This window comes from Chelonia mydas, chromosome 23 (genome assembly GCF_015237465.2).
Source record: "Chelonia mydas isolate rCheMyd1 chromosome 23, rCheMyd1.pri.v2, whole genome shotgun sequence".
In the NCBI taxonomy this organism is placed as follows: Eukaryota; Metazoa; Chordata; order Testudines; family Cheloniidae; genus Chelonia; species Chelonia mydas.
The window spans coordinates 8,025,610-8,094,589 of record NC_051263.2 but is presented as its reverse complement, the minus strand read 5'-3'; the positions used below and the strand labels follow the sequence as shown (position 1 = coordinate 8,094,589).

Genomic DNA, 68,980 nt, shown 5'->3' with positions numbered 1-68,980 from the left:
CCCCACAGCCCCGTAGACGGCCAGTTCGGAAGCCACCGCGAGGCCGTCTGAGGCGATGATGCCGATCAAGGTGCCGGGGTCCAGGCGCAGGAAGGCGTCGTGCTCGCAGAGGGACCGGAAGTGCAGGCGGACGTAGCGCCCGGCCGCGCGAAGCAGAGCTGGGTGCTGGTGGGCGTGAGCCAGCGCGTACAGCCGGAGGCAGGTCTCCAGGGAAACGGTCTCCGTGAGGAACCTGGCCGGGAGAGCCAAGGGGACATAGGCGCTGACTCCATGGGCGGCCAGGGGCTGGAGCACCCAGGGGAAAACCTAGTGGGTGCTCAGCGCTCACCGGCCAGCTGCCGAGCAGATGTTTGGCAGAGGGCAGGAGGAGGGGGCAGAGCAGGGGCAGGAAGAAGCAGGGCGAGGGCGGGCCCTTGGGGAAGGGGAGGAGTGGGGATGGGGCTTCGGGATGGAGCAGGGGTGGAACACCACTCTGCTAGAAGAAAGTCGGCGTCTGGGCAAGGGGCCACCTGTCACGGGGAGCCCCGGGCAGAGCCCAGCTCTCGCTCGAGTTAGTATTTTCCTTAACCTGGCCAGAGCTGCAATGCAGTATTTTCCTTAACCTGGCCGCTCAGCAGAGCTGCAATGCAGCGAGGGCCCTTCCGTCGGCCCGGGCTCTCAGAAGCCCGCCCCGGGGTCCATCTCTCCCTACGCCAGAAACAGAATGCTCCATGTGCAAAGTCAAGCACTCCCAAGTTAGGAAATGCCAGAATTCGGGTGGCCTGTAAAACCTCAATTCCACCTCCTTGTGCCTGAGCGTCAGGAGAGTCACTAATCGCTCCCCGGCGCAGGTGCAAACTGAAATTTGCAGTCTTAGAAGGTGCCCAGATGTGGGCAGATTTTCCCAAGGCTTAGCCCTGAGCCCAGGCAAGCTCCCTGTAAAACTGCAAGTCCCCGCTCCAGGCAGGCATTAGACCTTCCCCATGGAATGGTTTGAGAGCTTTAAACATATCTCATCCCAAGGCAGATGGCTGGCCTGGGACATCTCAGCCCAAAGGGTTAAAGCCCGGTTAAGTTATAAACAGCTGGAAACTAGGGGCTTATAATGGAAAGGGTTGGGGGACCAAAGTTCCAGGGGGTGCTCCCATCTCTGCCTGTAGAACCAGGGCACTCTGGGGCTGTTTGGACAAGACCCTGTGCTGCGAGTCTGTGCTAGACACAGGGGCACTCGTTCATTTTGACATTCCCTTTTTATCCACAGACCACAAGAGCGGCCAGACTGGATCAGACCAATGGTCCATCTAGCCCAGTGTCCTGTCTCTGGCAGTGGCCAATGCCAGGTGCCCTAGAGGAAATGAACAGACCAGGGCAATTATCGAGTGATCCATCCCCTGTCATCCAGTCCCAGGTTCTGTCAGTCAGAGGTTTAGGGACACCCAGAGCATGGGGTTGTGCCCCTGGCCATCTTGGCTAATAGCTATCAATGGCCCTATCTGTCATGAACTTATCTCATGCTTTTTTGAGCCCAGTTACGCTTTTGGCCCTCACAACATCCCCTGGCAGTGAGTTCCACAGGATGACTGGGCGTTGGCTGCAGAATTACTTCCTTGTGTTTGTTTTAAACCTGCTGCATCTGCCCCGGCACTGCAGGATACCTCCCCCGCCCTGGCTGCCTGAGCCCACTCGTAGCTGAGTCTCCACGGGGGAAGATTGTGGGATGTCCCACTCAGAGCTGGGATGAGCCCCCCACCCCTTTCCCCAGAGGCCAGCAAAGCGCTGCTGATGAGAGGGCTCCGCCGGGGGAGCTAGAAGTTGGTGGCTGGGGTTTCCCAGGTGCCTGGGGTCCCAGTCTGGAACCCGCAAAGGGCCTGATTCTCAGAGGGCGTGTTCCGAGCCAGGCCCCTTCGAGGTGTGTCAAGCGGGGCCCCAGAATCTTTGGGGAGTCTTGGCCCACGGTCCCGTCGGTCCCGTTTCCAGCTCCCCAAGGCCCCCAGCTGTGTGGCTGCAGAGACCCTTCGTGCTGATGCGGCAAGTTCATGGAACTGATTGCAGCCTGGCTCTGGTGCGTTTCATAGTAGCCAAGGAATACATCCAGCCCCTCGCCATAGATTCCCCCGACCCCACCCTCTGTCACTGTGGGTCCTGTGTCACCTGCCAACCGTCTCCAGGAGTGGGGGGATCTGGAGCCTGCTGGCTGTGACGAACAGCTCCTGGGCTCGCTCGGCCGTCAGCACCAGTTCCTCCGTGTACAGATAGCGCAGGATGCTCTGGAGGACGGAGGGCGACACATCCTGCAGCTGAACCTCCCCACCCCGGGACTCTGCGGAGGCCATCCGGTCCCGTAAGTAAGGGCTGACCGAGCCCAACACCAGCCTGCAGGGAGAGAGGCAAGGGCTACTCCACCAGCTCCTGGCATGGCACCATCCAGAGCCTCCGTGTGCTGGTCACCGCACATGCCGGCAGGCATGGTGTCCCCCGGAGAGCCTGCCATCCCACCGGGGCAGCCGGGGTGTGGCTGCGGGACAGGGATAAAGGGCCAGCTAGTGCGTAGTGTGACGGGTTCAAATCATCTCACAAAAATACACCAACGTCCCCTTATCTCCCCAGTCGCAGCGCCTTGATCAGTGCCGTGATCCCGATGCACTCCTGGCCCAGGCAGCACCGGGAGGGCCCTATGGAGTCATTCTGGGAGCGGCATCCCCATACAGCGGGTCGGGACCAGTCTCAGCTAAAGTCACTGTTTGGATGGGAGACGGTCAAAGGAAAGCCCGGGGGCTGTGGAGAGCGGGGCGGCTCTCCCCTCGCCATCACTGCCCAGCGCTGTACTGCAAGGCACCAGGTTCTCTGGGGAGACGTCCAAAGCCCTGACCGGGTGTGGGCTCCACAGGCTCCAGCCAGCAGGAACCAGCTTCGCTCTCTGACCCCAGTGCAGTTTGTGGCATGGGCAGATGGGGGGAAACACTCCACGTTTTCCCTTGTAAATGGGGCAGATCTCACCAGCAGAGAGCCAGAATTCCTGGGGCCCCACAGGGCCAGCATGGCAGGTACTTTTCAGAAGCAAAATTTTGCTTTAAAAGCTAACGCCCCTTGTCTGCCTTGCACAGACATCACAGATCCCAGGGGTCAGAAGGAACATTTTAGCCAAAGACAGAGACAATCTGCTGTGGCAGCACTGAGTGCTTGGCACCCATCAGCTGCTGCCCTCCACCCCAGAGGTGGCTGCATTTCAGCTCCAGGTGAAGCAATCCCTGCAGAACCCTTGGGCCCTCCCGTGCTGCTCTGGGCTCTCTGCACCAGGCCAGGCAGTGTCACCTTCCCAGGCAAAGAGTCCCTGCAGCCCCAGAGCTGACACGGGGTGTCTGGTCCTTCTAGCAAGGGGGAGTGCAGAGCAGAAACCTATCTGTGAGAGGGGAAGCGCCGTCCTGCAGCCACCAAGGCAACATCGCAGAGCTGCTGGGCCTGGTACAGCTCCTGGAAACCTGCAGGGATGGGGAGACAGAGCCCAGGCTCCTGTTAGACCTGGGGGGCGGGAAGCAGGGAGACAGTGCCATCAATGGGGTGGGGGCGTTGTCTCAGGGAGAGGGATGGATGGTGCTCTCACCGCCCCAGAGGAGCCAGGGGTGGTTGTTCCCGTCCAAAGGGCTATGTGTATGATGAGTTTGGGAGGCCAGGCCAGGAGAGGGTCATGTGGCTCATGCTGGTCCTCTCCAGCAGAGCCCTCCAGACTCCAGGGCCACCAGCCCAGCTCCGGCACCGGTTCCAGGGGAGAAACAACCCCTGGAAATGCTTTTTCCCTCCCAGTGGCTCCCGGGGCGCTGGTTGCAGCTCCAGCCTCTCCCCTCCTACGAAGGAGCCCATGGGGTGCTCCTGCAATGCTCCAGAGCAGGGACCCATCCCCATTCCCATCGCCCTGGACAGCAGCCGACCTACCCTGCCGCATGCAGCTCCCCAGGGACACAGGTGTCGCTCTGGGGTCAGCGTCGGGCCCAGCCATTGGGAATCCAGGATCCCAGCCACGGAACCAGGCTTCAGAGTTTCCAGGAACGAGATCACCCTCGGGGGGACCCTCCGAATTGGGGCCAATCCTACAGGAGAGTCCAGTCACCCTGCCTGGCCCCAGGACAGACAGCTCCTTCGACATCCCCCCGAGGGCAGGTGAACATGGCAGCAGGTGCCCTCAATCTCCCCCATCCTTCCTCGGTCCCATCTACATGCTCCCCGCGCCCGCCCAGGGGCTCAGCCCCCGCCTCTCCCCAGGGATCCTGCAGCATAACGGGCAGCTCCTTTGATTCAGGACCGGACGTCAACTCGCAGAGCAACTGGCCTGGGCCTGGGCCTTGCTCAGGTCAATCCCCGGCTACACAGCACTGTCGCCCAGTAGCCGCCCAGACCCCACACCCTCACTCAGGTGGCCGAGCAGAGTCAGGCGCTCTGGGTTTGGCCCCGGGGCACTGGCGTCTGTGCCCACATCGCCCCTCGGGGCCACTCGAGCGATTGATTCTGGAGGTTGGGGTGAATTTGCCGGGCACCCGCCGCCTGTTCCCTTTGCACCCACGCTTGCGCCATCCCTGCTCGCTGGCACGAGGGCGTTGGGAGCCCGGGCTGAATTCGCTTTCCGACGCTCCTCCCCCATCCTGCGGCAGGCGGGCGGCGTGTGCCCGTGTGCGGCGTGGTGGCAGGCCCTGCGACCCAGCTGGGGGCAGGGACATTCCCAAAGCTGGTGACCCTGCACCCTGTCTGGGCCCCTGCGTCAGGAATGGGGGTGACGGGTGCTAGGCCTGACACACCCCCTGACCCCAGCCCTCACCCAGCCCCTGCAGTCGCCTCTTTCTGCTGGGCCCCTGCACCACCTCCCTCTAGTGCAGGAGGGGACGTAACTGCCCGTTGCAGGGAGGTTCCAACTGCCCCCAATGGAGCCCCCAGCCTCACGCTGCCTGGGTAGCTCTTAAAGCGACAGGGCCTCCCCCCGACCCCCCACTGAGCTCACCAGGCACTGCCCGACCATCACAAGAGATGCCCCTGCACCATACAGCCTGGACAGACACGGCAGAGAGAAGCGGGGAGCATGGTCACCCCCTTTCCTCAGAGCCCTCAGTGAAAGGGATTGGGGGCCCTGAGGAGGGGATTGCTGCAGGGTGGGGTGGCCCCAGGGCTCAAGCCCCTGCAACTCTATGCACCTGCTGCTCCCCCCAGGGGGGCTTTTAATTCATGTTATCCCCCAGACATGGGTCCATGGCCACACGCCAGCCACTGGGTTGGAGCGGTCGCGTGGGGGGGGGGGGGGGCAGGCAGCTCCAGCCCAGCAGATGCCCTGCCCCCGAGGAGGAGAGCAAGGAGGGTGTGGCAGAGGGGGAGAAAGTGGGGAGATGCCTCCCCTACTCTGCCCAGTGCAGGGGCATGAGGGGAGCTGACCCCCCACCCATAGCAGGCCCAGCTGGGGGATGGGGAGGAAGGGAGCTGACCCCCACCCATAGCAGGCCTAAATGATATCAAGTTAGTTTGACAGGCTCTATTTACCATAAACCCCTGCTGATTGGCATTGATTATATCACCCTCCTTTAGTTCTTGATTAACCAAGTCCTGCATCAGCTGCTCCATTATCTTGCTCGGGATCAATGCCAGGCTGTGTCAGGGTTCCCTCCCCATTCTGAACTCTGGGGTACAGATGTGGGGACCCGCATGAAACACCCCCTAAGCTTAATTCTATCAGCTTAGGTTAAAAACTTCCCCGAGGCACAAATTCTTCCTTGTCCTTGGATGGTATCGCTGCCACCACCAAGTGAGTTAGACAAAAATTCAGGAAAAGGACCACTTGGAATTCCTGTTTCCCCAAAATATCCTCCCAAGCTCCTTCACCCCCTTTCCTAGGGAGGCTTGAGAATACTATACCAACCAAATAGGTAAACAAGGTGAGCACCGACCAGACCCTTGGGTTTTTAGGACATTAAAAACTAATCAGATTCTTAAAAACAGAACTTTATTATAAAGAAAAAAGTAAAAGAAGCACCTCTGTAAAATCAGGATGGAAGATAATTTTACAGGGTAATAAGATTTAAAACACAGAGAATTCCCCTCTAGGCAAAACTTTAAAGTTACAAAAAACAGGAATAAATCTCCCTCTTAGCATAGGGAAAATTCACACGCTGAAACAAAAGATAATCTAACGCCTTTCCTTGTTATTACTTACAATTTGTAATCTTAGATGCTTATTTCAGGTAGGATTTTAGGAGATGTGTTTTTCCTGCCCTGGTCTCTTTTTGTCCCTGAGAGAGCAACAAAAGACCACACAAACAAAACCTCCCCCCACAGATTTGAAAGGATCTTCTTCCCTTATTGGTCCTTTGGTCAGGTGCCAGACAGGTTATTTGAACTTCTTAACCCCTTATAGGTAAAGGAGGGATTTTATGCTACCTTGAGCTATATGTTTATGACAGGCTGACAGGCCTATAATTACCCAGGTCACCCCATCTGCCCTTTCTAAATATTGGCACAAGATCCACTTTCTTCCAATCTCCTGGAATTTCCCAGTGCTCCAAGACTCACTGCAAATCCACATTACTGGTCCAGGGAGCTCCTCAGCCAGTTCTTTTAAACCTCTTGAATGTAAGTTATCTGGACCTTTTGATTTAAAAATGCCCAGTTCGAGTAGCTGCTGTTTAACACCCTCCAGAGATACGAGTGGAATGATGAGACTGTATCATCTGTTCTCCCCCAATACAGAACAGAAACATTGATTGAACATGGGGTCTGCCTTTTCCGCATTATCATTGATATTTCTACCAGGTTCCCTCAGTATTCCCCACCTCTCTCCCCGGTCTCACCATCTCACTCACCACTCCCTGCTCCCCTCCCCCCGAGTGGCTTAGTCCAGGGGTTGCAGCCACCTGGGCTAAAAACTCACTTGGTTTTACGAAACAAGAGCCAAGAATCCCAAGCCTGCGTGCACTGCATAATTACAAAGCTGTTTGCTTCGTCAATGTCTTGGTACAAAACTTCAAAGTGCAGTTCTGATTTTAGAAGTTTATTGGCAGGAGACACCTGTTGCACCATCTGTGTGGGAATTAAATATTATAAATAAAACCCTGCCTTCTAGGTTGGCTTTTTTTAGGTCCACAGCATCACCAGAACCTTGAACAGCGCTGCATGATAATTATAGAACAAATATGGTTTCAACTCCATCCTTAATAGCACGTTTTAATGAGAAGGTTAAGAGGTGACTTAAGTACGTGGGGAGAGAAATTCTGACAGTCGAAGACTCTTTAATCTGCAAGACGAAGATATAATGAGATCCAATGGCTGGAAGCAAAAGCAAAACAAATTCAGATTAGGAATAAAGCCCTTTTTTAAAGGGAGGGTAATTACGGAACAACTTCCCAAGGGGTGTAATTCTCCATCACTTGTAATGTTAAAGTCAGGGTTGGGCTCCACTTCAACCCGAAGTTAAGGACTTGGTGCAGGAATAAAGGTGAAATCCTACAGGCTGCCCTGCAGTAGGTCAGATTAGATGGCCATATACTCCCTTCCGGTGTTCGAATCTACGAAAAATACTATGAAAATCAGCTGCTGCGAGACTCACAGGACCACAGGGGTGGCAGTGTGACACCCCCAGCAGTCATGGGCAGGGCTGGGACTAGCCCCTTGCCCCAGAGGCAGATTGCTCCAAGAGAGTTGTGAAGCCAGGCACCAGCATTGGGTAGGGGGGTAGCAGCCAGGGGTTACTGCTGTTCTGTGGCTGCAAAGGAGTGAGGGGCCATGGGAGACCTCTGGGTCAGCCAGGCCCTGTCCGATTGGTCTCAGCCCCAGCCCCCCAGCTTTGAGTTCTGCGTTTTGAGGCAGTGACGGTTCATGAGGAGAACTGGATGTGCTACCTTAACACCAGAGCTGCTGCTGCCACGGCTCTGCGGGGACAGGCCTCTCCCGGACAAGGGCCAGTCTCACCCAGTCGGGTTTGTAACAGTGGTTATTTGCACACGTCCCATTAACGCCAATGTCACAACTGCCCCCCCCCGCCCCCCCCCGGCCAAGGGCTCAGCCTGGGAGCCGAGTCAGGCTTGTGGCATCGGTGGAGGCCCCTGCTGGGGCTATAATCAGGATTTGCCTGGGATTGCTCCAACAAAAGCTCTGTCCAGCCAGCCAGCTCCTGTCCTCTGGAGTCAACCCAGCAGGGAAGGCCTGATCCCCCCACAGCCGGGGAGGGGCCTTATAGAGCAGCGTTAGGAGGCAGAGTTGGGAGGAAAGGGAAGGAGTCACCTGAGGGGGCAGAGCTACAACAGGCTCATGATGGGACCTGGCTGGGGGGGAGCTTGGAGCCCAGAGGTAGCAGTGGGGGGAGGCCAGCGTCAGGCTCTGCAGACTCATCACGTCACTCGCTCTCGAGCCCGTGTGCAAAGGTCTCTCCGCAGCCCCGAGAGCGAGGAGCCCCTTTTCTTGTAACTGGAAGCAGAGATGCTGGAGCGTCTGAGCATGGGAGGCCGGGCACCACGCAGGGCAGATCCGGCCCCAGGCCACGTGTCCCATCCCCGCCGGAGGGCCGCTGTCACAGTGGCTGCCTCACCAGCCCAACCCGAACTGTGCCAGGAACGTCCCTGCCCCCTCAGGGACACGCACGGACCCTCTGCTCACGCGACTGCAGCCTCTGTGCTCTGAGCTCCCCCAGCCTGACCCGCCCCCCCTTGGGTGACGCCACCCCTTTCCTTCCAGCTCCACCTCTTCACTCTCCTTTATAAGTGCAGAGTGGGCCCCTTCCTCCCCTATTAGGGGAGTCTGTCTGTCCGTCCTGGTTGGGAAGGGCAGAGCCTGTATCTAAAGGAGACCGTCTCGCAGGTCGGAGTTGGCCTAGGGTGCCCCAGAGATTTCCCCTGGCCCTGCCAAAATGGCCTCTCTGCGGGATGGTCTGTGTCAATTATTTGATAGGTGTATTTGCATAGAGACATAAACCGCAGCTTCTGGTCAATACAATCTGGCCTCCAGCTGGGTGGTGGGGGGCAGGGTAGAACTGGTCTCTCCCCTTGCTGCTGCCCGCTCTGACTATCATGGCCAGGGAACCAGTGAGGTGGGAGCCGGGATGGCTACCCGCTCAGCAGCGGCCCCCCTAGCTAACAGAATGCTGGGAAGGAACCAGGCGGAAAGGGGCAGCTAAGACAGTAAATATCATAATGCCAGGGGTGGCAGGTTTGTATAATTTCTGGGGGTGCCCAGAACGGATCCAAGTCCTTCCTCCGCCATATCTGCCTAAGGCTCTGGGAAGGAGTTTGGGTGTGGGCTCTAGGAGGAAATTTGGGTGCTGGGTGCGGGCTCTAGGCTGGGACAGGGGGTTGGGGTGCAGGAGGGGATTTGGGATGCTGGGTGCGGGAGGGAGTTTGGGTACTGGGTGCGGGCTCTGGGCTGGGACAGAGGGTTGGGGTGTGCGGGGGGTGTGCGGAGCATGGGGCTGGGCCGTGGATGAGGAGTTTGGGGTGCAGTAGGCAGGCTGCTCTGAGGCTGGGGTGGGGGGCCAGAGAGGAGAACTCCCCCCAGCCCTCTCCTTGCCAGCAGCAGAGAGCTCCGAGAGGGAAGGGGGCATTTCCCAGGTTACTGGGTGCGGGCTCGAGCCGGTTCTGTGTTGAATCAATGGAAAGGAACCCCTAGATACTGAACCCGGCCCTGGCTGCTGCTGGCTCCACCCTGCAGAAGGGTTACACGCGTGAGGAGAGATTAGAAAGACTGGGGCTGTTCAGTTTGGAAAAGAGACGACTAAGAGGGGATATGACGGAGGTCTATAAAATCATGCCTGGGGTGAAGAATGTGACTAGGGAAGTGTCATGTCCTCCTTCACATACCATGAGAACCGGGAAATTATTAGGCAGCGGGTTTAAAACAAAGAGAAGGAAGTACATCTCCACCCAAAGCACAGTCAACCTGTGAAACTTGATGCCAGAGGATGGTCAAAAGTATAACTGAGTTCAAAAAGGCACGAGATAAGTTCCTAAGGACAGGTCCATCGATGGCTATTCGCCAAGATGCTCATGGATGCAACCCCATGCTCTGGGTGTCCCCAAGCCTCTGACAGCCAGACACTGGGACTGGACAACAGGGATGGATCACTCACTAATTGCCCTGTTTTGTTCATTCCCTCTGAAGTATCTGGCACTGGCTACTGTCAGAAGACCGGACACTGGGCTAGCTGGACCATTGGTCTGACCCAGTCTGGCCACTCTTATGTTCTTAAAAAGAAAAGGAGTACTTGTGGCACCTTAGAGACTAACAAATTTATTTGAGCATAAGGTTTTGTGAGTTACAGCTCACTTCATCGGAAGTAATTGTTGGCATTCCCATGGCCCTGCTGGATGCTTGAGCTCTTGGCTGGCCTGGGGGATGTGACAGTACTGCCAAGCACAAGCACCCAGGGCCGCCAAGCACAAGTATCCACATATGGGGATGCTGGATGCTTGGCGGCCCTGGGTCATGCCCAATGGAATCCACTGTTTGGGATGGGTTGACCGGGTGCCTGGGATGGACCAGACTGAGAATGCCACACACAGGTCAGCTGTGTATCTTGGGCGAAGGTCCCGAATATGGAGCCATTCGCTCTGCCTATGGCTGACACAGGAGGGGTCGGGGTGGCTGGAGCTGGCGTTCTCCAGGATATCAGCTTTGCTATCTCTTTGAGACAGGATCCAGCCCCTGCATCTGTAACAGCCAAGGATTTGAATCCAGGGAGCTGAGGCTGAGGATACCGGGTAATGTCAGGCTGGCGGGAAGGGGACAATTTTCCCCCGGCTGGTACCTAAAGGAAGAGCGCTAAGCTGAAGCTCAAGACACCTGACACACCACAGCCCCAGAGATATGGCCCGGTTAAAATCATACGTGGAAGGGAATCACCCCCTATTCTAACCTGGGCTGAGGATACCCCAGGGTGCGGCAGGACCATTAACACAGGGAGGGATGTGGGCTCGCTGCCCTACCCACTCGCTGGCAGACAAGAGAGAGGAGGCTGTGGCAGGACCCTATCCCAGTTTGAAAACCAAAGGTTTTGGGGTGGCAATAGGGCACGGGGCCTCAAAAAAGCTCCCCATGTGCCCCCTGTGAGTGTCATCACTGGTGGACCAGACCTAAGGGAGGATGTGCAGCTGCTCTGAACTGTGTATGGTAAACTGGAATTGTAACTGCAAAGGTGCTGAGGAAATCTTGAAAGGGCCTGATATAACAATTGCCAAGGGAATGGGAAAGATGCTGTGACATCTATGAGTAACGTTGGTGGGTTTGAACTTCTCCAGGTCACTGGCTAAAGTGACCCTGCTCAGTTCAGTCTCAAAGGGGGGAGAGCTGCGAGAAAGTGGGATATTTTCAGAATATTTTGTATGAATATCGTGTGTGCCTCAGTTTCCCCTATGTGTTGCATGATTAACTAGGGGTGTAGGAGGGAGGTGTTTTCTTTGCAGAAGAAACCAGAGGTCCAGGTAGGGCCTGGGCCCAGACAATGCCCGGGGGATTTGTTACTTTGAAACTCTGTGAGAAGCCAACCAGTTTGAGCAGCTAGAGAACAAAGAGCAAGTCAGGAGGCGACTAGGTGACCCTGTTTGCCCAGGAAGAGGAAGGAAAGGCTGAGCAGGAGCCAGGGGGTGGCGACATATGGGCTATGGGCTGCTGGAGACACACTTCTGGACTGGGGGAAAAAAGAGGGGTCTGAGTACACCTGGACTCTGGACCCACCAGATGGACTTTGCTGTAACTTTTCCGTTCTCTGTGCTAACCATTATCAGGGGCTACATGGAGGAACAGATCGGTCCAGGACAACCTCTGCAGGGTGAGACCAGCAGAACAAGCCCAGAGCTGCTGATCCTGGAGCTGCTGCTGCGGCTGTTTGCTGGCAGGAACCGGGGGTGAAACCCGTAACAAATTCTCTGATTCCATTTACTACGGGGAGCCTGGAGCCTCCAGCTGGATGCAGTGCCAGGCAACCCTCCAATGGCCTGCCGGGACATATTCAGCCAGGCATGCAACTGTACATTTTGCATGCAAAATAGCGTCCTCTGCACACCATGACCTCACATTCCCCATGCAGAGATGTCCCAAAGGGGTGTAATCCAGCGCAGTGAGGATTGCGTCACTGCCTGCCCTGCAACCCTGGGTGCCTTAAATTGCTCTAATGGTGCAGCGCCCTGTCTGGATGCTCCCAGTCAGCAGACAAGCATGCACCGAGTGTCTGGGTGATAAGTAAACTGGGCCCGGCAACTCTGATACCAGCAGCCTGCTTGTTGCACCCCAGCCACACTCTGGTATCCACCAGCTTTTTGGTTATACCTGGCAAGGTGACCCCAGCACCGCCTAGTCCCGAATGTTCCCCAAACCCTGTGCTCTACAATGCCCAGCCCTCTCCTGGACTAATCAGAGGAATAATTCATTTTGTTTGCTCCTCTCAAGAGACAAAGTGCACAGCTTAGCACTAGAACTGGAGTTCGCCATCATTCGGTTCAAACCCAGCACTGGGCTGCTTTAGATTAAAAATAAGACAGGGTGTGAAGCGAGTTCAGGTATGAAGGACAGAGTTAGAAATGGTCAGGAGCACCATAAAAGTAAAAAACACTTTCTAGAGACTAAGACATAACAAAACCACAGTCCTGGTTCAAGGTAAGATTCTTACCACATCTCCAGCAAGATGGCTGATCACCCCCACAAAGTGCTCAGTTCCTTTGTCGTCTGAGGTGAAAGATAACTTGTGGGGCTTTGCCCCTCTCTTTTAGGGTCCAGGGAAGCTTTGGAGTGGATGCTTCGGAAGGTTACCCCTACACAAGAGTAAAGTTAATTGAAGCTGTGAGGAAGGAGACATAGTCTCCGGGTGAAGGAAGTTCCAGACTGGTTTCTTTCTCGCTGGTGTTTGCTAAAATGCAAAATGATTTGTTCCTTTAGTCTCCCACTGCTGCCATGAAATTGACTGGTGATCTCCTCCCCTTGTTAGCTTGATGGTTTTGTTTGCCTTTTATGTAAATGCATTCCCATTGCCTCTTAATGTATCTTAAAAGGTACCTTCAAGGGGGCAGAAGCAGAACCATATTTCTTTGTCTAGGGTGGGGTAACTTCAGCCCTGCCTAGTAGACTCACTTTAAGAACATAATTTCCACTATGTTTGTAATTTTGAATTGTGGTGCACACACCACACAAGAATAGTAATGATCAGTGTGATATTAGCTTGTTACCCGCACAAAATTCTCTGTTACTCACACACTCTAGGGGTACCTACCTTTACCCAGTTCCTAGGGCTCAAGGTGTAACCCTCTAAATTTAGGCACCCACCCTCCCCCTTCTGTGGGCTCAGGCGTAACCTTACCGTTGCTAGGACTCAGACGTAACCCTGTCAATTTAGGCACCCATTCCCTCCGGGCAAACACCCATTCCCTCCAGGCTCTGGGCTTAATCTTTTGCAGGTTTACGGGGTCTTTTACCAGTGAAAGAGCCTTACACTGTAATATCCGTCTTAACCTCTATTTATTAACAATCACCAAAACAGAATGCACATGCTACACATACAGTGCTCACCACTCCCAATAAGGCAGATGAACTTTTCTGCATGGCCAGTCAGGATCAGGTCCATCTGGGGGACTCCAGTTTCTGCACGGTGTCATTGGCAGTGTTGAGGTCTGGCAGCTCTGTTCTTGGGGCTGTGTCCTGGAGTTGGTTCCCCAAGAACTTCCTTTTGGACCCCAGTTTCTATAGTGAAACTTGAGTCCTGCTTAGCTCTACCTTAACCAATCGTTATACTAACCGATCCTAACACAGTGTAACAAAATTCTCTAACCAATCCTACCCCACCACCTTAATTCATTTACACCTAGCAAAATTAATTGTGTAACAGACAGAAACAATCAAAGAACCAGACAGAGACCATACAGACAAACAATAGGGAAGTGGGGACCATAAACACAAAACAATAAAGAAATGAGAATTTCACAACCACAACTATAAGTGATTGCTTGCCAGACAGGATGCTGTCAAACTAAGTTTTCTTTAACCATGTTAAGATCTGTTTCCTTACCTGGTGATAGTGGGGGCCATTAGGACGGGGTCTCCTTCTTAACAGCCTGATATTATATTGTTTTAATGCAATTTAGATGGAATGTGAGGGTGTGACTTCCTGCTTCTCAGCTAATGGCTGCTGCTCTTGTAACCTGGCTGCAGACAAAGGCCTTACAATATGGCTACAGGAAAAGGCCTTATCCTTCCGAGTTTTCTATTGATTTTCTTACGTGATACCTTTTAGACACAGGTTATGACATTAAGTTGGGGTACACTGAACTGGTCAGGCTAGTTGAAACTCACTTGCCGAGAGCAGTGAGCCCAATGCCCTCTTGCATTAGGATCCTGCTAGGGTCACAAGAGGACGCCATTTTGTTCGTGCATTGAGGGGCCGGACAGAATCGTCCTGTGGGCATGACCAGTCCTGGAGCGTGCAATGCACGCCTTGCATACGACAGCATCCCTGTTGTAGCTGAGGGCTCCGACACAGCTGGGGACACTGACAGGTTTGGGTGTGAGGCAGCGTGCAGAACCCAAAAGCACATCCCCGCCCCTCTCCAAAGGCCGCCTGTAGCTGTTGTGGCTCCCAACGTGGCAGAGAGCTTGCTGCGCTCCAGCAACACTCGCAGCCAGCACTGAAACGCCTTCCTAGAGATAATCTCTTCCTGTAGAAAATATCTGCCCTTCCTACCGTGGGCCCGTTCCCCTGGGAGCCAGAGGCTGCATTTGAAAGGGAGATACGGCCCACTGCGTCGGCCAAGGATAAACCCATCCCCATATGTTTGGACAGTGACTTTAACTCCTCTAAACCCATTAATTAAAGGATCCAGGTTTGGTCTCCCTCTTCCAACCTCCCTGTCTTTTTGCATTCTCCCTCAACCCATTTGAAAGGACAAGAGTTACTGCATCAAATCCTCTCTGGTATAACGGCTGTGAATCACCAGAGATGAACGTGGCCCAGTGTCCCCTGGGGCATAGCTTTGCTCCCCATATCAGTGTAATTCTATCTATTGAAATGATTCCCGATCGAATCTGCCGGCTGCTCCCTGTTGGACCTTGTAGCTCTTGGGCCAAGGCAATGTCCGCTCCCAAGTGCTGTTGGGGTTTCTGCTGCCCTGAGATACAAACGTCCTGCCTCATAATGGTCAGAAATAAGGGTCTGGCCGGAGCTGCTGCTGCGGCTGCAAGGATGCAGCTGAATAAAGAACATTACTGAACAAATCGAACGGCGGTGTCTCTTCACTTAAATCACGGCACTTTGGGAACAGGAGTTGGAGCCCTGCAGGACCTGCTTCCCCTGTGTGCATGAACCACAAGGACTGAACTGGTCACAGAGGCCAAAACCTCTTTCCCGGCCTCTGCTGCATGCCCTGCGCATGGGAACTGGGGATCCACCAAGCAACAGCACACCCCACAGCGCCTCGCAAGGGGGACGGCCCGTGGCTGTAGGGCCACGCCAACAGAGGCCCTGGGAAGAGGCTTGGCCCGCGCTGCCTACTGGGGGCTGGCCTGCAGCTTCGTGGAGCACAGGGTCTGGGACGGGGGGTAGGAGAGTTGGGTGCATGGGGGGAAGTTGGGGTGTATAGGAGAGTTGGGGGTGGGTGCAGGGCAGTGGAACTGGCTGAGGTGTAGAGGGGAGAGCTGGGGAGGGTGTGTGTGGTCTTGAGGCTGTTGGGGGAAGGGTCTTTTTGGGATGCTGGGGGGGGAGGGGTGTTGGGGTCTCCGGGGTGCTGTGGGAGAAGGGCAATGTGGGGGAGGGGTGTTGGGGTCTCCGGGGTGCTGTGGGAGAAGGGCAATGTGGGGGAGGGGTGTTGGGGTCTCTGGGGTGCTGTGGGGGAGGGGCAATGTGGGGGAGGGGTGTTGGGGTCTCTGGAATGCCATGGGGAGTGGCAATGTGGGGGAGGGGTGTTGGGGTCTCCGGGGTGCTGTGGGAGAAGGGCAATGTGGGGGAGGGGTGTTGGGGTCTCTGGGATGCCATGGGGAGTGGCAATGTGGGGGAGGGTGTTGGGGTCTCTGGGGTGCTGTGGGGGAGGGGCAATGTAGGGGAGGGGTGTTGGGGTCTCTGGGATGCCATGGGGAGTGGCAATGTGGGGGAGGGGTGTTGGGGTCTCTGGGTGCTGTGGGGGAGGGGCAATGTGGGGGAGGGGTGTTGGGGTCTCTGGGTGCTGTGGGGGAGGGGCAATGTGGGGGAGGGGTGTTGGGGTCTCTGGGATGCCATGGGGAGTGGCAATGTGGGGGAGGGGTGTTGGGGTCTCTGGGTGCTGTGGGGGAGGGGCAATGTGGGGGAGGGGTGTTGGGGTCTCTGGGTGCTGTGGGGGAGGGGCAATGTGGGGGAGGGGTGTTGGGGTCTCTGGGATGCCATGGGGAGGGGCAATGTGGGGGAGGGGTGTTGGGGTCTCTGGGATGCCATGGGGAGGGGCAATGTGGGGGAGGGGTGTTGGGGTCTCTGGGGTGCTGTGGGGGAGGGGCAATGTGGGGGAGGGGTGTTGGGGTCTCTGGGATGCCATGGGGAGTAGCAATGTGGGGGAGGGGTGTTGGGGTCTCTGGGGTGCTGTGGGGGAGGGGCAATGTGGGGGAGGGGTGTTGGGGTCTCTGGAATGCCATGGGGAGTGGCAATGTGGGGGAGGGGTGTTGGGGTCTCTGGGATGCCATGGGGAGGGGCAATGTGGGGGAGGGGTGTTGGGGTCTCTGGGATGCCATGGGGAGTGGCAATGTGGGGGAGGGGTGTTGGGGTCTCTGGGTGCTGTGGGGGAGGGGCAATGTGGGGGAGGGGTGTTGGGGTCTCCGGGGTGCTGGGGGGGAGGGGCAATGGAGGAGGAGGGACTTGGGGGAGGTCTCGGATGCTCGGGGGAGGGGCAGGGGGGTCATGGTCCCGCCGAAACCCCGGAGCCTGACAGACCCACGCCGCTGCCGGGAGGGCTTCGGGCCCTTTCCGAGCCGGCGCAGAGGCCGGGCTAAGCCCCGCCCCGGCTGAGCCTGACGGGCAGCGGGTCGCTCCAATCGGGAGCTGGGAGCCGAGCAACGCGTGTCCGTTGGGGCCGAGGGGACGAGGCCCCCCCCCAGCCCCCCAGCATGGAGCCGGCCGCCCGCGCGGGCCCTCGCGCAGGTGAGAGAGCGGCCGGGGGTGCGGCGCGCGGCAGCGTGACGTCGCGCCCAGCGATGGAGTGACGTGGGCAGGGGCAGGCCCAGGGAGAGGGGCAGGGAGGGTAGAGACAGGTAGCGGCCCAGGGGCAGGTGGGGAAAGGGGCTGGCAGGGAGCGGGGGCAAGTGAGGATAGGGGCTGGAAGGGGCAGGTGGGGTTAGGGTCTGGCAGGGAGTAGGGGCAGGGGCAGGCGGGGATAGGGGCTGGCAGGGAGTAGGGGCAGGGGCAGGTGGGGTTAGGGGCTGGCAGGGAGTAGGGGCGGGGCAGGCGGGGTTAGGGGCTGGCAGGGAGTAGGGGCAGGGGCAGGTGGGGATAGGGGCTGGCAGGGGGTCGGCCCAGGGGCAGGTGGGGATAGGGGCTGGCAGGGGGTCGGCCCGGGGACTGGGGGGATAGGGGCTGGCAGGGAGCGGAGGGATAGGAGCAGGTGGGGATAGGGGCAGACAGGAGATGGGGTTGGGGTAGGGACATGTGGGGATAAAGGCTGGCAGGGGCTCTGGGGTAGGAGCAGGTGTGGATAGGGGCAGGTGGTGGCATGTGGGGATAGGGACTGGCAGGGGGGTGGGAGTAGGGGTAGGGGCATGTGGGGATAGGGTATAGGGGCTGTTAGGGGTTATGGGGTAGGAGTAGGTGGGGATAGGGGCAGGGGCAGGCAGGGCCCAGGAATAGGGACAGGTGGGGATAGTGGCAGGCAGGGGTTGGAGTAGGGGCTGGTAGGGGCATGTGGGGATAGGGTATAGGGGCTGGCAGGGGCTCTGGGGTAGGAGCAGGTGGGGATAGGAGCAGGCAGGAGATGGGGTTAGGAGTAGGGACATGTAGGAATTAGGGCTGGCAGGGGCTCAGGGGTAGGAGCAATAGGGGTGGGTAGGGGCAGGTAGGAGATGGGGTTAGGGGCAGGTGGTGGCATGTAGGGATAGGGGTTGGTAGGGGCTCAAGGGTAGGAGCAGGTGCAGATAGGGACTGGCAGAGAGTCGGGGCAGGGGGGTGGGATTAGGGGAAGGTAGGGGCATGTGGGGTTAGGGTATAGGGGCTGGTAGGAACTATAGAGTAGGAGCAGGTGGGGATAGGGGCGGGCAGGCAGGGCCCAGGAATAGGGACAGGTGGGGATAGTGGCAGGCAGGGGGTGGGGTTAGGGGCAGGTAGGGGCATGTGGGGATAGGGGTTGGCAGGGGCTCCAGGGTAGGAGCAGGTGGGGATAGGGCCAGGCAGGGGCAGAGGCAGAAGGGATAGGGGCTGGAAAGGGCCCAGCCCAGGGGTGGGGGTAGGTAGGGGCCCAGGGGTAGGCGGGCAGGGCCCAGGGGGACACTGGCGGTCTCTGTGGTGGCTGTGCAGTGACCGAGGGGCGGCACAGGGCTCCCTGTCAAGGACCCCAGGGATGGTGCTCCCTGGGCTGAGTCTGCTCCCCTTGGAACACCAGCTCAGCACCGGACTGAGTGTGGAGCCCCCCAGTGCAAGCTCAGAATCTCTTGGACAGCAGCGTCTGTAGGGGTTGCACATGCACTGTGCACTTGTGAGATCATAAAGGGTAAAGTGGCTACAATCGTTCCTCAGTTTCCTATTCCCATCTGTGGCAGCGAGAAAGAGCTGTTGAGTTCGCCTGCTACCCTGTAACAGTTTTTCTCTGAGCTCTCTTTGGATCAAGACCTATCCTGTATTTTGTCTTATGTTAACAATTTTGAATTTCTGATAATTTTAAAAACAAAGCAAAAAATCCATTTTTGTTTTGTGCCCTGTCCACATGTAATGGCAGACTTGCAGGCTTTGGGCTACAAGGCCTGTCCATCCTGTGATGGACTCATCCTGTTAGCTGTCAGCCACAGCTGGTCTTTTTTGCCTCAGGGAAATACATATACCTGGCCGGTGCTCAGTGTGAACACGAAAATCCCATGATACCTGCCTCAAGTTTTACCTGCTGGAGAAATCCATGTGGATCATCTCCGTTCCAGAAGAGAGAGGATCTTCCTCTAGATTGGACCAGGCTCCCATGAAGTCATCCTCTGATAGTGCCCATACTTGCTGGTGCACCACTCCTATAACCACTGTGGACAAGAAGTTGATAGCAGAGAGAGACTCCGCACTAGTGACCTCTGCATTTGTGACCCTGGTTTCAAATCCAGCACCAAGAGACGAGGGAAGTCGGAGCACAGAGGCAGACATGGATCCAGGAACCGCTCAGTGTCCTTCCATAAGGAGAGGTGGAGACCAGGATCAGCCCTCCAGGGACAAGACTACTAAGCTCTCTACAATTGCAAAGGCTAGTGAACCTCTCTCAGTCATAAGCTTGGCTCTGGAGAAACATGTCCCAGTACCGATCTTAACACCATCCATAGGACTGGTACTGACGTCAGCAACACAGTTGTGAATGGAACCTGCGGACTCCTTATTAGAGGAACCAGTACTGACGATGTCCCAGGTACCACTGCCTCAATTGGCACCAATGCATGCTCCCATCATGGCACTGAAATCGCTGTACAAGTTGGCAGCAATCATTGAGGACGTTTCTTCATCATCCCTATCTCCAGGGCACTCATGCTTGCTGATCTCATAGAGAACCCTTCCCTCTGAAAACCAGGGAAGGCTCTGTGGAATGGTCTAGAGGCTTGTCCCTCCAACCCCTCTATGGGTGGCACTAGACTGGCCAACCACAAGCAAGCTAACAATATCGATATAACATGCCACCATGGACATGCTGGGGACTCCCATCCCATGCCTCCGGGGGCTGTTCTTCCCACCCTAGAAAGAGGAGATTAAAGTCCACCTGTGCACCGGTAGTCAGATTGCTATCATCTTTCTTGGGAGAACAGAAGCAGGGAGTTGAGGTGAGTGCATCTGAATGGGGGCACCCTCTCTTCGTGTCCAGATGAAGCTGTCATCTCTGCCAACATCAGCTCTGGACAACTTCAGGGCTTTCCAGGAGCTGCTTTCCAGAATTGCAGAGACCCTGGATATAGAAACCTCTTTAGAGGTTTGACAACCTGTGCTCAGCTACACCAAGCAGAGTCACCCTTCCGATTAACAAGAGTATCCTAATAGTCACAAAGTCACTGCAGCAAACGTCTACCACCGTACCCCTCCCACAGCCAAACAAGCAGAAAGGCACTGTGTGGTGCCACAAGAGGGTTTTGAACAGTACTTTATGCACCCAGTGCAGTGACCCAGGCCTCAGCTAGTCTATGCCTACTGTGAGGTGAGCAGAGGCAAACCAACACACTGGAGGGTTATCTTAAATTTTAAACTGTCCAACTGAAAAATCCCAGAAATTTGGCAGGAACAGTAATAGAATATAAATAATAGAATAGAATATAAATAATGTAAAGTAGCATCAAATACTTGCTCAGGAAAATAATAAACTTTAAATTACCATCACAATAAGTTTTTTTTACAACACGCTGTGTCACCCCAAGAGGGAATTGACGACTCCTCTCCCTGGCTGCAAAGTCCAGCTTCACCCCAGCTGTCACATCTTTTCCTCTCTCTGGCTTTTGATGCTCCATTACTTCAATGCTACAATGACTGCATCTCTTTCCAACAGATGCACCCACGAACAACAGCTCCTCAGCTGGAGGGCCATACACCTTCCCAGGCACCCAAACTGTATTCCTCTGTCAGTGTCTCAATGGTTACCTCACTAGCCATACGCTCTGTGCCCCTTGTGGCCAGGCTACTTGTACACTGCCTTTCATGGTCCAACTTCCTCTCCCCAGCTTCCTCAGCAAATCCCCTGTTTGCCTCAGTGCAGTCTCTTTTTACCTCCTTCTTCTTGAACTGCCTTCCCACTGCCAATTCTACGGCAGATTCCAAGCCCCTTCTCCAGCTTGAGCAGCCCTCTTGTCGACTGTCTCTTTCCCCCAGGACAGCACTCGATGCTGCTTCGTAACATATGCAGGCCCTAACATTTCCCTGTTGGTCAAAACTGCAGCAGGTGCTAGTGCCAAGGCCAGGATTATGACATCCAGCACTAGGCTCATTAGTAGTATCTGCTGTTCGTGAAAAATCAAAACAAACAAAAAGTAGCCCCCAAGATGAGGATCCAAAACAGCTGGACCTTTTTGGGAGGAAGGAGCATAGCTCTGCCTCACTCCAACTTCATATTTCAAACTGCCACTCCAGACTTGGTAACAGGCAACAGGTTTGAAACGAGAATTGAATGCCACATTCACACCAGTGGAGAGTTGACCCTTCCTTTGGATGTCACTTTTCCCCATTCCATTGAATATGGGCTGTCATAGCAACAGACAGATGGATGCCAGACATAGTTGCCTTTAGCCACTCTGTCCAATTCCAACCTCTGCCCCTTTCCCTGTCCTTCAGGGACCCGTCTCATAAGAATACTGGGGGTGTGGGGGAGAACCCAACATGTTGCCTCCTGCTTTGTCAAGAAGCCATAGATGAAGTACCTCGGGAGTACAGGGGAAGAAGCTGCTATTCCTTATATTTTCTTATCCTGAAGAAGAAAGGGGAAGTCTGTGTCCTATCCTAGACCAGAGAAGATTGCCTTCCTTGGCCCATCCCTTCAGGCTCAAGATTGGTTTGTGGCTCTATTACAGTGTGGTCTTGGTCCATGACTAGGGCATCTAGGTGCTACCATAAAACAAATGATAATAAAACTTACAAAGACACCATAATAGAGGCTCAACTTAAACGTATGCCTAAAATTAAAAAAACACAGTAAAAGAACTAAAAAAGAGCCACCATGGCTTAACAACCATGTAAAAGAAGCAGTGAGAGATAAAAAGGCATCTTTTAAAAAATGGAAGTCAAATCCTAGTGAGATAAATAGAAAGGAGCATAAACACGGCCAAATTAAATGTAAAAAATGTAATAAGAAAAGCCAAAAAGGAGTTTGAAGAACAGCTAGCCAAAAACTCAAAAGGTAATAACAAAATGGTTTTTAAGTACATCAGAAGCAGGAAGCCTGCTAAACAACCAGTGGGGCCCCTGGACGATCGAGATACAAAAGGAGCACTTAAAGATGATAAAGTCATCGCAGAGAAACTAAATGAATTCTTTGTTTCAGTCTTCATGGCTGAGGATGTTAGGGAGATTCCCAAACCTGAGCCGTCTTTTGTAGGTGACAGATCTGAGGAATTGTCACAGATTGAAGTGCAACTAGAGGAGGTTTTGGAATTAATTGAGAAACTTAAACAGTAACCAGTCACCGGGACCAGATGGCATTCACCCAAGAGTTCTGAAAGAACTCAAATGTGAAATTGCGGAACTATTAACTGTGGTTTGTAACCTGTCCTTTTAAATCAGCTACTGTACCCAGTGACTGGAAGATAGCTAATGTAACGCCAATATTTAAGAAGGGCTCGAGAGGTGATCCTGGCAATCAGTGACCAGTCAGTCTAACGTCAGTACTGGGCAAATCAGTTGAGACAATAGTAAAGAATAAAATTGTCAGACACAGAAGAACATAAATTGTTGTGCAAAAGTCAACATGGCTTCTGTAAAGGGAGATCGTGTCTTACTAATTTATTAGAGTTCTTTGAGGGGGTCAACAAATGTGGACAAGGGGGATCCAGTGGACATAGGGTACTTAGATTTCCAGAAAGCCTTTGACAAGGTCCCTCACCAAAGGCTCTTATGTAAATTAAGTTGTCATGGGATAAGAGGGAAGATCCTTTCATGGACTGAGAACTGGTTAAAACACAGGGAACAAAGGGTAGGAATAAATGGTAAATTTTCAGAATGGGGAGGGGTAACTAGTGGTGTTCCCCAAGGTTCAGGCTTAGGACCAATCCTATTCAACTTATTCATAAATGATCTGGAGAAAGGGGTAAACAGTGAGGTGGCAAAATTTGCAGATGATACTGAACTGCTCAAGATAGTTAAGACCAAAGCAGACTATGAAGAACTTCAAAAAGATCTCCCAAAACTAAGTGATTGGGCAACAAAATGGTAAATGAAATTTAATGTGGGTAAATGTAAAGTAATGCACAATGGAAAAAATAACCCCAACTATATATACAATATGATGGGGGCTAATTTAGCTACAGCTAATCAGGAGAAAGATCTTGGAGTCATGGTGAATAGTTCTTTGAAGACGTCCATGCAGTGTGCAGCGGCAGTCAAAAAAGCAAAGGGGATGTTAGGAATCATTAAAAAAGGGATAGAGAATAAGACAGAGAATATCTTATTGCCCTTATATAAATCCATGGTGCGCCCACATCTTGAATACTGCATACAGATATGGTCTCCTCATCTCAAAAAAGATATACTGGCATTAGAAAAGGTTCAGAAAAAGGCAACTAAAATGATTAGGGGTCCCATATGAGGAGAGATTAAAGAGGCTAGGACTTTTCGCCTTGGCAAAGAGGAGACTAAGGGGGGATATGATAGAGGTCTATAAAATCATGAGTGGTGGGGAGAAAGTGAATAAGAAAAAGTTATTTACTTGTTCCCATAATATAAGAACTAGGGGCCACCAAATGAAGTTAATGGGTAGCAGGTTTAAAACAAATAAAAGGAAGTTCTTCTTCACTCAGTGCACAGTCAACCTGTGGAACTCCTTGCCTGAGGAGGTTGTGAAGGCTAGGACTATAGCAGGGTTTAAAAGAGAACTGGATAAATTCATGGAGGCTAAGTCCATTAATGGCTATTAGCCAGTGTGGGTAAGGAATGGTGTCCCTAGCCTCTGTTTGTCAGAGGGTGCAGATGGATGGCAGGAGAGAGGTATCTTGATCATTACCTGTTAGGTTCACTCCCTCTGGGGCACCTGGCATTGGCCACTGTCCATAGACAGGATACTAGGCTGCATGGACCTTTGGTCTGACCCAGTCTGGCCTTTTTTATGTTCTTATGCTACCATCCACCTGGCTCACAGGAAGTACCTAGGGAGCCCAGTCATTACATGTGAAAGGGGCCAATTTTATGGCTTTGCCGAGGTGGCAGGTAGATGTTAAAGCTGAAACCTAACAAATTAGATTTGCCAATTTGATAAATATTATAGCCAATATTTTAATGGAATCTAATAATGATAACCCCTTTTCATTGAGTCTGGGGTTTACTAATTTTAACATTGGGTTTTTCTCAGGTCTGTATTTACCTTGTACAGTACTTTTCAAGTCAGGACACTTTTAGTTATTCTTAACCAGTCAACAAGTTCATTAATTCATCAACAACCACATAGATATGCAATCAGTAGTTTTATAGATTAAGTTCAGATATCAGAGGTTCTAGGCATGTACTGAATAAAACAGACTCTCCTGCAAATGTTTTATATAAACAGCATTGAGGCCATGCAGTTATAGTAGAGAACAACACAAATCACTAAGATTTCTTATTACATTTATTTATCAGCAATCAGTTCTTTAGTATCTCTAATATGTTTATCACACTTTAAGTAGTTCTCCAAGGAGTAAGGATGCACTTAGGGCACGCTTATGGTGAGGTCCTTGCTATTTCTAGTGTTTGGTTTGGACTAGTATAAAACATCAAGAGCAATTACTTAAAGTTAAAGGGCCAATTTACTCGGTCTTACAAAGAAGAAACATGTATAGCATTACTTAATTAAAATCCAACATACGATTCTTTAGGGTCTTACTTGAAAGAGAACATATGGCAGCCTGCATATATGTGATGCTGCTTGGCAGACTTCACTTGAGGCCATTGCAGGCCTGGCTTAGATCTGCCTATTTTACTGAAGACTGCATGAGCAAAAGGTGTTCCCCCGCGTGTCCTGTCAGCTTTCCCCAAATAATTCCTAGAGGAGCTCTTTTAGAACAACATCCAATCTTGATTATAAAATTGCCAGTGATGGAGAATCCACCATGATCTTTTGGTGAATTGTTCCAGTGTTTAATTAGCCTCACTGTTTTAAAAAAAAAAGATACCTTATTTCCAGTCTGAATTTGTCTAGCTTCAACTTCCAGCCCTTGAATTGTGTTATAGATAGGGCCCTACCAAATTCACAGCCATGAAAAACCTGTCACGGACCGTGAAGTCTGGTCTTTCGTGCAGGGCTTTGGAGCAGAGCCCGGAGCTGGAGCGCGGAGCAGCTCCGGAGCAGTGGAGCTGCAGGTTTTTGCCTGGAGTTGGAGTGGAGCCGGAGCACAGCTCCAAAGCTTTTGTATGCTTTTACCCTATACTATACAGATTTCATGGGGAAGACCAGTGTTTCTCAGACTAGGGGTTGTGGGGGGTTGCAAGGTTATTGGGGGGGGGGGTCATGGTATTGCTACCCTTACTTCTGCCAGCAGCAGTGCAGACGTACGGGTGGGCAATACCATATCATGTGACCCTTACTTCTGCGCTGCTGTCTGCAGAGCTGGGTGGCCGGGGAGTGGCGGCTGCTGACGAAGGGCCCAGCTCTGAATGCAGCGGCGCAGAAGGGTGGCAATACCACACCAGGCCATCCTTACTCCCAGCCAGCAGCCGCCGCTCTCTGGCTGCCCCGCTCTGAAGGCAGCACCGCCGCCAGCAGCAGCGAGAAGTGAGGGTAGCAGCACCGCAACCCCCCTGCAATAACCTTGCAATACCCCCGTGACTCCTTTTTGGGTCAGGGCCCCCTGTAATTACACCGCCATGAAATTTCAGATTTAAATATCTGGAATAATGAAATTTATGATTTTTTAAATCCTATGACTGTGACCAAAATGGACATGAATTTGGTAGGGCCCTAGTTATAGAATCAGGATTAGAAGAGACCGCAAGGGTCATCAAGTCTAACTTCCTGCCAAGATGCAGGATTTCTGATGTCTAAACCATCCTATCCAGCCTCTTTTTGAAAACCTCCAGCGAAGGAGCTTCCACGACTCTCCTAGGCAGTCAGTTCTGTTGTCCTGCTGTTCCTACAGTTAGGAAGTTTTGCAGCTGGAGCCGTGAAATTGACAAGAATGACAGCCAACAACCCTGTAAGTAACGCAGTGTCTACACCGACACTGCATCGCCCTGGCTACGCTGATAGAAGCCCTACGCCTCTCGTGGAAGTGAAGTTATGAAGTCATGGAGTAGGGCACTTACATCAGCAGGAGAAGGCTGTAGTGTGGGCACTGATATAATTAGGTCAATGTAAACTGCCTTACGTCAGCCTAACTCCGTAGTGTAGACCCAGTCTAAGTCTTAAACTGGTGTGCTGTAGTTTGAACCCATTGGCTCGTCCTGCCCTCTAGCAAGAGAGAATAATTTTTCTGCTTCTTTTTTATTGCAGCCTTTCAAATACTTGAAGGCTGCTATCATGTCCCCTCTTAATCTCCTTGTTTCCAGACTAAACATACCCAGTTCCTTCAGCCTTTGCTCATATGCCTTGAATTCCATCCCTTTGATCATCTTTGTCGCTCGCTTCTGGAGCCTTTCCAGATTCACTGCATCCTTTCTATGCATTGGTGACCAAAACTGGATACAGTACTTCAGCCAAGGCCTAACCAGCACCTAGTAGAAAGATACTCTCACCTCCCGTGACTTGCATGCTATGCCTCTGTTAATGCAATCCAAAATTGCATTTGCTTTTTTTGCAACAGCACAGCTCCACCACAACTCCTAGATTCTTCTCAGCAGTGCTGCTGCCAAGCCAGTTATCCCCTATTCTGTATTTGTGCGTTTGGTTTTTCTTCCCTAAGTGTAGCACCTTACAATTGTCTTGTTAAGTTTCACTGTGTTGTCTATAGCCCAGTTTGCCAATTTATCAGGATCCCTTTGAATTTTAGCTCTATCCTCCAAAGTGTTTGCAGCTCCCCTTAGCTTTGTGTCATCCGCAGATTTGATGAGTATGCTCTTTAGCTCTACATCCAGGTCATTAATAAACATGTTAAACAACATCAGACCCAGAACAGATTCCTGTGGAACCCCGCTTGAGACCTCCTTCCAGTCTGATATCACTCCTTTATAGTTACCCTTTGTTTGTGATTGTTTAACCAATTATGTATCCACTTAATGGTAGTTCCACCGAGCCCGCATTTCTCCAGCTTACTTATCAGAATGTCATGTGGGATTGTGTCAAAAGCCTTGCTAAAGTCCAGTAATAATATATCCACTGCATTCCCCCTGTCCTCCAAACCAGTTACCCTGTCAAAGAAGGAAATTAAGCTGGTTTGGCATGATTTGTTCTTAGTAAATCCATGCTGGCTGCTAGTCATCACCCCTTCATCCTTCAGGTATTTGCCAATGGAATGTTTTAACATTGCTCTAGTAGATCCCAGGTATTGCAGTCAGGCTGACTGGTCTGTAGTTCCCTGGCTCCTCCTTTCCCCCCTTTTTAAAGATGGGCACCACTTTAGCCCTTCTCCTGTTTTCAGGACCTCTGCTGTCATCCATGAGTTTACAAATATTATTGCCAGTGGCTCCGAGATTTCTTCAGCTCTTTCCTTCAGCACCCTCGAGTGAATAGCCTCAGGCCCTGCTGACTTGAATTCATTCAGATGAGTCAGAAGATCTCCGCCATGTTCTTATCCCAATCTGCATCCTTTTCCCTTTATTGTCTGTGATAACTTCACTAGTCATCCGTTCACATTATTTTTTGTGTGACGACTGAAGAAAAGTAGGCATTGAGCAGCTCTGCCTTCCTATCATCTTCCATTACCAGCTCACCTTCTCCATTGAGGAGTGGGCCCACACCATCCCTGATCTTTCTTTTTGACTGACATATTTGTAGAATCCCTTCTTGTTGTCTCTAATATTCCTTGCCAGCTGTAATTCATTCTTTGCCTTGGCTTTCCTGATTTTGTCCTTATATGCTCATGCTATTCCCATATATGCTTCCTTGGTGACGTGCCCCTCCCTTTCCTGTAAGCATCCGTTTTGGATTTTAGATACCTAAAATGCTCCTTGTGCAGCCACATTTGTCTCCTGTGGCTCTTCTTATCTTTCCTTTGCATTGGAATAGCTTGCTGTTGAGCCTTCCGTATTACATCTTTTAGGAACTGCCAACCCCCGTTTGACTCCTTTTCTTCCTAATTGATCTTTCCTATTTCTCTCAGTTAAAATCTGCCTTTCTGAAGTCCAGTATCCCTGTTTTGCTGTTTTCATGTCTTCCTTTCCTTAGGATCTTGAATTCTGTCAGATCATGGTCACTTCCTCCCAAGTTCCCAACCACCTTTGTGTTCACATCTAATTCATCAATGTTGGTCAAAACCAGATCCAAAATGGATGACTCCCTAGTTGTTTCCTCAACTTTCTGAATCAGAAAGTTGTCCCCTTTCTTTCTCTGCTAGATTGAAGAGCCCATTATCAAATACTCATTCCCTGTTAGTTCTCTCGTACTTTTGTTCCAGGGAGTCAGTGGTTTTTACTGCTCAATATGAGATCAACACAGATTAGTTATGTTGCTGTCATATTATCACATAATATAATTGAAATAGTCTTGTTTATTTTAATTTTATTTTTTTCAATTGTTACGGGCAACTCCTACTTATTACTGCCTGAAATGTTGTATCTTTTTTAAATCAAAAGGCTTCCTGTTTGTTATAATGAAATAGTTTTATACTTAGACACAAACCCAACACAATTGCAATAGATCTTCTACAAAGTATGCCTTGTAAGGTATCAATGGGAATGTTATAGTCTGCTAAATATTATTACCCTGTTTATATGAGTGTATTATCATTGTATATGAAGTTATGAATCCTTGCTGTGTGTTTGTATCTCAAACATGTTGTGTTCTTGGGTAACACCCGCAAGGCAGATTTACATCAAGACCAGCCAGCCATGGTTCATGGGCCATCAAGGAGAATCAGCTCTTCCAATGGGCTCCTCCTGAAGATGTCTCAGAGAGGACATAGGCAATGGAGGCCCAGTGTCTCAGCAGGGCACGTAGGACGTGTGATCCATGACTCCATGTTGGAGAGAGTAACTTTCCATGCGCATGCGCTGAAGGTATAAATGGAGACTTTTTCCTGCTCCTCATCTCTGGACTATGGTTTCTAACAAAGGGCAGCTTTGAACAATGAGCTGAGAACCCCCAGTCTTTTGGGTGATCTAGAGAGACTTACTGGAAGCTAGCAGATTTAACATCATTGCTGTTATCCTGATCTACAAACTCTGAAATCAACTGTAATGTACATGATGCATTTGAATCTTTTAATACCTTTCTTCTTTTATTATATGAATAAATGTTTAGTTTTTAATTTACTAAAGGATTGGCTAACAGCATGGTTTTTGGGTAAGATCTGAAATATATTGTGACCGGTGGTGAGTGTCTGGTTTTTTGGAACTGGAAGAATCTAATACATGTGATTTCTGGTTTTAATCATCATTTATCACAGAAGTCTGGTTTATCTGGTAATGCATGAGGGCTAGAGGGCCTGAAGGGGACTGTCTGTGGCTCCATAATAACTAGTACAGTATTTGGAAGCAAACATTTGTTACTGCCTTGGTGACATCTTATGATAGAGTATCCACCAGTCTGGGGTCTGTGCCCTGTATTGCAGCAGTCTGACCTGAGATAGGCACTCTTAGCTGTGTCCCATGCCAGGCAGCATGACGTTGGGTTTGTGTCAAAGAGTAAAACTATTGAATTACAACACAAAGAGGAGACATGTTGATTATGCACTACTTCTGTAGGGGAAATAATGTAAACATTAAAAAAAATGAAATTTCCCCAAACAAATTTTCAGAAATGAAAAAAAAATTGTATTGAAATTCTTTCCCTTGGGACGTTGAGTTGAAATTGACATGCTTTAGCATAAATAAAATTGTTGAAATAACTTTTTCTGGCAAAAAACTGACAAATGTCGAGCCAGCTCTTGTCTTCTGTGCCGTACAAGTGAACAGTCCTGACTAATAAATGGATGTGTCACTCCGGCCCTGTAACGTTGTGTGTCTTACAATGCTTTGCTGAAGTAGCCCCTACCTGGGCCACTCTCAAACAGCCTTCCAGCTTGCAAGCCACACCCTGGTTCTCACCAGCTTTGGTTATACTGCAGGGTGACCCCAACACACCCCCAGTCTTAAATTTCCCCCCAGAAATATATGTCCTGTACTGCCCTGCCTTCTCCTGGACAATACAAATTATATTAAGTCTGCTATTTCTTTAATAGAAATAATATGCGCATAACTTGCCACCCCAAATGCAGATTCCCAGACACTTCAATTTAAACACACTGGATTAGATACAATGATAAAGCAAGTTTATTAACTACAAAGAAATAAATAATGAGGCATAAAAATCAGAAATGGTTATAAGAAAAATAAAGATAAAACGTTTACTGATATCTAATTTAATGAACTATCAGATTCAAGCAGTTTCTCACCATATGCTGTCAGCAAGCTTACTGACCAAATTCTGCAGGTTAGAACCCCTCCCGCAGATTCCAACAAAGGCTTCCTGTGTTGTTTCAGGTGCATTGAATGTGATGGGAAGGGAGAGAGAAAGGGGGGTGCCTTGGGGTATTTGTCCCTCCCTTTTATAGTTTCAGTCCCTCTCTTGGGAGTCATTTCTAGCTGGGCACCAGGAGCAGTGTTCCCTCGAAGCTGCGCAGCCGCCCAAGAATCAATCAAGTGCCGCCCACTGATTAGCAGAGCCGCGCACGTCCGGCACGTGTTCAGGTGCCCCTCCCCCCCTGCTCTGCAGCTGCGCTGCTCCTGCCCTCCGCCTTGGAGCCATCTGATCCACCAGCTGATTCCAGGACCCTGCTGCTGGCTGTGCAGAGTAGGGGGAGGGAGGCGCTGACGTCAGGGTTTTCCCCTCCCCTCGCTTCCCTCTGCCTGTGTACCCCATCTCTGCAGAGCGGGGGAGGAGGGACAGGGCTCAGGAGCAGGACGGAGCTGCTGTGGTCTGAACGAGGCTTCCGGTGAGTGCCTCTGGGCTTAAAGATAGCGCACGGTCTCTCATATACTTCCCCAGCAGCCAGCACACACACACACTGTCTCTGTCACACACCCACAGTCTCTGTGTCTATGTCTCTCTCTCTCACACCCACACACACACTGTCTCTGTCACACACCCACAGTCTCTGTCTATGTCTGTCTGTCTCACACTCACACACACTGTCTCTGTCACACACACACAGTCTCTGTGTCTATGTCTCTCTCTCTCTCACACACACAGTCTCTGTCTATGTCTGTCTCACACTCACACACACTGTCTCTGTCACACACACACAGTCTCTGTGTCTATGTCTCTCTCTCTCTCTCACACCCACACACACACTGTCTCTGTCACACACACACACAGTCTCTGTGTCTATGTCTCTCTCTCTCACACACACACAGTCTCTGTCTATGTCTGTCTCACACTCACACACACTGTCTCTGTCACACACACACAGTCTCTGTGTCTGTCTCTCTCTCACACACACATGCTGTCTTTGTCACACACACACAGTCTCTGTCTGTCTCTCTCTCACACACACACACGCTGTCTCTGTCACACACACACAGTCTCTGTCTATGTCTGTCTGTCTCACACTCACACACACTGTCTCTGTCACACACACACACAGTCTCTGTGTCTGTCTCTCTCTCTCTCTCTCACACACACACACACACACACTCTGTCTCTGTCACAGACACACAGTCTCTGTGTCTATGTCTCTCTCTCACACACACACACTCTGTCTCTGTCACAGACACACAGTCTCTGTGTCTGTGTCTCTCTCTCACACACACACGCTGTCTCTGTCACACACACACACAGTCTCTGTGTCTATGTCTCTCTCACACACACACAGTCTCTGTCTATGTCTGTCTCACACTCACACACACTGTCTCTGTCACACACACACAGTCTCTGTGTCTGTCTCTCTCTCTCTCACACACACACACGCTGTCTCTGTCACACACACACACACAGTCTCTGTGTCTATGTCTCTCTCTCTCTCACACACACACACACACACACAGACACACAGTCTCTGTGTCTATGTCTCTCTCTCACACACACACGCTGTCTCTGTCACACACACACACAGTCTCTGTGTCTATGTCTCTCTCTCTCTCTCACACACACACACACACACACACACACACACACACAGAGACACACAGTCTCTGTGTCTATGTCTCTCTCTCTCACACACACACGCTGTCTCTGTCACACACACACAGTCTCTGTGTCTATGTCTCTCTCACACACACGCTGTCTCTGTCTCAATGTCTCTCTCTCACACACACACTGTCTCTGTCTCACACTCACTTTCTGTCTGACACTCACACAGTCTCTCACACACACACAGACACTGTCTGCCACACTCACTCTCTCACGCATACACACACACTCACACACACACACTGTCTGTTTCACACTCACCTCCCAACACATACTTGTGTTGTTATTACTTCTTGGTACTTCCTTCAATGCACATATATTCTGTGTAATTTTATTCTTTCAAGGTGCTGATGTTTTAGTTTTTTGATTGGTCATAATTTTATTTCTCTCTAATGCTTAAATTTAATTCTTTTGAGTAGTGAATTCTAAAATGCCTAACTTGTCTTGGCTGCAGTAATTATCCCTATTAGTAACTTTTTCGAAAATATATATTATATCTAGGTTTTCTGTTTCTGCTGGTGGCACACATCCGCACATTACCATTGGTGCACATAACCAAATTCCATCTGCACATGGATGGAAAAACTTAGAGGGAATATTGACCAGGAGCGAAAGAATCTATGTGGAAGGATGTTCCCTGCTGCATTTTTGCTCCTATTTGAGCTTTCTTTGTTTCCCTTCCTGCTTGATGACTCTATTTACTGCTTAAATGCAAATTAAGCAGAGCACATGTTCCTGTGTTTGAGACAGACCTGTTTCACAACCTCAGTTTGGGCAGGGCTGTGGGTTTGGAACATGTGTTGTTAACACCACACAGTGGAATCTAGTAACTTCACATACAAATGTGGCCACACACTTTTTATCAATACTGACCAGCAAATTACAAGTTTTCAAATGATACCCTACCAGGCATACTTTGTACCAAGTTTATTACAATAGTATGTAGGGTATGAATACAGAGGTATGTTCTGTCACACCTTTACATTGGCTAGAAGCATCAGTGAACCTCATGCTCTCATGGCTTATCCTCCTCATGCAGCCTGTCACAAGGAGCAGGTGAAGCCGAGACCTCATCCGAAGTTTATCCCCAATGTAGTCTCAAAATTTCATCTGAACTAGTCTGTTGGCTTATGTGTGTCCTCTCCCAAGCCCACTCTCTGGATACTTCAGGGGACTTATAGCACAATGCTGACAGAACAAAACCATCCATCTCCTTGTCTCTTCATAGCCATCTCTGGTGCTTTGAGAGGGCAGGCTCTTTTGCCCCAGAGGATAGCCGCATAGATCATGCAGTGCATCTTGATGTATTGCCAGATGGCTGATGGGCCTCTCCCTCAGGCCATTGAGGCTCACTCTGCTGCAGCACAATCCACATCATCTGCTTGTATCTGAAATCTGCAAAGCACTGTGCTCTTGACCTAGCTGTAGGTCAGATGCCAAGGACTGGAGAACAGTGCTACAATCTCAGTTCAGCTAGATCAGCTGCCTTCCAGATGGAACATTGCTTGCCAGCCACTTACAGCAGGATCCACACTGGTGTGTATTTGAAGCCGTGAGAACGGTCACTTACCCTATGGTAACTGGTTCTCTGGGATGTTATCAGTGTGGATCACGTGATCTACCCTCCATCCCTGCTTGTTTGGAGCCCTCCACCTACAGGATTCTGAATTAGGGAACTAAGGGATGGTTGTTGCCTTTCCATGCTTTATGGAGCTCTCAAATTGGAGCGCAAGGAAGTGCATGGTGCATGGATGGCCCTGATGGACACGGTTTTCAAGTCTCTTCTCCTGCACACCTGCACTAGAACCCACATTGACAACAGCATCTCAAAGATCCGCAGTTACGGTAAGGTAAGGAATGGTCCTTTGCATGGAGGGGGCCATTAGTGCCACGATTTGAGAATATTTTTTTAAAGCCTTCAAATGAGGAGGCAGAGAGTAGGAGCCCCGACAGCTGCTCCCCAGGCCCCTTCCTAGTGTTGTTTTCTGTCTTTGTACTATCCCCTCCCTGTACTCTCTTTCATCCAAGGAAGCATTGAGAGATTCACTGCTTTGGTTTAAACTCTTATGATTAATGATTTATTGGTTACAAACCTTTCCCAAATGTGTGTGTCTCCAAAGCCCAGGGAATGACTTGTGTCTGGATTCTGTTTTTCTTGCAGATAAGAATGGGATGGGGGCTGACAGTGAGGAGGCCGGGCTAGCTCAGAACGCTCCTAAGACAGTGGATTCTCTCATGGCATTAACAGAAAGGTTCAGAGAGAGTGATTCCCAGGGTCCTGGCAAAGAGGATTCCTCTGGGAGTCCGAGCGGGACACAGTGGCAGCAGCAGGGGGACACTGTAGGGAAGAGACAGAGTAAATCTGACTGGGGCCAGCCAAAGAGCCAACCAAGAGAGAAGCCCCATCAGTGCCCTCAATGTGGGAAAAGATTTGGACACAGTTCACACCTTATTACCCACTGGAGAGTCCATACAGGAGAGACGCCCCATCAGTGTGCTGAATGTGGGAAGAGGTTCAAGCACCGGTCCTCCCTCAATACGCACCAGAGAGTGCACACAGGAGAGAGGCCCCACCAGTGTCTTGAGTGCGGGAAGGGCTTCCGGCACAGCTCCCACCTGATCACGCACCGGAGAGTCCACACAGGAGAGAAGCCCCATCAATGTGCTGAGTGTGGAAGGAGATTCCGACACAGCTCTTCCCTTAACACGCACCGGAGAGTGCACATGGGAGAGAAACCCCATCAGTGTACTGAGTGCGGGAGGAGATTCCGGCAGAGCTCGCACCTGATCACCCACCAGCGGGTCCACACTGGAGAGAGACCCTACCAGTGCGCTGAATGTGGGAAAACCTTTGCTGGCCACTCCGCGTTTGCCACCCACCAGTGGATCCACACTGGAGAGAAGTCCCACGCGTGCGCTGAGTGTGGGAAGAGGTTCCGGCACAGCTCCTCCCTCCATGCCCATCGCAGAGTGCACACTGGAGAGAAACCCCATCAATGCACTGAGTGCGGGAGGCGATTCCGGCAGAACTCACACCTGATCGCGCACCGGAGGGTCCACATGGGGGAGAGCCCCTTCCGCTGCCCTGGGTGTGGGAAAAGGTTCAGCCATGGCACAGACCTCATTCGACACTGCAGGAAGGTGAGTCCCCAAGCTGCCAGGGCAGGGGCGGGATACAGGGACACGCTGTGACATTACCCAGGGTACAATCTGGACTGATGAACAGCTGTGTCATTTCAGTGCTCCAACTTGGGGAGCCTTTTACACTCTTTGAAAGCTAGCACTCCTGGTCCGCTCACACAGAGCCTGCAGCATGTAAGTTACTCCCACTTATAGTGTCTGAGTGCTGCAGCTAGCCACTTTTGATTTACACTGCAGAGCAACACCAGCAAACTCCCAGACCTGGACCGTCCCCAGAAATGTATGCCTTGGACTGCCCAGCCCACTCCTACACAATACAAGCTCATACAAAGCCCTCATTTTATTAATAGAAAATGATAAGCACAAATCCTGTTATCCCAAATGGAGTTTCCCCAGCACCTCAGTTCGAACACACTGTTTTAGATAAAACAATGAATAAGTTTATTAACTGCAAAAAGATTTTAAGTGAATGTAAGTCATGAGGCATGAAGGTCAGAATTAGTTACAAGAAAATAAAAGCTTATGCTCAAATACATTTGTTAGTCTCTAAGGTGCCACAAGTACTCCTTTTCTTTTAAGAAAATAAAAGTAAAACACAACTAATGCCTAATTAAACAAGTGAATTTAAAGCAGTCTCTCTCACCATGTTACAGCAGTCTTACTCACTGAATTTCTTCCCGTCAGAGTCCCTCCTCCAGTCCAAAGCTGTTTCCTTTGTTCTTCAGATGTTGTGGATGCCGTGGGTAGAGAGAAAGGGAGGAATAATTTGGGACATCCACTCTCCCTTCTTATAGTTCTTTTTCTTCTTCGAGAATCATCTCCAGCTGAGGTTCAGAACAGAAAGTCTGTGTGGATGGAACCCCCAGCTGTTTCTTTATCAAGAGGTAGATTTTCCCCCCACACCCTCTTTCCTGCCAAAGAATGGTGACTTTACCAGGTGATGGTCTATTTGATTTTTTTGACACCTGGCTGAAGCATTGGCTAGCCTTTTCTCTCTGGGGAACTGGTTTATGACTGCTCCCCAGACTTCGAACATGGCTTAGTAACATCTTATAACTTTATATGCACACACATTTTACTAGGACAATAATTACCAGCAAATTATGAGTTTTCAAATGATATCTCACAAGGCATACTTTGTACAAAATTTATCATAGCCCTGTAAAAGGGGTGAACGTAGTGGTACAGACTGTCACACGCTGTCCTCCCCAAAGTGGTACAACCTGTTCCTGGGCCTTAGGGCTTGTCTACACATAAATGTTAATCCATAATACAGTAGGGTGTGAATGTAAATGGATTAACTATCTCAGATTAACTTGACGTGTGGATACGCTTATTCTGGGATAAATGTGCTTTATTCCAAATTAGCTTAATCCAAAAGTGAATTAAACTAATTTGGAATAAGGCATGCTTATTCTGGAATAAGAGCCGGAATAGTCTAAGCCCTCAGAAAGGCAGCTTTCTCTGTTGTAATAGAACGGTTTCTCTGCCTGTCTTGTCCACTTACTGTAATAAATATTTAAAACGAAACCAGGGTTTGGACAGGGCCAGAATCATCCTGTCTAAGGGCATGAACCACCCGCTAACTATTGGGGGAGAGGAGAAATTTCCCTGGGGGCAGGGCTCCCATATCTGCCTTCTGCAGGGTTTGGGGCACCTTCTTCCAGGCTGTCGTCAGAGACTGGATACCAGGCACCAGGCTAGAGGGAGCCCTAGGTGCCTTGAATCCAAGGCCAGAGCCACACAGGCATCACTGCGTCTTGCCTTTTTCCTCTCAACAGAAAGCAAAGCTGCACAGAACACGCACTGCAAGCCCCTGCTGCCCCATGCGTGGCTGAGCAGTGGGACAGGCCCGGGAGAGGCAGGCACTGAGGAGGAGGCGTTTGTTGTTCCAGGTGCCGCTGACGTTTGCAGATGTAGCTGTGCATTTCACAGCGGCAGAGTGGGCCCTTCTGGGTGAGAGGCAGCGGGAGCTCTACCGAGACACGATGATGGAGAACTATGGGAACGTGGCCTCTCTGGGTAAGGGATTTGCTTCTCCACATGTATTAGAGTCCTGGCCTTGGCTCAGGGTTTCTCGTCATCCCTTAGCATTCCTAGGGCTCAGCTTCTGTAGTTCCCAGAATCTGTGTGAGAAGCTGTCATCCTCCACTCCCAGAGCCACACCAGCAGGAGACGGGACAGACCAGCTTTCCTAGGTTCATAGCGTTTAAGCACAGATGGGTTCATTAGATCATCCAGTCTGACTTTCTGCATGTCACAGGCCCTGACATGTCACCCCTATACCCCTGTTTTGAACCCTGTGACTTCAGTTAAACTAAAGCCCTTGAGACGTTCCACCATTGTGAAGCACAGGCAGAGAATAGGAGAGATCCAGGCATCACTAGCACCTGAGGCCCCTGCAATGGCAGGGAATTGGTTAATGGTGATCCGAGCAGGCGACCCTCGTCCTGTGCTGCAGTGAAAGGTGAAAACCCCCTGTGGTCCCTGCCAATCTGACCAAGGGGAAGATTCCTTCCCAACCCCAAATCCAGCATCAGTATGACCCCAGACATGTGAGTGAGGGACCAGCCGGGCATCTAGAGAGAGGATTCTCTGCACCACGTCAATCCACCAGCCCACCCCAACCAAGATCCTGTCTTTAGCTATGGCCAGAACGCTGATGCTTCAGAGAAAGATGGAAAAATTCCCTAGATTACAGTTGAGCATCAGTGAGGGGAAAATCCTTCCTGACCCCTTCAGGTGCCTGTCTGAAGCCACGCATCTTGAGGGTGGATTATAGTCATTAGGATCTCCAGTACGTGTCCCCAGAGCACAGCACTGTGCTTGGAAGAGGAGACTTCTGGGTGTCTTGCCTACTGCCCGTACTCAGAAAGTCTCTAGCTGTGTTTTTGGGTGGGGTGGGGAGCTAGGGGATAAACACTTGCTCTGTGCCAGAGTCATAAAGCCTCTCGGGGTAGGGTGGGGATACCCTGGCCCTCGAACAGGGGCCAGTCACAAAGAAAAGTGCCTTGTAGCCTGGGACCGGGATTTCTCAACATCCCGGTGGCTAGTGGCTGCCATGGAAACCCAAGGAGAATGTTTCGGGTTGCAGTGTAAAGCTGTGAGTTGGAGGGGAAGCGCTCACTCTGGGTTGGATGGATGGATGGTTGGATAGGGGAATTCTGGTTAATTCCTGCAGAAAACGGCCCTGAGCACCTGGGGCCTGTTTAACTCTGAGATCCTCTTTTCTCCGGTCTCACTTGCCTCTGGTTTCAGCCTCCAGTCTAGCGATGGGGCGACCCTGAACTCCTGGCCTGTGTCTCTTTACACCGACTGAATGAGTCTCCCTGCTACAGGGAGGCAGTATACAGGCTGCAGTGCTAATCGCTTTGGGTTAACCCCGTTGTGTTTGGTTGCCATGCAGCCAGATTGGCTCTCGATTCCAAGGGCCTCCCAGAGGTGATGCGTGGGGAGGGGACATGGGGAGGTCAAGTGCCCCCCCCGATTGGCCTGCCATGAGCGAGGAGGGAGAGGGGCTCTACCTTCCCTCCCTGATCTTCTCCACCTGTACCTTTGGCTGAATTGGCCGGGCAGGGAGCAGGACAGAGCCACATCTTCCTGAGACAGCCTGGCTGGGAGGCAGGGTGGCTCACTCCCTGCCTGGGCTTGGCTGCGGTGCAGGGGGGAGCCCCTCACCGCAGGTAACATGGGGCAGGGAGAACGTGGCAGCCCCAGACTCTGCCAGGAGGGGTGTCACTCGACAGGGGAGACACGTGTGGCGGTCACATGTCCTCCCCTGTAGCTTGTGCCCCCTCAGTCATAACTTGCCCCGAGAGGGGGAGGGATTGGATTTAGCCCTCTGAGTTGGAGATAGAGGGTCCGTTGGCATTTAGCAGAGGCGCTGGTGTCTTAACAGGGGCACATCAACTCCCCTCGCAGACACTTCGCCTCCCCAGAAGGCTTCTGTGATGTTTCCCCAGCTGTGCAGATCCCGCCTCCTTGTGGGCACGGGAAGGCTGGCTGGGGTTAAAATAATGGAACAATAAATGCTGAGACATTTGGCTTGCTGGGACCTTACCTTTGGACTTTCCCATGAGCAGGGATTCCCGTTCACAAGCCTGACATCATCTCCTGCCTGGAGCGGGGGGAGGAGCCCTTTGTCCCAGCTGCCCAGGGCCTTGAGGAACCAGAGATCCTGAGAGGCATCTACACAGGTGAGGGATGGGATAAAGCACCTCCAAACCCATGGACGAGTGAAATGAAATGTTGGGACCCTGGCAAAGCGGCGCGAGCGCCCCCAGCTCTTCCTCCTCTGGTGAGCTCTGCGGAGCCAGGTCTTGGCCGGAGATGTGCAGTGTTTGTCATGGCTCTGAGCAGCCTCTTTCCGCCTGGGGGATTTGCCCCCCGAGTACCAGAGAGTTCTGGAGCCGTACTACAAAGTGTAAACGTAGAGTCCTGAGGCCAGAAGGGACCATTAGCCCCATCCAGTCTCGTGTCCTCAATCACCCAGGCCAGAGAACCTCCCTTGGAGAATCCTGCATCCAGCCCCTGGCGAGTGACTGAGCCAGAAAGGATCCTAGGGATCCAAAGAGAGAGACCCCTGCAGCCCCCCTGCTCTGTCGCCTTCCCTTCACTATTCCCTTTCCTAGCTGTCCTCGCCCATCTCCTCCCCTCGGCAGATGGATGTTGTGCATTCAGCTCTGGGGTTCCTGCTCTGGGAGTAGTGGTTATCGGTGACACACCTGTGTGCGGTTCCTATTCACAAGGTTCCCTGTCTCCCACCCCCAGGGGACGGCTCATACCCAGATGGCTTCTTTATCCCAGATAATGACAGGATTGTGTCTCCGACTCGAGAGTCCTCACCTGGGAATCCCGACTGGAGAGCGAGCCAAGCAGTGGGCACCCTTTGGAGCTGCACAGAGACAAACCCGCTCCGTGCACTGACTGTAGGGGGTGTCACAGCTGGTGTTGCATCAGAGACACCCCGCCGGATAGAAACCAGCAGGGCTGCGTCCCCCGGGCCCAGGGGGCCCCATCCCACCAGACACATTCTGCATCACACACCATTGGAGGCATGTGGGGTCAGCCGTGAGTTGTGGTCTCAGGGGAAGGGAGCACATTCCTGGGGTGATTAATTGCTTGGGAATCAAGTAATGGGGGGGCATTGGGGTAGAAACCAGAAGGGAAGGATTCCTGGCTGTATCACTGGCCTGCTGGGTGACCTTGGGCAAGTCACTGCCCTGCTCTCTGCCTCAGTTTCCCTGTCAGTAAAATGGGGATAATGTTACTGACCTTTGTCAAACACTTTGGCGTCTAGTGAAAAAAAAAACACTAGACAAGAGCTGGGTTTTATTATTTTATTTTATTTTATTTTATTTTATTTTATTTTATTATTAAGGAGCATCTTGGGCTTATTGATCATTGCTTAGGTGCCAGTGATCATGACTTGATTACATTTGTCATGTGCAAACAGAATAATGTCCAAACCAGTATAATTATATCTACACTTGTACTTTAAAAGGGCCAGTTTCACAAAGCTGAAAAAAGTGATGAGTCAAATGAGCTGGGAGAAAGCATTTAATCAGAAAATTGTGAATGCTGTTTTGGAGTTGTATAAAAACATTGTACTAGATGCCTAAAAAGCCCAAATTCCCCAAGCAAGAAATAAAGGCTATTCATGTGGAAAAAAAACAACAACCTGGCTTAGAGACATGAAAGCAGCTATAAAAAAAATACAATATGTAACATCTGGGGGAAAATGTAGAAAATTGCTAAGGGAAGTGAAAGGACACAAGGAGATTATCTAAGGCCAGCCGAGTTAAGGACAATAAAAACTCATTTTAAGAATATTCAGAACAAAAGAAAACCTAATAATAGTATTTGTCCATTACTGAGGCAGGATACTTGGCTAGCAGGACCATTGCTCTGACCTAGTATGACTGGCCTTATCATAGAATCAAAGAATATCAGGGTTAGAAGGGACCTCAGGAGGTCATCTAGTCCAACCCCCTGCTCAAAGCAGGACCAGTCCCCAACTAAATCATCCCAGCCAGGGCTTTGTCCAGCCTGACCTTAAAAACGTCTATGGAAGGAGATTCCACCACCTCCCAGTCTACACCCCCTATCTGGTCTCCTGCATGTTCCCACCCCCCTTACTTCAGGGGTGACTTGGGGAAGAACAGGTGTTACCTAGCAGCTCTGTTCTTGCTGAACCAGGGCGCAGTACCCAGACTGTCTGGCTCATGAAAGACACCCCCTCCTGCCTTATAGAATATTCGGGTTGGAAGAGACCTCAGGAAGTCATCAAGTCCAATCCCCTGCTCAAAGCAGAACCAACCCCAACTCAATCATCCCAGCCAAGGCTTTGTCAAGCTGGGCCTTAAAAACCTCTAAGGATGGAGATTCCCCCACCTCCCTAAGTAACCCATTCCAGTGCTTCACCACCCTCCTAGTGAAATAGTGTTTCCTAATATCCAACCTAGACCTCCCCCACTGCAACTTGAGACAACTGCTTCTTGTTCTGCCTCTGCTTAAACCAAATCTGCATCAGAAGAAAGACTTACAAAAAGCAATGAAAAGGCAGCGTGAGATGCACCTAAACCTCTCTGGACAAGGATGACAGGATTCAGGAAACTCCCCGAGCCTCATTTGCATGGACGATGGGACAAGGAGGCATCTCTATTAGCATACAGAATGGAGAACAGAGATTCCAAGGCAAGAACTGCACAGAACTCTGGGACCAGGGAAGCCCTGAATGATGGGGGATCTCTGCTCCAGATGTTAATGAACCCATGCCTGCACACACCAAGCTCAGTAGTTATCAGACCAATTCTAGTAATAAATCCTTTATTGGGATCCAAAATAGTGAAGCTCTCTAAGTGCATTGTGAGCTCCCACCAAGGAACACCACCCGTAGCCAGGAATGATCAGCTCCCCTGTCTAGCCTGAACAAAACAACTTTGGTAGTGTCCCTTGTTTACACATAAACAAAAGTAGTCTTCTCCCTTGAACCATTGTTGTTTCTCTACAAAAAAATCCTGCTCATGCTCAAGGAAGTGTTCTGATGCCTGGATCCAAAATCTGCATCTGTTCCATTGGGACTTTATGTTCTCCTGACTGATCATGCTGTGGGCTCTGCCTGTCCCCAGCACTCCGGACCCTCACCTACCCACCACCGCCTGGGACCCCTGATGGATTCACGCTTCATGGAGTGGTGAGAACTCAGTGTGCTCTCTCCCCCTACCTCGTGGGTGTTTTTTGGTTTCCTCATTTGCTCTGCAGCAACGCTCCTCGTACCTAAGCTAAAAGATCCCTGCAGCACCCAAAAATCCTGAGGGGGTTTGCTCATCAAGTGGGTCACTACCAGAACACAATTGTAACGTGAAAGTGGGGGTAGAGACGTGCTGAACCAGAGACATATGCGGGTGACAGCTTGGAGGTGCTGTTTGACCCACTCTGCTGAGTCCAGGGACATATAAGGTGTCAGCTGGGGAGTGTTGATTAACCCGGTGCTCTCAGATGCACTCTATTAGTGTGTGTGTGTGCGTGTTCGTCTGATTCTGGGGCTAGAGGAACCCAGCCCTGGGGAACCTGTGTCCTGCAGGATAGCTCCATTGGGAGGGAACTTGCAGCAGGGAGAAGTAGAGCTCCGTATGAGAACAAGTGATACAAGCAGTACGTTGATAGAGGTACAGAACCCCGCCCCCCGCTCCGAAGAGTTACCCTAATAAATGAGCATACCCCAAAGCTGGTAACACAGGGGACATTCTGCTCCAGCACGTGACATTCAGGGAGTTGGGGGAGAGCTTTCCCTAGACTCTCAGGCTGAGTGGCTGCAAATGGCTCTGAGGACAAACTGCCCAGCCCTGAGGGGGCAGCAAGATGGCATCACACCGTAGCACCAGGCCTGTGCTGGGGTCAAGCCAGAGCCCACGCCACGGCCTGTACTGCATGGACCACACCTGCCTCCGCCAGCCAAGTCCTGTCCTGTCCTTCGACATCACAAGTAGCGTGTGCTGAGCCAGTAATGGTCGGTACATTTGGGGGGTGCGCGTGTGCATGTCCCTCCGCCTGCATCCCTTTGTGTGGATCAAGTGAGTGTGTCCCTCCATGTCCACGGCCGTTCCTCCTCCATGGCCCTCTGCATGTATTTATCTGTGTGTGTGTGTCTCTCTCTCTTTGTGTATCCACTTGGGTGTCCCGCTCCATCTGTCCCCCTCCATGTGGCCTGGTCTACACTGAAAAATTAGACTGACCTAAATCACTCTGGCCTGTGAAAAATGTCATGCCCTGAGCATCATCGTTAGGGCAATGAACCTCCCGTGTAATAGTGTGGCTAAGCACAGGAAAGGCGTCTTCTAGTGACCTGGCTACAGCGACGCACAAACCCCTTCCGTCAATGCAGGACGTGTCGGCACTGCAAGGCTACCGCGGCAGCCTGGCTGCGGTGCTGTGCAGGCAGCCGCAGCGTGGTGTGCGTGTGTCTGTCCCTCTGTCCGTCCAGGCCTCGGCTGCACCGTTCCAGGCGCCACCCGAAGGAGCCGGGCACTCGTGCCTGCACAGCCCCGGGCACCATTTCAGCTGGGTCAAAATGCCCCAATCATCCCCCTGCCCCCGGAGGCCAGTGTGGTGGGGCAGGGCCACGATCCGCCCCCGCCACTGCTCAGGGGGGAACGTTCTGCAGCTTGCTCTGGCACAGCGCGGCGCAACCCCAGCAGCTCCACCTGGAACAAAGCAGGCAGAGGGGGGACAGGATCCTTCCCCCACCCCCTGCATCCTCCCCCCCTCCCCCCGGAGCGGGTGCAATGGGCCGGTGCTGGGACCAGATCAGCTGTCTGCGCTGCCCCGTCTGTCTGCGTGGGCCAGGCTCAGAGGCTGGCAGGCTGGGCCTGCTGGTTTTCAGGGCAGAGGAGCTGGGTTGGGGGAGACCAGGAAGGGATTGAACCCCAAAGCTGAGGCCATGCTGTGCCCCCTGCAGGGCCCCCCACCAGCACTGAGCCCATCACGCTACGGGAGGGTGACACGGATGACTGTACAGATGGGGGCAGGGTGGTCCCGTGCCATGAGGGGCGTTTAATAAATGCCCTTGGGGTATGAAACCAGGGAACCCACGTCTGGGCCAACACAGCCTAGCAACCCAACCCGGAGTCCCCAACAGCCTCCACCTTCCCCCCCACGACAGAGCAACTACCTCTTCCTCCCCTCGCCCAGCCTGCTGCCAGGGGCTGTGGGTCACACCACCCACCCACAGGGCCCCTGGCATCATGTCACGGGTGTGCTCGTTCTGGGGGTCTCTGGGCTACCCCCCCAGCCCATCATGCACCGGTGGGGCTGGGGCATCAACCAGGCGAGGAGACACTCACGACAGGGCAGGGAGGAGATGGGGTTTATTGTGGGTTCAGTATCTGTGCACGGGTTATACACGAGCTCTCTGCAGCCTAAGAACGGGGGAGGCCAGGCCGGGCGTCGCAGTCCCCCAGATTTCACCGGCTCAGGAGCTGAGCAGACGTGGCCCAGGAACGCGCTGCCCAGAGCATCTCGCTATGGGCGGCTCCTGCGCCCACGCGGGGGGACCTGGCTCCTATCTGGGGGAGGCTCCTGAAGCTGGGGTGGGGGAAGGGGGCTGGCTCCTGGGCTCCCATTGCTGGAAAGGGGGGTGGGACCAAACCCCCATCTACCAACCATCCGCTCCTGGCCCTGGGGCACCTGGCCTGAAGCTCCCTTTGCTAGCAGTTCAGGTCCTCAATTCCCCATCCTGCCTACCCCCCAACGTCAACCTGGGAGCCCCTGGCCACCCTGGGCAGAACTCCCTGAAACAGCAGTCTCTTGAGAGCGAGTCCCCTCCCGCCACTGCCCTAGAGGCATCACCCCTTGCCCCTCTCATGTGGGGGTCACCAGCCTCCCAGCCTGGGCGCTGCATGTGGGCTCGTTCACTGGGTGCTGGAGGTGGTCCCAGCTCCAGTCTGCATTGAGGGCTGCACCCTGTACCCCCACCTGGGCGCAGGACCGGTTCCTTCACCCCGGGCCTCGGCCTCAGCTCCTTGGCTCCCTCTGCAGTGGGGGCTGCCACCTGTGGAGGAAACACACACAATGGCCTCATGCAGCAGACCCGGACCAGTGGGAAGAGGGGAGGGTGGAGCGTGACTAGGACAGGGCCTCCCTGGGGTCCATCACCCCACCACCCGCCCCTGCGCTGTGCCCACCCCCCATTGGAGAAACGGCCCCCCTCTCTCCTGATCCGCTCACCCCGATTCCCAAGCTGGCTGGGACTCACCTGGAGAAGCTGAGAGCCCCAGAGTGCAGGGCCCGGGGAGAGAGGCTGGGCGCCGTGGCTGGTGTCCCCCCGCGCTGGCCAGACTCCGTGGGAGGGAGGGAGAGTGGGCCAGGGCCATGGGGGCTGGAGCCCAACCCCCCTGAGACCACAGCAGTCTCTTCCCCTCCCCCCAACTCCCAGCAGCCTCTGCATTCCAAGGTGCCCCCATCTGCCCACACCATCACCCCCCACACCAGCCCCTGTGTCCCCCATGCCCTGGTGTGTACATACAGAGGGGTGGGGAGGGGCACAGGGCCCGGCTCCCGAGGTCTCCTTCTGGGCCCTCTCTTGCTGTCTCTGGAAGAGGTGGGGGGAGTTACTCTGCATGCCAGGCCCCCTGCCCCACTCTGAGGGCTCCCTTCCCTCACCCCGCATCCTGCAGCTCTGCCATGCCCCCCCCCAGGTTTGGGGCACTAGCCCAGGTGACTTAGGGCCCAGAGGGGGGATGGCACCCTGTACCCCAAACCTACAGATCACGGCACCCACTTGGCACCAGCCAGAGCCCTGAGGTCCCAGACATGGCCCCAGCCCTGCACCAGAGACCCCAGCCATGCTAAAGCGGAGGGTGGGGGGAGGGGATTCCCCCTCCCGGCTATTTCCTGACTTGTGCTCACCCTCCCTCACCGTGTCTGTCCATCTCTCCCCTCCCCCCACTGCGGCTGGGGGTCTCTCCCCCAATTCATCAAATTTTCTAGGGAATCTCCCCATCACCAGAGAGCCCAGTCCCCCCTGCTTCCCTCCCCAGCCCCCCAAGGAACCTGCTGAACCCCCCCTGCTTCCCTACTCAGCCCCCCAATGAACCCCGTCCACCACAGGGAGACCCCCCGTTTCCCTTCCCAACCCTCCCAAGGAACCCCCAGCACCCCAGGGACACCCCCCCCCCGGGGCTCTCCCACCCCAGGCCAGCACCTACCTCTCACTTTTCAATCGTTTCCTCCGAGGCCTGAAAGCAGAGACACGCTGATAAGGGGGATGCGGGGGTTGAGTCCAGCCAGGGACATGTCTCCCTGTGGGGGATGGTGCGCAGGGTATGCAACCCCCACACCCAGGGTCCTGGGGCTGGGACCCCGACTGAGCTCTGGTGGGGCTCAGGGCCAGTCTGGGAACCAACAGCGAGTCCCTGAGGGGGGGGGCTAAATGAACAGGGCAGCTGCCCTCTACACCCACAGGCCACCCTCCCCTGCACTGGCCACGACCCACCCCCAGCACATGCATCGACCCCCTGTCCCTCACACAGGCACTGGCCCCCACTGGCCACGCTATCCCCCCCCCCGACAGAGAATCATAGGAGATCTGGATTGGAAGGGGCCTCAGGAGGTCACCTAGTCCAACCCCCTGCTCAAAGCAGGCACCAGCCACGTGCCTCTACCCCCCCACAAGCTGCACCCCCCCCCGCCATCTACCTGTGTTCCACCTGTGCTTGTACAAGGCTACAGGGCCCCCCCACCTGCACGCGCCGGCCGCGCCCCCCCACCTGCACGCGCCGGCCGCGCCCCCCTCACCTGCACGCGCCGGCCGCGCCCCCCCACCTGCACGCGCCGGCCGCGCCCCCCTCACCTGCACGCGCCAACCGCGCCCCCCTCACCTGCAAGCGCCGGCCGCGCCCCCCCCACCTGCACGCGCCGGCTGCGCCCCCCTCACCTGCACGCGCCGGCCGCGCCCCCCCCATCTGCACGCGCCGGCCGCGACCCACCTCACCTGCACGCGCCGGCCGCGCCCCCCTCACCTGCACGCGCCGGCCGCGCCCCCCCCATCTGCACGCGCCGGCCGCGCCCCCCCTCACCTGCACGCGCAGCGGCTGTGCTCTGTGAACCTCATCTCCTCCTGCTGACTCTTCCCCTGGATCGGGCTGAGGCGGACGACCTGGCGGGAGGATGCAGCTCACTCGTACCCTGTCTCCCAGCCTGCCCCGGGCCGGCGCTCAGCTGCCCGAACTCAGTTCTCCTGGGCAGCGGCAAGGCCAAGTACTGGCCAGGCTGGGGGGCTACCAGGGACAGGGAGCTGGTGGGGGAAGTGCCCCAAGGAGTCTGCCCGCGGCCCCTAGGCCCTACCATAGTACAGAGAATACATACAGTAACTCTGCACTTAAAGTCCTCCCGGTTAACGTTGTTTCATTGCTGATCAGTTAGGGAACAGGCTCGTTTACAGTTGCGCAATGGTCGTTTGGCAGCCGCCTGCGTTGGCCACTGCTTGCAGAAAGAGCGGCCCCTTGGAGCGAGCTGGTGGGGGGCTTGGAACCAGGGTGGGCCAGCAGCCCCCCCATCAGCTCCCCGCTCCCCTATGTTCCCTGTGCGCAATTGCTGGGCAGTTCAGCTGTCCCTCCCCGCGCTGCCGTGTGCTGCTCCTGCCCTGGGCCTGGGAGCCGCTCCGGGAGCCTCCCGCTTGCTGTGCACAGGTGGGGGGAAGAGGGGTACTCATGTCAGGGTGTCCCCCTCCTGTACCCACCTCCATAGAGCGGCGGGTGGTGGGGGGGAAGGGCGGAGGAAGAGACACAACAGGGCTCAGGAGGGAGGGAGCTTGCCGGCAGCAGCTGCTGTCTCAACTTGCTGATCTACTTAAAAGGGCAATGTACTTAGAGTGCGGCCAGCCTCCTTAAAGGGGCAATGCCATCTCTCTCTCTCACGCAGGGTGTCTGTCTCTCTCTGCCATGCCGTCTCCCGCCCCTCCATTCGTGCCCCCTTGTAGCGTGTGAGGCTCCATTAACAACGTGTTAACCCTGGAGGGCTCAGCTGAGTGCTAGTCCATCAGTTAGTGGTAAGCTAAATGCCCAAATAAATGTGCGTTAGTCTCGAAGGTGCCACAAGGACGCCTCATTGTTTTTATTTAGCAGGAAGGCATTCCTGGGAACTATCCCACCCTCTGACTTCAGCACTGCACCCAAGCTTCACAGTCATCCTTGCTGTGTACAGGATTAAATTGTTTGTTTAAAACTTATACTGTGTATATGAGTGTGTGTGTATATATATATAGAGAGAGAGAGAAAGTGTCTTTTTTTCTAGCAAAAAAATTTCCCTGGTACCTAACGCCCCCATTTACGTTAATCCTTATGGGGAAATTGGATTCGCTTAACATCATTTCACTTAAAGTAGCATTTTTCAGGAGCATAACTACAGCGTTAAGCGAGGAGTTACTGTCCCATGCTAGGGCACCAGCAGCCTTTAGAACTCACCGCCACAAGGTCTCAGCCAGGCCAAGAGCCGAGCAGGAGCCAGAGCTGGCCAGACCTGCCTCTGGTCCAGGGAACAGCCGGTTACACTCCACAGGGTCAGAGGGCGAGCCGCCCCCATCCCCACCCTCCATCCCTGGCCAGATTATTCCAGAGTTAACCACCAGGGGGCTCTGTGCACCTTCCCCCAAGGCAGCTGGGACTAGTCACTGCAGGAGGCCGGATACCGGGCTAGATGGGCCTGGCAGAGCCAAGGTCTCCTGTCCTGTCAGCACTGGGCGCCAGCACTCCCCCTGTGGCTGGGGGAGCCATGGCAGGAGCACAGGGGGCCATTTGCCAGCCGCAGCCCTACACAGGACAGGGCCGGAGCCCGGGGGTCCGAGTGCCCCCCACCCCCAGGCCCACCTGCATGGCCACGGGGCGGGTCTCCACAGCGACGCACTCCAGGTCCTCGTCGCCGCAGCAGCCCGCGCAGCGCCGCAGTGGGACACAGGACGGCTTGAACACGTGCTCAGCCTCTTGCGGGAACTCGCCCAGCACGTCCACCAGGGTCTCCAGGGCACGGCAGTAACTGCGGCTCCACACCTCCTCGAAGGGGACCACTGCAGGGAGCGGGGGGCGGGGGGTTACCAACACTGGGCTGCAACTTGGCCTTTCCCCACTGAGCCACAGGACCCCACTCCCACCTCCCACTCACCCTCAGCCCCTCCTCAACCCCCCCCCCCCACTGCCCTGTCCTTCCTCTGCCCCTCCTCAAAACCCCCCACCGCTGCCCTGTCCTCCCCCAACCCCTCCTCAAAACCCCACAGCACTGACCTGTCCTCCTTCAGCCCCCCCACCCTCGACCCTGCGTCCCCTGCCCCTCCCAAAAGCCTTGCACAGCTCTTTCTCCACCGTCCCCTCTGCTGCCCCAGCCTTGCTGCCCCCCCCAGGGCACTCTGAGTGCTGGGGCAGCAGAGCTGGGACCAGGCAGGGAGCCAAGAGCTGCAGCCGAGGGGCTGGGACACTCACCTGCTGCCGTCTGGCCCAGTGAGGGCGCCACCTGCAACACAGAGACCCGTTAGAAACCAGCACCCCAAAGCAGCCCTATTCCTGCCCCTCCCCCAGCCACCCCTAGCTCTGGCCTCCCAGTCACTGCCCCAGCCCCTAGTCCCGTCCCCCCCCCCACATTACAGCCACCCCCAGCTCCAGCCTCCCAGTCACTGCCCCAGCCCCTAGTCCCCCCCCCGCATTAAGTCACCCCCAGCTCCAGCCCCCCAGTCCCTGCCCCTAGCTCCGCCTCACCACAGTGACCCCAGTGCCTGCCCCTCCCTCCCCCCAGTCCCTAGCTCCCCCTCACCACAGTCAGCTCCAGTCCCTCTGTCCCCCTAGCCCCAGCCCCTAGCTTCCCCCAGCAACCCCCAGCTCCAGCCCTCCAGTCCCTGCCCCCCAGTTCCCAGCTTACGCTCACCACAGTGACCCCCAGTCCCTGCCCCTCCCTCCCCCCAGTCCCTAGCTCCCCCTCACCACAGCCACCCCCAGCTCTGGCCCCCCAGTCCCTTCACCTAGCTCACCGCTCACCACAGCCCCCAGCTCTAGCCCAGTGGCTCCCAAACTTTAACAACCCGTGAACCCCTTTCACTAAAAGGTCAAGTCTCACGAACCCCCTCCTAAAAATGCATATCTCCAGGGATTTTCTCCTTTATCATTTATAAATGATAAAAGCCGTGACCTTGGAAATATAAAGTGTGTTTTTATGACATGCTTATTACACACTATTTATTACTAATTCTTATTTATCATGACAGTGTTTTTATTACATTACGAAAATGGCAACACTCTTCCAAGATCTCACGTTTGTAGCTTGTATCACTTTGAGTAAGCCTGTTATAAGCCAAGACTCCTACGAGTCATCAGGGAGTATCAGATGTGAAACAGCAGGAAGGGATTTAAGAAGCCAGCTCAAAGGGTTCCTCCAACACATGCATTCAGGTCCTGAGCAGTCCAGGCAAACAACGCACATTACAACAAAGCTCAAACTTGTTCTTCATAATAATTTTAAAAACAGCAAAAAAATATCCACCTCCCTTTCCATTTCTTATAAGGAGTCTTGAAGTTTAAATCTGCTCTGAGTGATAGAGATGCTTGCTTTGATCTGCTTAGCTCCTGGAAGTCCAGGGGCTCCTTGCTGCTGGCCCCGGGCTGCCCAGGGTCCCTAGGGACAGCTCTGTCTGCTATAAGGGAATTTTTTACCGAGAACCCACTGTAACATTTTGCGAACCCCCAGGAGTTCACGAACCCCAGTTTGGGAACCACTGCTCTGGCCCCTGCCCTTGCCCCACCTTCACCCCCTAGTTATCCCACCTTCTGGCTCTGGAGGGGGGCAAGCAGAGGTCTGCCCCTCTCCATCACTAGATGTTGCCCCAGGGGTCAGAGTTAAGGCTGCTGGTCCCTTAGGTCCCTGTGTCCTGGCTCCTGCCATGGGATGTGGGGGGAAGGGGCATGTATGGCTTCTGCCCCACCCCTCCCGTCTGCAGCCCCAGGCTCTGTCACTAGCAGAGCAAGCTGCAGCTGCAGAGAAGCCCTGGGCGAGGAGACAGGCCAAGGGAGCAGCACCCAGAGGGGTCATGGTGAAAACTTGGGGGCCTGCTGTTCCCAGTCAGCCACCAGAGGGCGCCCCAGCTCCATGAGAGCAGGTGGGTGCCCAGCCTGGGGCCTTGGGGGTCACCCAGAGCAGCGGGAAGACCCTGAAGCTCCTGACTTGGGGCTCTGGGTTCTAACCCCAGACCAGGCGGCCCCAGTTGCCTCTTCCCAGAGGGCCCAATTCCTAAAACCAGGGCTTCCCGGCCTATCCCTCTGTGCCAAAGAGCAGCCGCCTGGGGGGGTGAGGGGGTGGCAGCAACAGATTAGGACAAGAAGTGAGGAAGAATCTGGGGCTTGGGGATTAGCAGAGTGGGAATGGGGCAGATGACTGGGGCTACACCCCACCCTCTCCATCACAAGCACCTCACCCACTCCCCCTCCCCTCACAAACACCCCACCCTCCCACACACACCATCCACTCCCCCTCCCCTCACACCACACAACCCTCCCTATCACAAACACCCCACCCTCCCACACACACCATCCACTCCCCCTCCCCTCACACCACACAACCCTCCCTATCACAAACACCCCACCCTCCCACACACACCATCCACTCCCCCTCCCCTCACATCACACAACCCTCCCTATCACAAACACCCCACCCTCCCACACACACCATCCACTCCCCCTCCCCTCACACCACACAACCCTCCCTATCACAAACACCCCACCCTCCCACACACACCATCCACTCCCCCTCCCCTCACACCACACAACCCTCCCTATCACAAACACCCCACCCTCCGACACACACAATCCATTCCCCCCCAACACCACACCACCCTCCCCCTCCCAAACACCCCACCCGCCCTCCCACACATACAATCTCTTCCCCCTGCCCCCATATCATCCCCCACTCCCCATCCCATCCTCCCAGCCACACCACCCACTCCCCCTCCCCAATACCACCCCTCGCCCCCCACTCATCTCTCCCCCTCACACACGCCCCATCCCACCCGCCCCCCCACACCTTCCCTCGCTCCAAGGGCCAGGGGCTCTTTAATGATCTCAATGTACCAATCTCGTCCCGCCGGGGGGGGGGACACGACTGGCGGCGCTATAACCCAGACCAGTGGCGGGAGGGCGGGAGGTCTGAGTCTCCGAAGCACCCGGTGGCTCGCCGGGGGGAAGGGGACGCGGGTCTAAAGGCAGACGGGCTGCGGTCGGGGGGAGGGGGGCATCTGAGCATCTGCCCCAGAGCCCGGACTCATGGGGGAGGGGGGAGCCGCTCGACTGAACCCGCGGGGCATCGGGCTTCTGGGGGGGGGGCGGGGTATCACACACGTCCCGCACCTCCGGGAGTGGGGGCTCAGGGCCAGCGCCAGGAGCGCAGGGAAGGGGGGACACGGGGGTGCAGTCCGGGCCGGTGTAGCTAGAGCTGGAAGCCCCGCATGAGGCGCATGGGCCCCGCACCCGGGGGAGGGACGCGCCACAAGCAGGGGGGCTGGAGCAGGCTGCGGTGGGGGGGGGGGGGGGGCTGGATCCTGGGCTCTAGAGCTGGCTGTGCGGAGGGGGCTGGATGGGGGCGGCTGGAGCAGGCTGTGGGAACGGGGCTGGATCGGGGCGGGGGGGCTGCAGCAGGCTTTCGGGAGGGGGCTGGAGCAGGCTGCGGGGAGGGGGCTGGATCCTGGGGGTCTGGTGCAGGCTGTTGGGAGGGGGCTGGATGCGGGGCGTCTGGAGCGCAGGCTGTTGGGAGGGGGCTGGATGCGGGGGGTCTGGAGCAGGCTGTGGGGAGGGGGCTGGATGCGGGGCGTCTGGAGCGCAGGCTGTGGGGAGGGGGCTGGATCGGGTGTGGGGGGGGGGGCTGCAGCAGGCTTTCGGGAGGGGGCTGGATCCGGAGCGGCCTGCGGGGAGGGGGCTGGATCCTCGGGGTCTGGTGCAGGCTGTGGGGAGGGGGCTGTATGAGGGGCGTCTGGAGCGCAGGCTGTGGGGAGGGAGCTGGATGCGGGGGGTCTGGAGCAGGCTGTGGGGAGGGGGCTGGATGCGGGGCGTCTGGAGCGCAGGCTGTGGGGAGGGGTCTGGATCGGGTGTGCGGGGGGGCTGCAGCAGGCTTTCGGGAGGGGGCTGGATCCGGAGGGTCTGGAGCAGGCTATGGGGAGGGGGCTGGATCGGGTGGGGGGGGGCTGCAGCAGGCTTTCGGGAGGGGGCTGGAGCAGGCTGCGGGGAGGGGGCTGGATCCTGGGGGTCTGGTGCAGGCTGTGGGGAGGGGGCTGGATGCGGGGCGTCTGGAGCGCAGGCTGTTGGGAGGGGGCTGGATCGGGTGTGTGGGGGGGGCTGCAGCAGGCTTTCGGGAGGGGGCTGGATCCGGAGCGTCTGGAGCGGCCTGCGGGGAGGGCTCCTCTGCCTGCGGGACCGTGTCCCACGGAGCCGGGCTGGGCGCGACCCCCGAGCAAGGCCTGGCTCAGCAGCGCGGCGGGATAATGGCCTCAGGGGCGCCCCCAGGCGGAGGGGCCTTGGCTCCATGTACCCGGGGAACCGCGGCCACTTCACACCGGGTCCGCCCAGTCTCCAGCGGGCTCAGCCCGGCCCGGCTCCGAGCCGGGACCTAGGGGGCTGGGCACCGGCCGCGCCCCCCGCCGCGGGCCAGCAGGTGCCCGGTGAGCAGAGCGCAGCTGGCCAGGCTGGGAAAGGCCAGGGCCGCCCGCTCCCCTCCGACCCAGCCGCTGGCAGGAAGCAGGGGGGAGCCGAGCCGGGCACAAACCGGCCCGGTGCAGGGCGCTGCACCCCAGCTCCGCTATGCAGCCCGGCCGGGCGCGGTGCCTGGCCCGGGGCGCTGGGCACAGGGCTGCGCCGCTCCCGGCGGGCGCCCCGTCCACCCAGGGCAGCAGGCGGGCCGAGCCCTCCCCGCAGCCCTTACCTGGCAGCGGGCTCCCCAACACAGCAGGGCGGCCGCCAGCAGCCACCGGCTTCCCGGCCCCATCCCGGGGGCGGCTGCGGGGGAGCACGGGCAGAGCGCTGTGGCCCGGCCCGGCCCGGAGTTTCTGCCCCCGGGCGCGCAGCGAGCTCCGCCTGCAGCCCGGACCGGAGCCCGGCAGCGTCTGACGCTGGGACTGGGCTGAGCCGCGGGCTCCGGGCTGGGGGGGAGCGATGGGCAGAGACAGGAACCAAGGACGTTCCAGAGGGAGGATCCAGCCCCAGAACCGGACCTGCGCTCCCGCCCCAGCCGCCAGCAAGGGGGAACCGGGGAGGGGTTATTTCCAATATAACCCCCTCATTCCCCCCCCAGCGCCCCATGCATCGCCCCCAGCCCCCCTCCCCCTGCACCACCCGATCCCCCATGCATCACCCCCAGCACCCCATGCATCACCCCAGCACTCCCTCCCCCTGCATCACCCAGCCCCCATGTATAACGCCCAGCGCCCCCTCCTCCTCCATCACCCCAGCCCGCCATGTACCCCCAGCGCCCCCTCTCCCTGCATCACCCAGCCCCCCCATGTACAACCCCCAGCGCCCCCCTCCTTGCAACACCCCCAGCCCCGCCTGCACCACCCCGGCGCTCCCTCCCCCTGCATCACCCAGCCCCCATGTATAACCCCCAGCGCCCCCTTCACTAGGAAGCCCCCTTCCGGAGCCCCTGGAATAGATCCCCAGCTCTCTCTCCCTCCCGCCCCATGCTCCTCCTGCCCGCAGGCCACTCCGGGCCCCCCGCACACAGCCCCGGACCCGCCACCTCCCGATTCCCGGGGAACCTCGTAAAGGGGCAACTGGTGGGGGAGAGAAAGAGCAAAGTTGGTGGCGAGCGAGCGCTGGAAAGTGGGTCCCGCAGGCTGCCCATGGCCCGAGCCAGGGGGTCCCCTGCTGGGGACAGCAGGCCAGGGGCGCTCCCGACCTCTTAAGGTGGCATCTGCTGCCAAGGTGGAGGCAGGGGGTTGGGTGGGGAGCGGCGCAGGGTTTGCCCTCTGCCTCCCCCTCGCCACGCCCAGGTGGGAGCTGGAGGGTCCGTGACTCAGTCAGGGGCTAACAGGGGGTGGGGACGCTTCAGCGAGGCAGGGCAGGGAGCATGTGGGGGGGCTCAGCAGGGTGCAGTCACTGCTTACACCAATGCCCCTGTGCAGGGCTAGGGGGGCGCTGTGCTGCAGGGAGCCCAGTGGGCGTTCAGCAGGGGGCGCTGTAGCAGGGAGCAGGGCAGGGGCTCAGCAGGGGGCGCTGTAGCAGGGAGCCGGGCGGGGGCTCAGCAGGGGGCGCTGTAGCAGGGAGGAGGCGGTGGCTCAGCAGGGGGCGCTGTAGCAGGGAGCAGGGCAGGGGCTCAGCAGGGGGCGCTGTAGCAGGGAGCAGGGCAGGGGCTCAGCAGGGGGCGCTGTAGCAGGGAGCAGGGCAGGGGCTCAGCAGGGGGCGCTGTAGCAGGGAGGAGGCGGGGGCTCAGCAGGGGGCGCTGTAGCAGGGAGCAGGGCAGGGGCTCAGCAGGGGGTGCTGTAGCAGGGAGCAGGGCAGGAGCTCAGCAGGGGGCGCTGTAGCAGGGAGGAGGCGGGGGCTCAGCAGGGGGCGCTGTAGCAGGGAGCAGGGCAGGAGCTCAGCAGGGGGCGCTGTAGCAGGGAGCAGGGCAGGGGCTCAGCAGGGGGCGCTGTAGCAGGGAGCCGGGCGGGGGCTCAGCAGGGGGCGCTGTAGCAGGGAGGAGGCGGGGGCTCAGTAGGGGGCGCTGTAGCAGGGAGGAGGCGGGGGCTCAGCAGGGGGCGCTGTAGCAGGGAGCCGGGCGGGGGCTCAGCAGGGGGCGCTGTAGCAGGGAGGGGGCGGGGGCTCAGCAGGGGGCGCTGTAGCAGGGAGGGGGCGGGGGCTCAGCAGGGGGCGCTGTAGCAGGAAGGGGGGCGGGGGCTCAGCAGGGGGCAGTCAGGGCTGACCCAACGCCCCTGCGCGGCACTAAGGGAGGTGCTGCCATTCATAACCCCTGGGGGTCGGTACGGATCCAGTGGCGCTGAGCGCTGAGGTGACCCACCTCCAGCCAAACCCCAAAGGGGATGACAGGCCGAGTTTCAGTTGGATACGGGCTGGGCCTTTGCTTCCTTTCCCACGCTGTCGCCGGGCTGGGGGGTGTCACAGCCATTGTGTTCCACCTCAGAGGTGGCTGCATTTCCGTGGCAAACGATTGGCTCCCCAGCGCTTCGGTATCCTGGCTCTGCGGTGGTGACTCAGGGCTGGTCTACACTGGCAATGTACAATGCTGCAACTTTCTGGCTCAGGGGTGTGAAAAAACACCCCCCCCCAGCACAGCAAGTGTAAACAGTGCCCCTGTGCTCCCAGCTACACCCCAGCAGTTATTTTACCCTGACACTGCATTACTGCCCTGCCTGGGGTCTGTCTGGGGGCCTTCGGGATGTCTAACGCCCCCAGCCCAGCCCCTGGGAGCGAACAGCTCTTGCTCAGCAGCCGCTGGGATCCTTTTTACTGCTTGGTCGGACGGACGTGGGTGGGATCGTCCCCGCTGCGGCTAATAAACATGGCGGAGCTCCAGCAGAAGTGTGCGCGGGGCCTGCCTCTACGGTGATTAGTTTATATCCTCACTGGGGCCCGTCTACACACAAGAGCTAGTCTGGATCAAGGGGTGAATGTGAAGTGGCAGCAGCCCAAGGGGACTCACAAACTCTAAGGATCGCTGCTGGGAGTTCACCGCCCGCCCCTTTTCCGGGGCAAGGCAGAGTCAGGAATCGAACCCCGAGCTCCGGAGTGCCAGCCCCACCGCCGAACTGCCCTTTCCCCCATGACTGTAGTGAGACGCTTCCTGCCTAGCCTCTCTTGGAAGCTGTGGCTGGTTCCAGGGGTGATGAATCCTGGCCCTGGGGCTGGGGGGAGGGTCTGGGAAGGACGGGAAGGCTGGGGTGTTCGGGGTGGAAATGGGGAGGGGAGGGGTTGCACCTGCAGGGGTGGACTATGAGCCTGGAGAGTGGTTGGTTGCCTGGGGGCAGGGAGAGGGGGGGTGGAGAGCGACTGAGGGGTTGGGTTGGAGGAAGAGTCTGGCTGGGGAGGTGGGGTGGGGTGTGGAGGGGGGCTGCAGTGGGATATGGGGCTGGCAGTGAATGGTTGCCAGACGGGGAATTGAGGAGGTGGGGAGGAGGTGGGGCAGTGGGGCGCTGGGGTGGGGGCTGCGGCGGGCTATGGGGCTGGGAGTGGATGGTTCCCTGAGGCCAGCGGGGGGCTGAGGGGCATTGTGGGGGCTGGGACCTGGGACCTGCAGTCTCTGGCTCACTCAGCGCCCAACCCAGGCTGCAGCTTCTGGGCCGGATCCTGCCCGGCTGCTCCCCAGGACAGAGGCCACCGAACAGGAGGAAGAGCCGAGCCGCAGGCAGCCTGCAGGTGGCCGGGCATGCAGCGTTGCCTCGTTAAGGGCACGATTGCATCAGCAAGCTCAATTCCTGGATGCAGCTGCTGTGACACTTGCTGGGCTCTGGCAGCGCACGGATACAGAGCCGACGCTTGGCAAGGAAACGGCCGAGCTCCTGGGTCATCGCCTGCCGTGTGCAGTGCAGAGAGCCCCAGCGTGAAGATCAACTGCATGTCAGCTCCTGGGATCCCAAGGCACCACAGGCCAATGGACAGGCCATGTTATACGCAGAGCCCCCTCTCCTGGAGCTGAGATGCAGCCACCTCTGGGGTGGGGCGCAGGGGCTGCTCATACATGGACCCCTGGCCCAATGCTGAGATCATAGAATACCAGGGTTGGAAGGGACCTCAGAAGGTATCTAGTCCAACCCCCTGCTCAAAGCAGGACCAATCCCCAATTTTTGCCCCAGATCCCTAAATAGCCCCCTCAAGGATTGAACTCACAACCCTGGGTTTAACAACGCTCGAACCACTGAGCTATCCCCACCCCCCATGCAGGTGCCTCCTTAGATTCCTGGAGTTTAAGGCCAGAAGGGCCCATTAGATCATAGGCTGCCATCCTGTGTAATAATGCAGGGCAACACCGCTCACCCGGCCCCTCTGTCCGTCAGAGCCCAGTCAGTGTGTTTGGCTGAAGCCTCTTCCCCAAAGGGAGCCTTGTCCCACCAGTTAATCCCCCTCCCTGGCGAAGGTTTAGGCCTTATTCCCAGCTAGAAAGTGTCCAGCTACAGCTCCCGGCCATGGGCTCGCTTCCTGCCTGTCTCCGGGAGATTGAAGAGCCTGGTATCACCTGGATGTTCTCCCCTGGAAGGGGGGTAGACACTGGGATTGTCACCCCCAACCTGCAGGCTGAGCTCGGTCTGCCCCACCCTGGCAGCCATTTCTCCAGCCTTTGAATCAGTTTTGAGGCTCTTTTCTGCCCCCTCGACCATTTTTCAACATCCTTTCAACACGTGGCCCCCCAGAGCTGGGTGCAGGATCCGGCATCGGCCTCAGCACTGCCAGGGACAGAGGGAAAAATCCTCTCCCAGCTCTAGCCCCCGGCTCCCCTGTTTATCCAGCCCAGGATCCCGTTAGCCCATCGGAACCCAGTGTCACCCTGGGAGCTCGGGTGTGGCTTGTCCACACTGACCCCTCGATCCTGTCCAGAGCCCGGTTCTCTGGGGTCCTTCCCTGGCTGGAGGTGGGGCCTGCTCTGCGGCCCTTGCTCCTTGACTGTAACTGTGCGGGTGGCTGGATTAGACACGCTCTGTTTGGACGGGCCCAGCTCCCCTCGCGCCCCAGCTCGCGCTGACGGATAATCCTGCCATCAAATGGTAGCCACAGCGATTTTATCTTTACTGCCAGATCATGGGTGAGAACGTCGAAGGGCGTCACGCCCAGAACCGAGCCCAGCAGCTCGTGCTAGAGCTGCCCATTCCGGGATGATTCCCCACGGTCACTTACCCAGCCCTTAATCCCCTCGCTGGTGTTGGCGAGGGCGAAGTGTGCAATCAGGCGGCCGGGCGGCTCTAAGCCAAACGCTGGGCAAAAGTCTAAGTCTGTTATCACATCTAGTTACCTTTATCAAGCAGACACCATCTCCTCAAAGACTGAAATCAGCTTCGTCTGACGAGCCCTATGTTCCAGCAAGCTAACTTTGGGTGGGAAGCAGGGGCTGTGTATAAAGGGATCTCTCACCTGGCGCTGAGATGCAGCTGCCTCTGGGTGAGACATGGGAACTGTTTGTACAGGAATCTCTCACCCAGCGCTGAGAGGCAGCCACCTCTGGGGTGAGACGTGGGAGCTGTTTGTACAGGAATCCCTCACCCAGAGCTGAGAGGCAGCCACCTCTGGGGTGAGACGTGGGAGCTGTTTGTACAGGAATCTCTCACCCAGCGCTGAGAGGCAGCCACCTCTGGGATGAGACGTGGGAACTGTTTGTACAGGAATCTCTCACCCAGCGCTGAGAGGCAGCCACCTCTGGGATGAGACGTGGGAGCTGTTTGTACAGGAATCTCTCACCCAGCGCTGAGAGGCAGCCACCTCTGGGGTGAGACGTGGGAGCTGTTTGTACAGGAATCTCTCACCCAGCGCTGAGAGGCAGCCACCTCTGGGGTGAGACGTGGGAGCTGTTTGTACAGGAATCTCTCACCCAGCGCTGAGAGGCAGCCACCTCTGGGGTGAGACGTGGGAGCTGTTTGTACAGGAATCTCTCACCCAGCGCTGAGAGGCAGCCACCTCTGGGATGAGACGTGGGAGCTGTTCATACAGGAATCCCTCACCCAGCGCTGAGAGGCAGCCACCTCTGGGGTGAGACGTGGGAACTGTTTGTACAGGAATCTCTCACCCAGCGCTGAGAGGCAGCCACCTCTGGGGTGAGACGTGGGAGCTGTTTGTACAGGAATCCCTCACCCAGCGCTGAGAGGCAGCCACCTCTGGAATGAGACGTGGGAGCTGTTTGTACAGGAATCTCTAACCCAGCGCTGAGAGGCAGCCACCTCTGGGGTGAGGCGTGGGAGCTGTTTGTACAGGAATCCCTCACCCAGCGCTGAGAGGCAGCCACCTCTGGGATGAGACGTGGGAGCTGTTTGTACAGGAATCCCTCACCCAGCGCTGAGAGGCAGCCACCTCTGGGGTGAGACATGGGAGCTGTTTGTACAGGAATCCCTCACCCAGCGCTGAGAGGCAGCCACCTCTGGGGTGAGACGTGGGAACTGTTTGTACAGGAATCTCTCACCCAGCGCTGAGAGGCAGCCACCTCTGGGGTGAGACGTGGGAGCTGTTTGTACAGGAATCCCTCACCCAGAGCTGAGAGGCAGCCACCTCTGGGGTGAGACGTGGGAGCTGTTTGTACAGGAATCCTTCACCCAGAGCTGAGAGGCAGCCACCTCTGGGGTGAGACGTGGGAGCTGTTCGTACAGGAATCCCTCACCCAGCGCTGAGAAGCAGCCACCTCTGGGATGAGACGTGGGAGCTGTTCGTACAGGAATCCCTCACCCAGCGCTGAGAGGCAGCCACCTCTGGGATGAGACGTGGGAGCTGTTCGTACAGGAATCCCTCACCCAGCGCTGAGAGGCAGCCACCTCTGGGGTGAGACGTGGGAGCTGTTTGTACAGGAATCCCTCACCCAGCGCTGAGAGGCAGCCACCTCTGGGGTGAGACGTGGGAGCTGTTTGTACAGGAATCCCTCACCCAGCGCTGAGAGGCAGCCACCTCTGGGGTGAGACGTGGGAGCTGTTTGTACAGGGATTCCTCACCCAGCGCTGAGAGGCAGCCACCTCTGGGATGAGACGTGGGAGCTGTTTGTACAGGAATCCCTCACCCAGCGCTGAGAGGCAGCCACCTCTGGGGTGAGACGTGGGAGCTGTTTGTACAGGAATCTCTCACCCGGCGCTGAGATGCAGCCACCTTTGGGGTGGGGCAGAGGGATGTTTAACAGCTGCACAATTGCATTGCACAACAGGCTAGGAAGGGAAGGGAAATCCTGTACCCAAATGACATGCAGTGGGGAGTTGACGGGGGAGTGTGCCACGCTGGAATAGGGCCAGGGCCTGAGGGGCTCAGTGCTGTCCTTCCACTGGGCTCAGTTTGGCTCTGTGTAGGGGCCCTTTGCAGTGAGAGGCCCTTAGCTCTTGCTGGGAGGGTGGCACGACCCAGCCACATGGCTCACATCCCAGGATGCCCTTGCTTGATACCATCGCAGCTGGCATGCTCGGCACAAGTCCCCTGTGTCCATCACCACTCGCTGCCCTGGCCTCTCAGAACTGCACCTGCTCTGCCTACTGGCATCGCCAGAGCAAGTAGGCGAGACAGTTACTGAGGGGTTACATCCCCCCCTCACAGTCCAAAATCTTGGGCACCAGGTGCTTGTGCCAGTCACTGCCCAGGCCAAGGGCGATGCTAGTTACCAGGCAGTGCGGCCAGAGCTCCCAGGGCTTCAGGGCCCAGCCCCATTTGATGAGATCTGGAGGGGTCTGTGGACTAGGCAAGGCAGCCCTGGTCCACCTAGGACTCCTGGGTTCTCAAGGTTCTGGCACTGCCATGGGCCAAGGTTTACCAAAATGGCCACTGGTTTGGGGAGCCCCATTGACCCCCTCCTCACCTCACCTCACCCCACCCAACCCCAAGACCTGCCTGCCAGAGCCACGAGCATCTGCAGCTCCCACATGGAGCTGACTTTGGGCCCCAGGAACAGGCACCTGAAATCAACAGCCATTGGCCTGGGGTGTGACCAGGGACGGCGGGTGTAGGCCTCCTGTCTTGGTGCCTCAGTTTCCCCATGAAGGGGGTGCTGTAGGCGCTCAGATAACAGTGCTTAATGTGTGCTGTGGTGGGCAGACATGGCAGGGTGCGGGCAGAGCTGTAGGGGAGCGGCGAGTGTACCCTCTACCCCCCTCCCCAATACGCTGGAGGGGACTGCAGGCTGTTCTGGGTGAGTCCCAGGCCAGCCCATGCTCTGTGAGACTGAGACACCAGGGAAGGGGGGGGCTGGGCTCAGGGTTGGGTGCAGCCAGGACAGGGAGGCTGGGGCTGGCAGCAATAGGCAGCCCAGCACGGGGGGGAGGGGGGGCAGCAGGGCAGCACAGGGGGGCCCTCAAAAGACCCCAGACTATGGGACTGAGCTCTGCCATGAGGCCAGCATGCAATCGCCCTGGCACAGAGGCTGGGGGGGAAGGGCAGAGGGGCACCAGGGCTGAGGTGCCCCAGGGGGGCAGTTCCCCTGTGCGCCTCTAGTGGGCACCCCCTGGGGCTGAGTTCAGAGCGGCCTTGCTTGGAGGACACACCCCGGAGGGATCCCTGCCAGGCTGATATCCTGTGGGAGTGTCGGGTGGGTGCCAGGCCCAGAGTCTGCAGACCCCAGGGACTCTGCAGGGCTGGCCTCCATGTGGGTGGTGCCCAGCGCAGGGACTGAGGGCTCTCACCACAGTGCAGGGATTGAGGGGTCTCACCAGCCCCACCTGATGGCTGGGGTTGCCCCTGCCATTGTGAGCAGCCCCAGCCAGGGCTTGGTCCTGGTTCTCCGGTGCCACCTGCCCATTCCCTGCCGCCCACCCGCAGGGGCTGGTGATCTGGGGTGGGTCCCTGAGGCTCACACCATCCTTGTCCGGCCAGAGACAGGAGCTGAACCCAGGTGTGCAGAGGTGGGTGGGCGGGTGCTGCTGGGAGCCGGCCTGGCCTGCGCTGGGCACAGCACCTGCGGGAGACGGCTGGGGCAATGCAGCACCCTGTGCCCTTTGCACACAACGTGCGATGCCTTGTGTCGCTGGCCAGCCGGAGGATCCGCTCCTGCAGCCTCAGGCCTCGCTGGCCGGGACATGTGCTGGGTCAAGGGCAATCAGTCCCGGGTCCTCGCTGCATGGATCTTCTAGCCCTGGGCATGTGCCCTGCACCCCTCTCTGGTCCCAATGTCCCTGCTACACAGGGCCTGCAGAGCGCCCCAGGAACGGCTCCTTTCCCAGCTGGCTCCAGGACGGCCTGTTGTCCCTGAAGCACACGGGTGGAGCAGACTCGGGTCAGGAGACGGGGACATGCCCGGCAGGGACAGCCTGGGGCTTCTGCAGCCTCTGCTCTGCCACTGGACACTCATCCAGCCCAGCTGGGTCCAGTGCCAGGCCTGACACCCCCGCCCCTGATCTCAGCCTCCAGCTGCATCTGTCCCACAGTCCAGCCCAATGGTGAGGGGTGGGATGAGTGTCATACCCCCAGTTGGGCTGGGGGGAGAATCACCCATGCGCTGGGGGAAGCTGATGGGGGAGCGTCGAAGGCTCGGTTGCTGGGAAAGGAGGGATGGGCTGAGGCCCCTGGGCTCCTTCGGGGACACCCTCCACAGAGTGAATCCGCCCCACAAACTTGGCCTCTGGGGGGCGCCCCTTGCAGGAGATGGTGCTGTGGCGCATTTGCAGAGGGCCGCTCCCCTCCCGTCCTGCAGGCTGGCCCCTGTGGAGCGGGGCTGGCGTGGGAATGGCTGGGGAGAGCAGGGCTATTCCCCTGGGGGGCCGCACGGCTCTGAGAAATGCCAGAGGCAAAGGCTGATCTGACGTTAATGCGAAGGGTTGGGGTCACACGTAGTGTAAACACGGCGCAGGGTTATTCCTGGACGTCCTGATCCCTCCCTGGGCCTGGGAGTCCAGCCCAGCCCTGGCCCCAGGCCAATCCCTTCACCCCACTCACCGCCCGCCCCAGCCCCCACGGGAATAGGCTCCCCCACTCCAGGCCCCAGGGAGCCCAGGGGGCCGTCCTGGGACCGAGGAGCCAACGATGGCAAGGGGCCCCGAGTACGAGGCCAGCAGCCGGGCCAAGCAGCAAGTGCAGAGCCAGGGGGTCCCCCAGCTTTGGTCAGGGTCACGCAGAGTCGGCCTTGTGACGGGTTGGGTCACAGAAACCCCCTTGGGAGCTGCCACCTGATGTGCTGAGACTACCTCTGAGCCCGTTTTCCCTGCCAGCTTGGGCCTCCAGAACCCTGCCTGGTTGAGCCAGACACGCTTTCCTGCTGCAAACACAGATCCAGGTCTGAACCACACCCCCAAAGCTGCAGGCTTAACTGAAAACCACTTAGCAGGTACTCCTGTCTCCAGCACCCAGTTCCCAATCGGATCCAACCCCAAATAAATCCCTTTTACTCTGTATAAAGCTTATACAGGCTAAACTCATAAATTATCCACATCTATAACACTGATAGAGAGATATGCACAGCTGCTTGCTCCCCCAGGTGTTAATTATTTACTCTGGGTCAATTAATAAGCAAAAGTGATTTTATTAAGTATAAAAAGTAGGATTTAAGTGGTTCCAAGTAATAACAGACAGAACAAAGTAAGTTGCCAAGCAAAATAAAACAAAAACACGCAAGTCTAAGCTTAATATATTAAGAAACTGATTACAGATGAAATCTCACCCTCAGAGATGTTCCAATAAGCTTCTTTCACGGACTAGACACCTTCCTAGTCTGGGCACAATCCTTTCCCCGGTACAGCCCTTGTTCCAGCTTAGGTGGTAACTAGGGGATTTCTCATGACTGCAGCCCCCTTTGTTCTGTTCCATCCCCTTATATAGCTTTGACACAAGGCGGGAATCTTTTGTCTCTCTGAGACCCCACCCCTCCTTCTAAATGGAAAAGCACCAAGGTTTAAGATGGATTCCAGTACCAGGTGACATGGTCACATGTCCTGGGAGACCCCCACCCTCCATTCTTCCTGACCTGGCTCACAGGAAGGCTTGAAAGTAAACAGAGCCATTTACAACCAATTGTCCTAGTTGATGGGAGCCATCAAGATTCCAAACCACCATTAATGGCCCACACTTTGCATAACTACAATAGGACTTCAGGTTTCAGAGTAGCAGCTGTGTTAGTCTGTATCCTCAAAAAGAACAGAAGTACTTGTGGCACCTTAGAGACTAACACATTTATTAGAGCATAAGCTTTCATGGGCTACAGTCCACTTCATCAGATGCATAGAATGGAACATATAGTAAGAAGATATATACATATACATACAGAGAAGTTGGAAGTTTCCATACAAACTGTAAGAGGCTCATTAGTTAAGATGAGCTATTATCAGCAGGAGAAAAGAACTTTTGTCGTGATAATCAAGATGGCCCATTTAGACAGTTGACAAGAAGGTGTGAGGATACTTAACTTAGGGAATAGATTCAATAGCTCCTGCTGATAATAGCTCATCTTAACTAATTAGCCTCTTACAGTTTGTATTGAAACTTCCACCTTCTCTGTATGTATATATATATCTATCTTCTTAGTATATGTTCCATTCTATGCATCTGATGAAGTGGGCTGTAGCCCACGAAAGCTTATGCTCAAATAAATTTGTTAGTCTCTAAGGTGCCACAAGTCCTCCTGTTCTTAATAGGCCCTCAGAGTTATATTTCATATTTCTAGTTTCAGATACAAGAATGACACATTTATACAAACAGGATGACCACACTCAGTAGATTATAAGCTTTGTAATGATACCTTACAAGGAACCTTTTGCATGAAGCATATTCCAGTTACATTATAATCAAACTCATTAGCATATTTTCATAGAATCATATGGAGCGCAATGTCACAGGCCTCAGCAGCGCCTCCCCCTGGGCCGGCTGGGGCTGGGCTGAGCAGCTGGCCTGCCCCTGTGTGAACGGATGGGAGCCAACACCCAACCCCGGGCTGATCTGAATGGCAGGCTGGGGAGTGGATGGGGCGGGATGGGATTGGCCCTTCACCCCCACGCCCCCAGCCCCTCGCCCTGGCAACTGGCTGCTTTGCCCAGAGGGGAAGCAGCGTCTCTCCTCGAAGTGGCCTACTCATGGGGGGTGGGAGGGGGGCATTTCCCCTGGCCTGACCCCACACCAGGCTCACCCCTGCCCGGGGAGCGGAAGGGCAGCCAGAGACCTGGGCCCCCCTCGCTTCCTCTCTGGCCTCAGCCCAGCTGTTTACAGGGGAAGTGGTTCCCTCCAGGGAGGCTGCGGTTTGCTCCAGGGCTACGCAGAGGGTAGTGGCAGGGGAGAGGGGGGGAAAGAGAGAGAGAGAGAGAGAGAGAGAGAGGAGAAGGAGGTGTATGGGGATAGATAGATGTGTACAGGGATGGATGGATGGAGGGATGGATGGATGGAGGGACGGATGGAGGGGTGTGTGGCAGGATGGATGGAGGGGTGTGTGGCAGGATGGATGGAGGGGTGTGTATGGGGATGGACGGATAGATGGAAGGGTGTGTATGGGGAAGGATGAATGGATAGAGGAGTGATACGGGGATGGAAGGAAGGAGGCGTGTGTACAGGGATGGAGGGGTGTGTATGGGGATGGAGGGATCGATAGAGGGATGTCTACAGGGATGGAGGGAGGGAGGGAGGGGCATGGGTGGGGATGGATGGATGGATGGATGGACGGATAGGTAGAGGGGTGTATACAGGGATGGATGGGTGGATGGAGGGGTGTGTATGGGGACGGGAGTTTGGGGATGGAGTGGGGCCCTAGGAATCGCTGAGCTAGTGTGGATCTGGGGTGGGAAAGGGGGCCCCCGGCGCAGTCCAAGCCCCCTGATAGCGATACCCGGGCACCTGGGGACTGGAGCTCTGCACCCCGGCTCCGTGCCAATGGCTCGGTGTGGGCAGCTTTGCTAGTCCACACCCCACCCCCGTGACAGCCGGCTTTGGCAGCCCCAGATGGGTTCCTGGGCTGGGGGTGGCAGCACCCCCTGCTTCCCGGGGAGCCGAGCCCTGAGCCGCCCCCACAGCCCTGCTGTGTCTGTGTCTCCCTGCCCATTGTGGGCACGGCGCCCGCTGCCTGGGACACAGGAAAGCGCCGACACCACAGGCTCCAGCCTGGCTTCCTTCTGGGTAAACAACCCCCTGGGAGCCAGGGCAGCCTGGAGCCTGCAAGGCCCCGGGGGCAGGCCTGGGACTGGGTGTGTGTGTCGGGGGGCACCCCGGACACCTGGGTCCCCCTGGGACAGGCTTCCCATGCTTGGACTGCAGGGGGACACCCTGGACACCTGGGTCCCCATGGAGCAGGCCTCGCACACTGGGATGGAGCGGGGGACACCCCAGACACCTGGGTCCCCCTGGGACAGGACAGAAGCCCTACGACTGGGAAGTGGGGAAACAGAACCACCACCCAGCAGACCCCCTGCTCACCCAAGGCTGTTTGAGGTGCTTTTTGCCCAGTTAAGCTCTCAGGGTGTTAACCCTTCACTTGCCGGGTTCCATCCCAGCCCGCAGCCCCTCCCCCATGGGCTCCTGAAGGCCTGGCTCTGTGCCCCTCAGAGGCTGGGTGCTGGGCCTGGCACAGGGGTGGGTGGGGGGACCCAGCACGTTCATGTCACACGCACCCCCCCATGCCACTCACAACGACCCCCTCGCCCCCAGCCAGGCCTCTGCCACTGGGGCTGCAGGAGGGACTCCACCTGGCAGGAGCAGTAGTAGGCTCTTATCCTCCCCATGCACCAGGCATTAGTGTCAGGCCTGGCTAGCATGTGCTGGGTGCATGACAGGAGCAAAAGGAGTGGGGGCAGGGCAGGAGTGGGGCAGGCAGAGAAGCAGGAGCCAGTGGCAGTCGGCTTCTCAGGACTGAAAGTTCCTGGTCCAAGGCCAGGCCACCTGCAGAAAGCATCCGACACAGCAGCAGAGGGTGCTTACGGGTTGTTCACTCTGAACCCTAACAATGACAGACTGTCCCCAGTGTTCCTCCAGGGCCAGATGTTGGGGATGGGGCTTGTAGCTGTGGCCGCAGCTAGAGTAAAGTACCACCCTCTCACCCGGACCCTGTGTCACTGCGAGCCAGTGACTGTGTGAAGGGGGCCGCACACTGGGTCTAGCCCTGCCCCTTTTCCCTGCCAGGGCCAGGGCACGTGCTGGGGGCCTGACACCACCAAAGGCAGCAGGAGCCCTGGCAAGGGAGCTAGCATGGAGCCAAGGGCTCTTCACCCCGAGCCAGTGAATGGGAGCACGTCAAGGGCTCCTGTCCACAGCCTCCTGTCGGCTTCACTGGGCACGAGCTGCAGCGGTGGGGCCCTGGCACTGGCCCAGCCCAGTGCGGGATGGAGCAGCAGGCCAGCTCCTGCCACAGGGGTGGGGGGGGGGCTGTTTTCTGTCCCTGTCTGCCCCCGCCGCTTGCTGAGGTGGCTCAGAGATGGGGGGAGCCCAGCTGCTCTCCCCCCAGCTGCAGAACAGCGTGTGTGTGGGGGGGGACCTTCATTAGCAACCCCCCAGGGACTCACAGCCTGGGCTGCTCCCCTCCAGCACAGGCACAGACCGAAGGGAGATGGGGGCCCAGGGGGTGGGAGGCGGGAGGGGCCGGGGGAGCAGAACGGGTGGGTGCCGCAGCATCGTGCCCTGGAGAGCTGGGTGAGACTCAGGTCATGGATGGTTGTTTGCAAAGAACACAAAACCACAGAACAAACTGGCATTTGTGTCCGACTGCTCTCAGGAGAGACACCGGGGCTGGGCTAGGTCAGGACTGAGGGACCCTGGCAGAGCTGGGGCATGGGGGAGTCCAAGCCTCAGAGCGGGGGCTGCGGGTTGGGAGTGAGGGGCACCGGCAGAGCCAGGGTGGAGGCTGGAGCCTGCTGTTTTGCTCTGGTCTCTGGCTCCCCGCCTCTCCCATAACTAGGCTCCCAGCCTGGCACCGCCCTCAGCCAGGCCCCCTGGCCTAGCGCGGCCTGGTTCCGGCAGGACCATGCACCAGGGTTCATTTGGGTCCCGGGGCGGGGGACGAGTTCGGGCGCCGTGCTCCTGACCTGCGGAGCAGAGCCCTGGGGCGGCACGAGGAGGGTGGCAGAGGGGGTGGGATCATCTCTGGCCTGTGCCCAGTGCCCAGCCAGTCGGGCGCTTCTCCAGCTGGGTCTGTCCAGACTGCCTCGAGCCGCTGCAGGCTGGGATCCCCAATGCTCCCCCTCCAGCGCTCCCTCCTCCCCCCGAACCGGGATCCCCAGATCCCCC

General features: G+C 55.8%; 3 protein-coding genes across 7 annotated transcripts in view; 1 reads left to right on the top strand and 2 right to left on the bottom strand.

The window, feature by feature from the left end:
* Nucleotides 1–2,312, bottom strand: part of LOC122463687 (kelch-like protein 20) — a 3,647-nt gene extending 1,335 nt beyond the window's left edge. The window contains exons 1-2 of the mRNA XM_043534867.1: nucleotides 2,131–2,312; nucleotides 1–232 (exon numbers count right to left, since the gene is read on the bottom strand). The exon at nucleotides 1–232 is cut by the window's left edge and continues 132 nt beyond it. Coding sequence (XP_043390802.1) covers nucleotides 1–232; nucleotides 2,131–2,312 — 414 coding nt within the window. The remainder of the gene's footprint in view (nucleotides 233–2,130) is intronic.
* Nucleotides 2,313–16,864: 14,552 nt separating this feature from the next.
* LOC102945134 (zinc finger protein 391) lies at nucleotides 16,865–41,463 on the top strand. Of its 5 annotated transcripts, none has more exons than XM_037884445.2 (5): nucleotides 16,865–17,077; nucleotides 34,195–35,174; nucleotides 37,070–37,196; nucleotides 39,257–39,370; nucleotides 39,945–41,460. In XM_037884445.2, exons 1-5 carry the CDS (start codon nucleotides 17,044–17,046, stop codon nucleotides 40,289–40,291), a joined length of 1,602 nt encoding a protein of 533 aa, XP_037740373.1. In that variant the 5' UTR covers nucleotides 16,865–17,043; the 3' UTR covers nucleotides 40,292–41,460. The 5 variants fall into 5 exon arrangements, with proteins under 5 accessions (XP_037740373.1, XP_037740374.1, XP_037740375.1 ...); XM_037884446.2 differs by having other exon boundaries at nucleotides 16,948–17,077; nucleotides 39,981–41,463; XM_037884447.2 differs by lacking the exon at nucleotides 16,865–17,077 and adding an exon at nucleotides 30,200–30,837.
* A 3,062-nt stretch (nucleotides 41,464–44,525) lies between these two features.
* Nucleotides 44,526–54,401, bottom strand: LOC119564394 (snake venom vascular endothelial growth factor toxin ICPP). Its single transcript, XM_037884697.2, has 7 exons — nucleotides 54,117–54,401; nucleotides 49,646–49,676; nucleotides 49,040–49,236; nucleotides 47,252–47,331; nucleotides 46,382–46,411; nucleotides 45,700–45,765; nucleotides 44,526–45,225 (listed from the first exon to the last, which is right to left on the bottom strand). The coding sequence occupies exons 1-7, from the start codon at nucleotides 54,177–54,179 to the stop codon at nucleotides 45,189–45,191; spliced, it is 504 nt and encodes a 167-aa protein (XP_037740625.1). The 5' UTR covers nucleotides 54,180–54,401; the 3' UTR covers nucleotides 44,526–45,188.
* Nucleotides 54,402–68,980: the final 14,579 nt, after the last annotated feature.

Excerpts from the sequence above, each read along its gene's own strand:
- LOC102945134 (XM_043534792.1), top strand. The coding sequence starts at position 34,107 with ATGATTTATTGGTTACAAACCTTTCCCAAATGTGTGTGTCTCCAAAGC. Across the intron at positions 37,197-39,256 it reads TGGGAACGTGGCCTCTCTGG|GGATTCCCGTTCACAAGCCT; the intron begins GTAAGGGATTTG and ends TCCCATGAGCAG. Across the intron at positions 39,371-39,944 it reads CCTGAGAGGCATCTACACAG|GGGACGGCTCATACCCAGAT; the intron begins GTGAGGGATGGG and ends TCCCACCCCCAG.
- LOC119564394 (XM_037884697.2), bottom strand. The coding sequence starts at position 54,179 with ATGGGGCCGGGAAGCCGGTGGCTGCTGGCGGCCGCCCTGCTGTGTTGG. Across the intron at positions 49,237-49,645 it reads ACTGGGCCAGACGGCAGCAG|TGGTCCCCTTCGAGGAGGTG; the intron begins GTGAGTGTCCCA and ends CGCTCCCTGCAG. Across the intron at positions 45,766-46,381 it reads AAACGATTGAAAAGTGAGAG|AGACAGCAAGAGAGGGCCCA; the intron begins GTAGGTGCTGGC and ends CACCTCTTCCAG.